The sequence below is a fragment of the Chenopodium album genome, chromosome 21 (genome assembly GCF_948465745.1).
Source record: "Chenopodium album chromosome 21, dcCheAlbu1.1, whole genome shotgun sequence".
In the NCBI taxonomy this organism is placed as follows: Eukaryota; Viridiplantae; Streptophyta; class Magnoliopsida; order Caryophyllales; family Amaranthaceae; genus Chenopodium; species Chenopodium album.
The window spans coordinates 14,975,374-15,026,749 of NC_137854.1; the positions used below are offsets into that span (position 1 = coordinate 14,975,374).

Consider the following 51,376-nt stretch of genomic DNA (forward strand, 5'->3'; position numbering starts at 1 on the left):
TTGTCAGGTCTACCCAGCAGACAATAAACAAAAGCAGTGTATTTAGATTTTTTTTTAGGGCAAAAAAGTCCAAACACGTACTGTAGATAAGCAAAGCTTTACTTGAGGCAATCCTTACTTGGGTCTTGCCGTCTTGGTGCTTTTATAGGTTAGGGTCTTAAGGATAGGAATAGGCATTTATCAATACAAAAAGGTAAGAAATGAGTTCTACTAGAAAAAAATCCAATAATAATTTAAAACTTGGTTTGTTTTTCATAATTGACATATTTGCATCAAACTTTGTATAGCATGATTAACTTTTAAATAAAACGGATGTTTAGTAAATTACTGAACATCTGTTATAAAGTGATAATAAAATGTGCCAAAGTTACACTAAAACGCACAAAAGTTACCCTGACATATAAAAGAATTATTTATGCTTCATTGATAAATTTGATGAAAGTGACACTAAATTTGACAAAAGTGACACTAAATCTGACAAAAGTGTACCCGATGTACAATAAATTACTGAAAACCGGGTGTATACAAAAGTTTTCCGCATCTTATTCAATTACTCATCTGATCTCTAGTTCCTCTACAAGGTAATCTTATTTCTGGGTATATAAGTAGTTTTATGGATATATAAGGAAGTTTACTGGTCATCACATCTTAAGTTTCATGGAATTCAAATAATATAATTCGTTAATAGTTTGATACGTGTTTCTGTCTGGATCTGATTCCCCAAGAACTCGGACTTGAGATCCTGATACTCCTATCGGCAAGCTGAGAACCTACACAATGAGAAGAAGTTAGCTAACCCCGGGGTGGTCCGGGGATAACCACTCCGATGACAAAGTCAGAAAGTGTTTAAGAGAAGAAGATAAGTATGAGAGAGAAAGTAAAGAGAGAGAAAGAGAGAGAGTAATTAATGTCCTCATAAATGAGGTCTTACCTACTATTTATAATGATCCACCTTGACTGGTGGCTCTCATCCATGCAAAGCCTCCTGCGCCAAGTGTCGAGCTTCTGTTGCCACGTGCCGAATTCCGACAAGCCGATATGTCTGCTTTCTGGTTCATATCGATGCCTTTTCACAATTACTCAGGGTTTGGTCACGTGCTTTTACAAGATATCGGTCCTACCTAGATATCATCCCATACAATTAGCCCCCCAAGTGAGGACGCATGATCACACATCATCGTTCTCAGTTAATGTAGCCGACAAACTTAACCTAAATAAACAAACTTTTGGTTCCACTTCTCATTCTTCAAATTTTACCTCATTTTGGAAGTTTCATACTTCTCATTTTGGAATTTTACCTCTGCTGTCATGTCAACAATGTCTTCCCTGCTCTCATTGTTGATACTACCTTCTTGGGTCTCGTCATCTCCTAAGATCGAATTGACGGCTGAATCATGAACGGGAGATGACGGACCTTCCTGGGGGTTTACAGGGATATCAGCTTCTTGTTCTTCTTCAGAAGAACTCATAACTTGACCTTGCCCAGGTCTTTTGCTGGACTCAGCTGCCTTAGCGGCTTCGGCTGCCTTAGCTGCTTTGGCGGCCTCAGCAGCCTCACGGGCAGCAGCTCGAGGCTGATAACTGATACTCTTTACCCTTGGCATGGTGTTTATACCTATATTGCCAACGTTAGTGCCGTATTGATTAAAATAGCGTTTCCTAGCAAAGCTGCGTAAGTGATAACGAACACTAACAGGCTCAACGTCACGAATTTCAGTATCGGCAGGGATATCAGGATTAGTGGGATAATAGGCACGTTCGCGGTGGGCAATAGTCCTATGTAGCATAAAAGCGCGTTTTTCTTCTTCAGAAGATAACGTCTCAAATGGATAATCAATATTATCAGAAAGGGAAGATGAATTACCCTGATTACTACCGGTTTCTTTGCCTAGGGATTGCCTAATTAAACGACGCCTAGCAGTACTAAGGTTAGGGAAGTTCTCTTCAACACTATCTTCAGATATTTAATTTAAAAATGAGAAAATACAACATACATGCAAAATCAGGGGTTAAGGAGCGACAATACCTTCGACGAAAGTCGCTGATACGATGTACTTAAAAAGCGAGAAGTTATGAAGAAGAAAAGCACGCCGAATATACTAAGAAGCGCAGACCGAAATCGAGAAAAGTAAGAAGAGTAAACCTTTGATTGAAGCACAATTGGCACTGAGAGAAAACTTTGGAAAAATGAGAAATAAAATGAAAAATGGCGGAATTTTGATCTAAAAGAAGGAACTGAAAGGGAAGTTGAAGTGAAAGGCGGTTCAGAGATCCAACGGCCCTGAATCGACAATCAATTTCAAAAAGCAGCGGTAGGATTTGCGACACGTGTACTAATTTTCCCGCTTAAAAAAAAAAAAACGGTTACGCTTCCATATTGTAATTAGTAGACCTTGTCTTCTATCGGCATACAAGGTCACTTGGGGGGGAAAACGGAGTTTTTCGCTCCCATATATTTTGTAATAAGTAGACCTTGTCTACTATCGGCATACAAGGTCACTTGGGGGGGAAAACGGAGTTTTTCGCTCCCATATATATTGTAATAAGTAGACCTTGTCTGCTATCGGCATACAAGGTCACTTGGGGGAAGAAACGGAGTATTTCGCTCCCATATATTTTGTAATAAGTAGACCTTGTCTGCTATCGGCATACAAGGTCACTTGGGGGGGGGGGAAACGGAGTTTTTCGCTCCCATATATTTTGTAATAAGTAGACCTTGTCTGCTATCGGCATACAAGGTCACTTGGGGGGGGGGGAATGGAGTTTTTCGCTCCCATATATTTTGTAATAAGTAGACCTTGTCTGCTATCGGCATACAAGGTCACTTGGGGGGGAAAACGGAGTTTTTCGCTCCCATATATTTTGTAATAAGGGGACCTTGTCTGCTATCGGCACACAAGGTCACTTGGGGGGAAAAAAGGAGTCAATAGAGTAATGTGTCAAGGAAGTATAAAAAAGTATAAATTTTTGAGAGATAACACCAAAGATAATGCAAATGAATACACTCTGGGATTATAACACTATACAAAAGTTGTCCTGAAAATTACAAAAAATAAAAAATAATAATAATAAATAAAAATAAATCTTCTCACCAAAAGAATATAAAGCTTAAAAGAACATAGAAGCAAATCTTCTCAGCAAAAGATGTAAGTCTCTGAGGTGTCCTCAAACTTCATTCACTGTGAGATCTGAGTGGCAGGCAAATTGACATAGTCTTTGAACTTCATCCGATGCAGTGTTTGAGTATAAGCCAAACGGGTATAACGAGCTGCAGCAACGGCAGGGATAGCAACAAAGTTTTGTTTATGCACAGTGTTTGACAGAGTACAAGAAACGTTATCACATGAAACTTCCAAAATGAGGTAAAATTCGAAGAATGAGAAGTGGAACCCAAAGTTTGTTTAGTTAGGTTAAGTTTGTCGGCTACATTAACTGAGAACGATTATGTGTGATCATGCGTCCTCACTTGGGGGGCTAATTGTATGGGATGATATTCAGGTAGGACCGATATCTTGTAAAAGCACGTGACCAAACCCTGAGTAATTGTGAAAAGGCGTCGATATGAACCAGAAAGCAGACATATCGGCTTGTCGGAATTCGGCACGTGGCAACAGAAGCTCGACACTTGGCGCAGGAGGCTTTGCATGGATGAGAGCCACCTTTCAAGGTGGATCATTATAAATAGTAGGTAAGACCTCATTTATGAGGACATTAATTACTCTCTCTCTTTCTCTCTCTTTACTTTCTCTCTCATACTTATCTTCTTCTCTTAAACACTTTCTGACTTTGTCATCAGAGTGGTTATCCCCGGACCACCCCGGGGTTAGCTAACTTCTTCTCATTGTGTAGGTTCTCAGCTTGCCGATAGGAGTATCAGGATCTCAAGACCGAGTTCTTGGGGAATCAGATCCAGACAGAAACAATTTTAATTGTATGGGATGATATCTAGGTAGGACCGATATCTTGTAAAAGCACGTGACCAAACCCTGAGTAATTGTGAAAAGGCATCGATATGAACCAGAAAGCAGACATATCGGCTTGTCGGAATTCGGCACGTGGCAACAGAAGCTCGACACTTGGCGCAGGAGGCTTTGCATGGATGAGAGCCACCTGTCAGGGTGGATCATTATAAATAGTAGGTAAGACCTCATTTATGAGGACATTAATTACTCTCTCTCTTTCTCTCTCTTTACTTTCTCTCTCATACTTATCTTCTTCTCTTAAACACTTTATGACTTTGTCATCGGAGTGGTTATCCCCGGACCACCCCGGGGTTAGCTAACTTCTTCTCATTGTGTAGGTTCTCAGCTTGCCGATAGGAGTATCAGGATCTCAAGTCCGAGTTCTTGGGGAATCAGATGATAGTGGGGATAGATTATTTCACAAAGTGGATTGAAGCAGAACCAGTTGCAAAGATAACGGCGTCAGAAGTGAAGAAGTTTATATGGAAGAGTATCTTCACAAGATTTGGGCTGCCGATGGCGATGGTTTTTTATCACGGAACCCAATTTGATTGTAAGCCAGTCAAAGATCTCTTAATGATGTACAAGGTGAAATTTGCTTATGCAGCAGTATGTCATCCACAGTCTAACGGCCAGGCAGAAGCAGCAAATAAGCAAATTATAACGACAATCAAAAAGAAGATCGAAGATGCAAAGGGGTTGTGGGCAAATTTGATACCGAAGATATTGTGGGCAAACAGGACGACAATCAGAGAAGCCACAGGTGAATCACCTTTCACTTTGGTATTTGGTACAGAAGTAGTTATACCGGCAGAGGTTGGGTTGCCGACATTTAGAGTTCAGCATTACTGTGAAGACCAAAATGATTTACTCCTACAACAACAGTTAGACTTTCTGCCAGAAATTAGAGAGAAGGCAGCAGTTAAGTCAGCAGCATATAAGGAAAGAATGTCAAGGGCCTACAACAGAAGAGTGTCTCATCGGCCGTTAAGTGTGGGGGATTTAGTACTGCGAAGAACTGCGGCAACCGGTAAGGGAAGTGAAGATGGAAAGCTGACGGCAAGTTGGGAAGGACCTTATCGGATTAGAGATGTCGTCATCCAGGGATCGTTTTATCTGGAAACTTTAGATAGGACACCCCTAAAGAATGTATGGAACTCGGCTGTGCTGAAGAAATACTATGTATAATGTACAATTTTCATGTGAAGCTGATATCGAAAAAGGGTATCAGTGATGAATGAAGAAGTATTCAGACAACGTGTATTGGAATAGGCATCCTCCATTTAACAGAACACCGTTAAATGGGACGGACAGCTCAAAACCGCTTCCGTGAAGTTGATAGATATACAACCTGATCAGTTGTATACGTTAACTCGCGAGGTTGCTGGTTCAAAATATAATACCGGCCAAATCAATTCGAGTATACGCCAATATGAGGCGTAGCTCAGAAAGTGATCGCTGAGAGGGTACCTAACTGGCTAAAACAACAAAGAAGTAGGTGATCAATGTTATAATCTGGACCAGCAACGAATGATTACTGCCTAGTGTACATAGTTCTAATACGAACTATGTACACTGGGGGAGTAAAGAATGAGATAGATATCGTGCATTGATAGTTTTTAAATGAAAGGTTGTTATGATATGATATCTTCATAATTTGATAGTTGTTGAAAGTTGCGGATATCAGATAAATCATCAGGTAAATCTTTGTTTTTGGCAATATGAGATAAATCATCAGGTAAATCTTTGTTTTTTGCAAACTGTCTTTTGCATATCTCTGTTTTTTGCAGACTGTCTTTTGCATATTGTGAATTGCAAGGCAATGTAGTTACGATAACATTGTTTAGTTTAAATAGGAAAATTAGCAAGTGATAAGCAAAGACAACTTAGTTACGATAAGAGGTGTTTAAATTTGCAAGCAGTTGATAAACAACGAAAACGAAAATGAGTCAAGTTTACATGACAATCGACAGGAATCACCACAAAAAAGGGGTATATGCCGATAAAACAGCATTGTCAAAATAAATGTTAAGACATACAAAAGGCAATAAAAAGAGAGTTACATCTGATAAGGCCCAATAATACAAGACCCACAAGAAGATGTTGGTGATGACTGGCCGCCCCTTCAAGCTTGTGCGTTCTCAGGCACTGGAGAGTTCAAAATGCTGGGATCTTTAGGGCCGTCATCAGCACTGGGCACCAAATTGTACAAGTCCTCTTCAGAGAATTGCTGTGCCTCGAAACCGGAAGGGATCTTGTAAGCTTCCTCGTTGAAAGCTTTTTCAACTTTGACCCAATCTTTCTTCTTCCAACCGGCAGCATGGGCAACACATCTCTGAGCAGCAGTCCAACCTCCATCAAAACGATCTTGGAGCTTGGAGCAGAACTCATTCGAAGCTAAATAACGGCCCACGGCTCTCTGACGAATACCAGGCTTATCAGCTTCCATTTGTCTAACCTTCTACTCAAGGTTTTTTATTTTAGCTCTGGCGTCGCCGAGATCCTTTTCAACTGAAGGAAGGGGCTCAATGGCCTTATCTTTTTCAACAATCTGAGTCTTCAGACTCTGCACTTCCAATTCTAGACCAGCAACCTTCTCAGCCTTAACCTTCAGTTCCGACATCTCCTTGTCGTCTGTTTCTTTTATTTTCTTCAAATCATCTAAGGCTCTTTCAGCGTTATTGATGATTTCCTGCATGGCACTTTGGCTGGAGGAGGCTTGATGATGCTTCTCCTAATAGTACCGGTACATCTCAACGAGCTCTGTACCAGACATGACGGCCTAAAAAAAAATAAAAATAAAAAATATATATATATATGTAAAGTTAAGAATAAGATAAACAGAATAAGTCTATAGCAAAGTTGTATACAAAACATAAAAATGTGTAAAGGAAAAGTTAGAGTACCTTCATCATGTTGTGCATGTGTGTAGCAGCAAGGGGGCCGATTGGACCAGCAGGTCTGTCCATCAGCAAAGTAAGATTGCTCAAAAGCCGATAACCGAGATTCCCACCTTGCATTGGGTCATCGGTGATCATAGATTCATTCCGGCCGACATCCATGTTGGGTTGCCAACGGTCTCCGGAATGACCAGCAGGGACAGCGAAGCCCTTGAGAACTTCGACTGGAAACCTTCCAGAGACTCGTTCAATCCATTGATTGGACCGGTAAGTCAGGGCCGGAATGCTTGAATCAGAGCCAACCGTAGTGGGGGCAATTGTGACGGTTGGCTGAAGCTGACGAGGGGACTCGGCAGTAGTGAGATCTTCGATCTCAATCCCCTGAATAACCTTCTTTACAATGGCCTCAGGGCTCTTAGTTTTGGTGGTGGGCGGAGTCTTCTCGGACTCCGACTGGTCCTTCTTCTTCCCACCACGCCCTTCAGGTTGTCTGGGGCTGGAGATCACAACGGCTCCACCTCGCCGATTGGCCAGAGATGTCGTCTTTCTCTTTTTTGCATTGTCATCAGCCATGATCTCAGCTCTTCTTTTGGCACTGATAGCTGGAGCGCGGCCGCAAACGGTAGAAAGGGTATTGTAGGGGCTTGAAGCTTTAGGGCAACGTTTAAGAACCCTTTTTTCCGTCAGAAGATAAGCCGAGTTGCCTGTTGTCCAACTTATCAATACCTGAGAGCAAAAAATGAAAATTCAATCAGCCAGGAGCAAACAATTTTGTAAAAAAAAAACAACAAAAGAAAAAGGTCGATAAAATAAACAGTACCATAATGGTCAGTCCAACAGAGACCGACACGAGATAACGGCGCGTTGCCCAGAATGTAACTCACATTCGGCACCCACACCTTAGGAATTATGCAGACCTTGCCGTCACCTTCATCAAATTCTGAGACGTCAAAATGATTGACGGCTCTCTCTTCGTGTTTACCGAGATCTCTCTCGGGAATTGAATCAAAACGAGGATGAGGCTGGAAAAAGGTTCTTCTCAAAGGAAAGTCCTCAGGAACCGACATGAAAAAGAACCTGACTTGCCAACCCTTGCAACTTGTTAGCTTAGGGTGGACGGTATATTTGTGGGGTTGGGTATACAAAGACCACCACCCATCTGACTGACCATCTCTCTTCAGAGTAATCAGTCGTCTAAAAACGTTAAGGGTTAGGGGATAGTTTCGATACAGCATAATCCAGATGGTGACAATAACGACCCGAATAGTGGGAGGAGTCACCTGAACTAAACAGACGTTCCAGGCCTTCAGGATTTTTGCAACAAAGGGATGTAAAGGAAAGCGGAGGCCGAAGTCTAAATGCTTCATATAAACGGCCACAGAACCTGCCGGGCAATCTAATACCGAGGCTCCAGAAGGGGGAATTGACAGCTCAATCCCGTCAGGTAAGTTGAAAAATTTCTTAGCACGACGATAGTAATCTTTTTCAATTGCCATTTTCCTAAAATCGTCGTTTATGTTTGCCTTAGCCACTTTTCCATCTCTGGCAAGAGTAATAGGTTGTCGGAATTCAGCTCCGTCTGTTTCAGAGTTATAGCCCTCGTCCAGGTTCTCTTCCTGGATAACCTCTGCCGTCATGTCAACAATGTCTTCCCTGCTCTCATTGTTGATACTACCTTCTTGGGTCTAGTCATCTCCTAAGACCGAATTGACGGCTGAATCATGAACGGGAGATGACGGACCTTCCTGGGGGTTTATAGGGATATCAGCTTCTTGTTCTTCTTCAAAAGAACTCACAACTTGACCTTGCCCAGGTCTTTTGCTGGACTCAGCTGCCTTAGCGGCTTCGGCTGCCTTAGATGCTTTGGCGGCCTCAGCAGCCTCACGGGCAGCAGCTCGAGGCTGATAACTGGTACTCTTTACCCTTGGCATGGTGTTTATACCTATATTGCCAACGTTAGTGCCGTATTGATTAAAATAGCGTTTCCCAGCAAAGCTGCGTAAGTGATAACGAACACTAACAGGCTCAACGTCACGAATTTCAGTATCGGCAGGGATATCAGGATTAGTGGGATAATAGGCACGTTCGCGGTGGGCAATAGTCCTATGTAGCATAAAAGCGCGTTTTTCTTCTTCAGAAGATAACGTCTCAAATGGATAATCAATATTATCAGAAAGGGAAGATGAATTACCCTGATTACTACCGGTTTCTTTGCCTAGGGATTGCCTAATTAAACGACGCCTAGCAGTACAAAGGTTAGGGAAGTTCTCTTCGACACTATCTTCAGATATTTAATTTAAAAATGAGAAAATACAACATACATGCAAAATCAGGGGTTAAGGAGCGACAATACCTTCGACGAAAGTCGCTGATACGATGTACTTAAAAAGCGAGAAGTTATGAAGAAGAAAAGCACGCCGAATATACTAAGAAGCGCAGACCGAAATCGAGAAAAGTAAGAAGAGTAAACCTTTGATTGAAGCACAATTGGCACTGAGAGAAAACTTTGGAAAAATGAGAAATAAAATGAAAAATGGCGGAATTTTGATCTAAAAGAAGGAACTGAAAGGGCAGTTGAAGTGAAAGGCGGTTCAGAGATCCAACGGCCCTGAATCGACAATCAATTTCAAAAAGCAGCGGTAGGATTTGCGACACGTGTACTAATTTTCCCGCTTAAAAAAAAAAAAAAAAAAAAAAAAAAAAAACGGTTACGCTTCCATATTGTAATTAGTAGACCTTGTCTGCTATCGGCATACAAGGTCACTTGGGGGGGAAAACGGAGTTTTTCGCTCCCATATATTTTTTAATAAGTAGACCTTGTCTACTATCGGCATACAAGGTCACTTGGGGGGGGAAACGGAGTTTTTCGCTCCCATATATATTGTAATAAGTAGACCTTGTCTACTATCGGCATACAAGGTCACTTGGGGGAAGAAACGGAGTATTTCGCTCCCATATATTTTGTAATAAGTAGACCTTGTCTGCTATCGGCATACAAGGTCACTTAGGGGGGGAAAACGGAGTTTTTCGCTCCCATATATTTTGTAATAAGTAGACCTTGTCTGCTATCGGCATACAAGGTCACTTGGGGGGGGGAATGGAGTTTTTCGCTCCCATATATTTTGTAATAAGTAGACCTTGTCTGCTATCGGCATACAAGGTCACTTGGGGGGGAAAACGGAGTTTTTCGCTCCCATATATTTTGTAATAAGGGGACCTTGTCTGCTATCGGCACACAAGGTCACTTGGGGGGAAAAAAGGAGTCAATAGAGTAATGTGTCAAGGAAGTATAAAAAAGTATGAATTTGAGAGATAACACCAAAGATAATGCAAATGAATACACTCTGGGATTATAACACTATACAAAAGTTGTCCTGAAAATTACAAAAAATAAAAAATAATAATAATAAATAAAGGGTAATTCTACACAGTGCCCCTGTGGTATTGGCTTTTCTAAGCTGTGCCCACCCAATTTTTAAATTCTACACTGTACCCTCAAGGTACAAATAGTGTCTACACTGTAGCCGTTTTTGGTGATCATTAATGACGGACGTCAGAGATAGTTAATGCCGTCACCTAACTAATGTACTTTCCCTCTCTTTTTCATTTCATTCTCTCTCCTCCCTCTGAAACACTCTGTTTCATTCATTCATGACATAATCTCTCTGTCTCCCACGATCAAAAACCCTAAACCCTTCCATTTTTTTGATCGAAGTTAATTCTGGGTGCGGAAAACTGCAAAACGGCATCAAAATTCTTCTCGAGCTGAAGGAGATCGTAGTTGAAGATTGTGTTGACGCTTGAAGTGTTCGTTTCGCGAAGGTAAGACACTGAATCCCTAATTTGCACTCTTTTGTTGTTCAATTTTCCCTAAACTTGTTAAATTTTCCTTAAAGATGCTAAATTTAGGGTTTATATGTTACAAATTGTTGAAATTTTTTGGGGATGTGATTAAATGAAAGGTATATATGCATGTAAAACTTGGTTTTTGTTGAAATTCGAAAGAGTTAATATAATGAGTATTGTATTTGTGATGTTGTTGTAGTAGTTCGTAATTGGTGTAATTGGTAGTGTCTTAAGGATGTTTGCATGTTTGTATGTTGCAGATGGATGAGAGAATTTTGAAAATTCATTACAGTGGTAATTCTGTCAGTTTAAGAATTGATGATATAGATAGATGTTTGCTAATTGATGTGATAAATGACATGTGTGAGGAGTTTAAAAAAAATCAGTATGAGTTGCCAACATACCCTGGGTTACACTATTGCTATAGTGGAAGGAGTTATAATTTGGTTGATGATGGGACTATGATGAAGATGTTTGAGAGGATTACTGGGAAAGAGATTGATGTGTGGGTGGGTTGTTTGGCTAAGCCTAGTTTCATCTGGAATCTTGCCCAAACTGTGAGGAAAACACAAAATCCAAATGATGGCCCACCTGAAAATGATACTACTGCCTCAATTGTACATGGTCCACCCAACATTGTGTCTGGCCCACAAATGACACCACCCCATGTCCAAACCATTGACATACCCACAAATGAGTGTGGCCCACAGGAACCTCCAAAAAGTGTCAAACACATTATTCATGTTGGGCCATCTAACCCACCAAGACACAAACTCCCTGTAAGAAAAAAAACACCAACAGTTCAAAGCTCATCCCCTCTCTCTGCTAATCCCAGTAGGAGACTACCAAGGCTACTTGAAGAAATATCTCCAGACTCCCCACCTCATGTCTCTCTGTCTGCACCTTCCCCACCCCATGTTTCTCTTTCTACACCTCATGACAACTTAGTGCCTAGTGACAGTCATTTATCCCCACCCCCATTGAGAAGAAGCCCTAGGATCTTACAAGGTCTTCAAAGTCCCAATCTCAGAAAAGCACCTGACAACCCATCCACACATGACAAAACAAGCCAAGTTCCTACTGAGTCACCTTCACAGTCAACCAAAAAGACTAGGGTTAGATCCAGACAAGTCATTTTTCCACATGGTAGGAAACTACCAAATTCCACAGCAAGATTGAAGGGAGTGCCTATCATTCCAACCCAAACTTCACAAAGTCGTAGCTTCGCTACTCGGTTGTGCTCCCCCCGTGCAGGACTAGGACAAGGAGTAGAGGAATTTCTAAGGTTAATGAAGGTGGGGGTAGTGATGCTGAATCTACTGAAGGGACTGCAAATTCATCAGATGGTGAATATGAACCACTTTCTGATGAAGGAGAGGGAGGGGGTAATACTGAGGATGAGGAAGAATTTGACCCTGAAAACCCTATGGAATTGTTAAATCAGAATTGTGTGGATGGCAATTGGGAGCCTTTTAGGAGAAATGAGGCTACTTATGAAGATGCTGGGGACTATATAAGTAGGTTATACAAAAATGGGGAGGTTTATGAAGATGTTGACATAGGAAAAATAACCTTAAAACCTTGGCAGCTATTTGTGGACAGGGATCATTTCAAAGACACACTTAGGGATTTCTGTATACAGGAGGGCTTTTCTTTGGTTGTGAGAAGATCAGAGGAAAGGAGATACACTGCAGAATGTGCTGACATAAGATGTAGTTGGAGAATTCATGCTAGTATGTTACTTGATGGGTGCACATGGGCTATTAAGAGCATAAAGACTGGGCATGCTTGTGATTTGAACATGATAAACAACCCTATGTGCACCTGTGAATGGGCAGCTAAAAAGTTATTGGAAGACATCAGGTGTACACCTGACATTAAAGGCAAGGCCCTTAACAGTTTGTTATGGGAGAGATATGGCATCACAATGGCAACTTCATCTTTGTACAAGATGAAAAAGCTGGCTATGGAGATGATACAAGGTAGTAATGATGAATCATATGGGCATCTAACTGGTTATTGTGAAATGGTGAAAGAGAGAAACCAAGGGTCCATAGCATTCTGTTTATGGAAAGCTGTCCAACAACCCCAGAAAGGCCTTCAATTCAGAGCCATTTTCATTTCTTTTGCTGCTCAGTTCAATGGCCTAATTAATGGGTGTAGAGGCTTGGTGGGTGTAGATGGATGCCACTTAAAGGGAGGCTATGGAGGAGTATTATTGTCTGTTGTCTCATTGGATGGGAATCAAGAAATCATCCCTGTAGCTGTTGCAGTAGTTGACTCAGAGAACAAGAGCAGTTGGAGTTGGTTCTTCACACACTTGAAGAACATACTCACTCAAACTGGCAGATCTGACTGGGCAATAATGAGTGATAGACAAAAGGTCTCCTTTCTGTTTCTATTACTTGATTTTGTTTTATTTGATGTCCTGCTTTTGGTGGTTTACTAACTTATGTGTTGCTTTGTGTTCTTTTCAAGGGCATTGATCCAGCACTTGATGTAGTTTGGCCTAGAGTTGATAGAAGATATTGTGCAAGACATCTGTGCAAGAATTTCAAAGCTGAGTACCCTGGGGTAGTTATGCATAAGCTGTTCTGGAATGTCACAAATGCATACTCAGCATTTAGCTTCAAGAAGGCACTCCAGCAGGTTCAAAAGGCTGCAGGTCTTGGTGCAGTTAAATGGTTCAGAGAAATTGGTGACTTGGATAGATGGACAAAGTGGAAGTTTGACCCTAACTTGTGTTCTGATGAGAATACCAACAACTTTGTTGAGAGCTTCAACAATACAATTGGTGTTGACAGGACTTACCCTATATTGACATTACTTGAGGGTGAGCCTAACTCATCTTACAATTTTGAATGGTTAATGTATACACAATTTTTTGTGGGCATAATTATTTGAATTGCTTTGCTGTACAGGGGTGAGAAGGATTGCAATGGTGAGACATGCCACAAGACAACAGGTTTCTGAGCAATGGCTGGAAGGTGGGGTGTGTCCCAACATTAGAGAAAGGGTGAGGGTTCTCACAAAGGATTCAAGGACATGTCATGCATATCCTGCAGGGAGGGGGGAGTATGAAATCTCTGACAAGAGAAGCATGCTTCCTGTATCTCTTAACAGTAAGAGTTGTGTGTGTGGGAGGTGGAAAATCACTGGTATTCCATGTAGACATGGAATTAGAGCTATCTTAGATGCTGGTAAAGATCCCTTAGATTTTGTTAGTGAATGGTACTCTGTATCCAGGTACAAGGCAGCTTACAAGGGCAATATTTTGCCCATTCCTGATCCTGAACAATGGCCTAGCCTAGATGTACCTACATTAATCCCTCCTACATTGAAGAGAAGTGTTGGTAGACCATCTAGGAATAGGAGAAGAGAAGAGGGAGAACAAAGGAAAGGCAAAAGGAGCTCCACAGTTCAATGTGGTAAATGTAAAGAGTTTGGGCATAACACCCTAACTTGCAAGGGTGGACTGACCAAGAAGGAAAGGCAAGAGCAGCAAGGTGTGGTCAAACCAAAGGAGCCAACACACAAGCCCAAAAAGAACACAAGACACCAAAGGTCTGCAGACACATCTAATATGAACTTGATTGAACTGATGATCAGTCAACCAAGTGTGCCTAAAGCTACTGCAACAGTCTCTGCAAGCCAACCTTTGCCCAGTACCAGATCTGCTGCAGCAGTCTCTGCCAGCCAGCCTATTCCAAGGACAAGAACCAGACAACAGTCATCACAAGGACAAGCTTCTACTCAGCCTCCCCCAACAACTGATCATGCAGCTTCCCAGCCAGAGGAGGGATACATAAGCCCTAAGAGAAGAAAAATACTAAACAGGCTGTCCATGCTCTGATTTCAGAGTACATACCATTCTATCTTCAAAATGCATGATTTAGGGTTATTTTATATAAGTCTGTGAATGGGATGTATATTTTTGGATTGAACATTAGTAGCTTATTTTGAAAGGTGGTATTTTTTTGGGATGAAAATCATGGTTAATTATGATGACAGTGTAATTTTTTGGGGTGTCAAACAGTGATGAAATTTTGCCCACCTTATCTAATCTTATGGCGAACTATGTGATCTAGATTCTCCTCTTTTTTCTCTTATGGTTTTATGAAAAAAAAAGGTAATGCGCACAGCAAACAAAACATACTCAAACTGAGATTTTCATTAACTTTCATAATTCATGATAACATCAAATCTGGAAAATACAATTTAACATCCACTAAGCAAGGGTTATCTTATCTAACAATCATAATAAATCACCCTATTTTAATCAAGATAATCATAAACAACAGAGCATACATGACAACACCTATCTTAACTACATCCTTAATGTAACTCATCAACTCAATTACTCTCTCGTGCAGATATGCTACATCGCAGGTCTGCAAACTCTCCAGCCCTTGTATATCAGCTTCGTCAAGCCATTTGAAGAATCCACAGTCATTGCATCTAAAGAAAGCTTTCCCTGGGTTGCGATTGGTTGAAGAAAGCTTAATCTTCGCAAATTTATGGGGCTTGCAACTGCATCGTGGAGGCATGAACACCAGCGCGCAATTTTATTTCGATTGAAAAGAAGATCGAGAGCTTGACATGGTGAATTAATGGACACTGACCTTGCTATGTGGAATACCCAAAAAAATAAAACCCTTAATCATAAAAACAGAGTGTAAAGGGGTTATTTAAGGAGGAATAATAGTGCTGTTCTTTTGGGGGGAAATTTTCCCACCAAAATTAACCTAACTGCAACGTCAAAAGGCTGGAAAAACAAAAGTAACGGAATTGGCAAACGGCGACTTAACGGAAGGCTACAGTGTAGACACTATTTGTACCTTGAGGGTACAGTGTAGAATTTAAAAATTGGGTGGGCACAGCTTAGAAAAGTCAATACCACAGGGGCACTATGTAGAAAAACCCATAAATAAAAATAAATCTTCTCACCAAAAGAATATAGAGCTTAAAAGAACATAGAAGCAAATCTTCTCAGCAAAAGATGTAAGTCTCTTAGGTGTCCTCAAACTTCATTCACTGTGACATCTGAGTGGCAGCCAAATTGACATAGTCTCTGAACTTCATCCGATGCAGTGTTTGAGTATTAGCCAAATGGGTATAACGAACTGCAACAACGGCAGGGATAGCAACAAAGTTTTGTTGATGCACAGTGTTTGACAGAGTACAAGAAACGTTATATCCCTATGGAACATACAATACTTCTTCACATCCCTTGGCCTTGCCTTCATGGGAATCGGCCTTGACCAATCCTCTCTATTCTGATTCACTGAGTAGATTGATGCCCTTGGTGTATTCAGGGGAGTGTAAGTGCTATATCTCATTGGCAGCCTTGTTGGTCTCGAATCTTACCGGCTTCCTCCTCCCCTTCTTGGGGCAGGAGCTCTCGGCCTACTTCCTCCAGACGATGTCCCTTCGTACTGACTTTGCCCCTTTCCGGCAACGACATGTCTGCTACTTGTCTTCATCAATTCTTCACTCTTAATGTAGTCATGAGCTTTGCTAAACGCCGCTGCTAATGTTGGCAGGTTTTTCCTTGTAAGGTACCGTTTGAAATCACAATCAACCAAGCCATTCATTAAAGCCATCACGGCTATTTCTTGTTGCAGTTTTGGGATTGTATTTGCCTCATTATTAAATCGCCTAATATAATCCCTCAAGGATTCATCCGGTTTCTACTCCACGGCCATCAATTCTCCAGAGGTTCACACTATTGTTGACATACTGACCCACAAACATCTCGGTCAATCTTTCAAAACTATCTACTGACCCAACTTCAAGGTTATTGAACCAATCGGTTGCAGCCCCAATCAGAGTAGTCGGAAAGACCTTACACCAGACTGCATCTGAGTTGGTATACAACATCATGTGCCCCTCATAGGACGTTATAAATCTTGTTGGATCCCCTCTTCTATCATACCTGCAAGTTGGCATTTTCACCTTTTCCATCGACTGTTCCAAAATATGCTGGGCAAAAGGAGATGCACTTAACTGCACCATTGTTCGCACAGCCTGCCCATCCACTTGCGAACTTCTCTGCTGTTGGGTTCTCGTACTTACGGTGTGACTTGAGGATTATTCAACCCGCCGTGACATTGTATGCGATCTTATCGGCGACTCATGCCGGGATCTCCTAGGCGAGTTCATCAACTGATTATGTTGCTCTTCCTGGTTATAGTACGGTGTTCCTCTATCGGCCTGAGCGGCCCCCCTTTCAGCATGTGCCGCCTCAGCCTCCTTTCTCTTCCTACTCATTGCACTCATCACCCTTGCTGTTGTCTCCAATTCATCTGGCGTGAATGCCGCCATAGGATCCTCTGCCTCCCCTTCACCTGCAGGGGAGGTTATCGGCATATGAAACTGGTTATCCTCCAAGGTGTGGGTTTCATCCACTATCTCCACCTGAGGCTGTTCTACTGACTGATTTACTACCTTTCTTGTCACTGGTGTTTCATTGTTTCCGGCCATGATTGTTTTTGTTATGTATATATTTTTTTTTTGTGTGAGGTTCTTAGGCGATAGAAGTGATCAAATGCCCCTCCTTCTAGCGCCAAATTGTTTCTGTCTGGATCTGATTCCCCAAGAACTCGGACTTGAGATCCTGATACTCCTATCGGCAAGCTGAGAACCTACACAATGAGAAGAAGTTAGCTAACCCCGGGGTGGTCCGGGGATAACCACTCCGATGACAAAGTCAGAAAGTGTTTAAGAGAAGAAGATAAGTATGAGAGAGAAAGTAAAGAGAGAGAAAGAGAGAGAGTAATTAATGTCCTCATAAATGAGGTCTTACCTACTATTTATAATGATCCACCTTGACTGGTGGCTCTCATTCATGCAAAGCCTCCTGCGCCAAGTGTCGAGCTTCTGTTGCCACGTGCCGAATTCCGACAAGCCGATATGTCTGCTTTCTGGTTCATATCGATGCCTTTTCACAATTACTCAGGGTTTGGTCACGTGCTTTTACAAGATATCGGTCCTACCTAGATATCATCCCATACAATACGCTTCATTATTGATCAGTCAAAATATAGTCATCTGCAAAAATCCATCAATCGTTCTACTATTGCAGTAAAAGTGACACTACTCAATCATTGTTACATGATATACACCTTTGTAGTTACTCATGCACATCCAGTTATTCATTTATATACATTGTCATGGGTGGATGGTTACATCGTACACGCAAAGACTAACACAATAGTAGAATTAAATATTAACTCAAATTTAGGTTGGCAAAAAATGATAATGATCCACTTATTAAATTGTATTTGTTGTTAAACTTAATTACGTACCTCTAAATATAAATATGGATCCGCTATTGAACCAGAACAAAAAAGAAAAGGCTAAAAAAAAAAATACAAGGTATCGTGTATATGGCTGCATTTGGGTACACACACCCTTTCCATTAACGCCTTACCAAGATCAAGTATCCTAAACTCAAGACGAAGCAAGACAATACAATTGATTTCAAAGTAGTCTGCAGAGGAATACATGCTTTGTCCTTCCTTAACAGCATGCCTTCAATCACAGGAAGACTGATGATCAACACATAAAATGAGAAGAATGCTTGAGCAAACAATGTATCCCAACTCTGACTGACTATCGCTCTTGCAACTCCAGCAACAAAGGAAGAAAGATTCAAGGTAACTGCTGTAACAATTGGAACAAGAAACATGTTGGATGTTCTGAAGTCATATTTCCCATTCAGGTACCATGTACTTGTATCATCATCTCCGGCTTTATTGGTAGGCATAAAGCTTGTCTCGCGAATACCCAACTTTCCCATAACACAGTCAAGAGTACCATAAACATAGGATGTAAGACCCTTTATCACCACAATCCTTTGCTCGTTCAACCATGCATTTACTGAGCCTCCACAAAAAAAAGCCTCACATAGATGCTTTAACTGTGATGATATAAACACAAAGGCAAATGGTATGAAGAATGGGTCTGAGACCTGCATGTATCAGTATAATAGAGCACGCACAATGTCAAACACAATAAATATGTATGTGGACTCGTAAATTGTTTCATTACTATACATTATTGAATAACTAGAGAAGTCTCACTCCATTATAATCATGTACGTACCTTAGGGTACAATGGTATGCCATAGAAGAAACAAAGTGGTTGAATGATAGCAAAACACGAAATGGGCAAGAAATCAAGAGGGAATAACGCAGCCCAAGAATAAATCAACCTCTGAAGGATTGGCATTCCGGGTGAAGTGTGAAACAAAGGGCAATACTTGGATAGACCAAGTTGAAGAAGGCCTGCACTCCATCTACAATATTGAATAAATGCTTCATTGAGATTAGTGGTGGCAGAACCTAAGAACTGTGGCCTTGGTGGATTTAAGTAAACTGACTTCCACCCTTGGCTGTGCAATATAAAACCCGTCATCACATCTTCCACCACTGTGTCATATCGAAAACCAACCTGCACATACACGTAACAACCCAGCCTCCGCTGAGATTAATTAGTTGGTAAAAATTATACAAGATCAGACGATGAAATACTTGCCTTTTTACCCCACTGCGTGTCCTCTTCGTAGACACAAGTAGCTAAGAATTCAGCCTCTTGTAGATAATCAGAGGAAAATTTACTTGGATAATTAGCCTCGTCAATTTGGCTAAGAGATTTGATGAGTAGATTTGAAGAACCAAAAGTATGTCTGAGCTCAATTATGTTGTCATTATTACCTGCATAAATTAATTAGAGCATGTTAGTTAAGAAAATAATTATTGCATGAGCTAGCGCTTAATTAATTAGGCTCCACCAAATTTTTTTAAAAAAAAAATAATGAAAAAAAAAAAAAAAAAAAAAAAAAAAAAAAAAAAAAACAGAGGAGGTTAAAAGCAGACACACCAGCTGCAGAGATGTTAAAGCCATACAAGGCCTTCCTGTTGATGTAAAAATTAGTACCAGATAGTATTGGTCCTTGAATTCCATCAGTCCCGGGATAGATTATCTGAGCCAGTGCACGCTTATTTAGCTTAATCAACTTCACAACAAAGACTCTAATGATCGATGTTAACTTAACGTGTACATAGATATATGTATACTTACAGGCCATGATGCTCTCATCTGACTATCATAAACGTCCTTTTCATTAATGTTATGAAATTTCTGAGGGTATTGAACCCAAGCTATTGAACGGTTTATCTCAGGATCAACATAAAAACACATAGCTTGACGAGCTGAATTTGAATCGTTGCAGTACATGTCACAGTCTAGGACTAGTATGTAAGGAGCATTGCTCAATATGCTGGAAACTCTTTGCTGCAACCCCGGCCCAAATAAATAAACAAACAAAAAGAAAAACTTTCCAATTAGATTGATAAAAGTCCTATACATACCCTTGTGCAATTTTATTTACTGTCTAAGATGTGTGGGTAAGTATATATTCTTCAAAGTAATGTAATTTTACCAGAACATTTAGTGCTCCGGCCTTGTAGTGATGGTGATGAGAAGGCCGTTTCTCGCGAGCTACATAAACAAGGAAGGGCATTTTGATGTTTTCTGGGTTTGTTGTAGCAGCATTATCATCATCTCCTACGAAACTCTCATTTATCACCTGCCACACCAACACACCATAGATATAAATACAATGAATTCAACATTGAAAGTTGAAAAATAATTACAATTTTCCATGTATCATATAACATGGCCTGATATCCCAACAAATACTGACATTAATATTTAATAACATATAACATATCATATGATCTTCCACATTATTGTACGGAGTAACTCTTGTAAAAGCTAAAATGGGCGAATTTAGGACATGATGAACTTTAGCCCACTGTAATTATTCCAATTTTGAAACAAATGAGAATGTATATAAGATAAATGTCAACTACAGATTAACAAAGAAAAAAAAAATAATTAACACATCAACAATGAATATGACACTAGCTGTACCGTTGCAATTTATACTCATGTAGTCATGTAATAGTATAAACAACGGTAACTGGAACAAAAAAAACTTCAAATAAGAAGATAAGACAATGAATGAAAATAACCTGAATAATTGGTGAATGATCTTGAGCACTTCTCTTATTAGCTTTGCTACCATATTTATCACCTCGTCTTCCCTTCCAGCTGCGCACTCGATCCTCGTATTCCTCATATTTCTCCTGCACGTACAGTCACACATTCAGGTTTTTAGTAAAAACTAAATAAAACAAAAATACTTGAAAAGCAGGGGAAATTAAGAAGTAACCTTAAGTCGCTTAAAATCTTGAATGAAATGAGTGTTGTGAGATTGTTGTTGTAAATGCTGTTGAAAAAAAGCTTTAGGAGAAATTGGTAGAATATTATGTCTCTTACAAAACGGTAACCACCAAGTTGCAAAGACCCAAGCATGTTTCATAGCATCCAAAGTGACAGTAGCAGCTCCATCATCAGATACATAAACACTTAATTTATGAGCAGGATAGTCTAATGACATAGCAGATATAACTGTATTCATAACATCAAGTGTAGGCTCTTTGTTAGGATCAACAGTGCATACAAAAACGTCGATTTTGGGCAGCTGCTCATCCACAGGCAGATTCTCAGGGTAGGCGGTCCGAGTCAGAGGACGACAGTAGTAGGATTGCTTGAGGATCCATGAGAAAAAGAAAAGGACCTCGCCAACAAATACCAGAAGCCATGGGAGCAAAGGCACCTCATTATATATATCACCGATATCATTTGTATGATCATAAAAATATGCAGCTCTTAAGTAGAAAATTGGTGCAGTGGCTAGGATATGTAATAAGGTATAACTTCTGTTAAGGAATGCCCTTACTTTGTGAACATGCCAACCATGAAGTTTAGAGTTTTCCATTTTTTTTTTCTTTCACTTAAGGAAATTGAATATATGAAGAGGTTGTGTGTTAAACAAAACGGTCTTAGACTCTTAGGCGGCCTGTTCACTTCAGCTCCAATTAGTTCAGTTCAGCTCCAATTAGTTCAGCTCAGTTCGGTTCAGTTCAGCTCCTAATTTCCTTCTCTCATAAAATATTTATTTCAGCTCAGTTCAGTTGTTCAGTTCAGTTCAGATCAACTCCAATCAGTTCAGTTCAGTAAATGTGAACAGGCCCTTAACTAGTAGAGCCGTCTATAACACTCAATCACTCTAATAATAATTATATTTATAAAAGGATGAATGAAAACAGTAGGGAATGAAGGTGCTTAGGATGCCATGAATTATTGCATGAAGACAAATCTTATAATCTTAATTATTGACACTCTTATGTATAATAGCATTCATAAAAAATTAAAAAGAGATAGAATAAGACAGATATATAGTAATAAAGTTGGCTAATTGAGTTTTACATCAAATAAAATATATGGAGAGGTTCTGTGTTCGGTAAAGGCGGTCTAACCAGTGTAGAGCCGTCTGAATTTACAACACACTAAAAGTAGAAGAGGTGCTGAGAATTACATGAAGACTTGTTTTATAATCTTAATTAAATTCTTAATCATTGATGTTAAAAGATATGGTCTAAAAAGGTTGACACTTTAGGTAGAATAGTAATCATAAGAAAAGCATTATAATAGAACAAAACTATTAAAGAGAAGAATAAAACAGAGTATGAGACAAAGTTGGCTAGTTGAGTTTTACCTTAAGGCCCTGCCTGGATTGACGTAAATGGGCCGGAATAATTTAAGGCTTAATAATTACTGACCATGGTACACTGCCTGGAATAGGGGGAAATAATTTGGGCTGAACATTTTACCCCCAAAATGAGGGTAATACATTACCCAGGCCCCCCTAGGGTAACAATTCAGGGGTTAAAATTTATAACCCAAACTTCATCCCTTCACATTGTACTGATTGTAGCCGCTCACTCATTTTCTCTCCACTATTATTCTCTCTCTTTGAAATTCCTTTGTATTTTTTTTTTTTTAAAAAAAAGTCATATTTCCTCTGTATTTTTTACGGGAATTTCCTCTGTATTTGGTTAATGATTGTTCTTATCATCAACTTCGAATTTTTTTTTTTTTTTATTTTTGAAGAATAATCGAATTCGAAGTTTGACACATTCGTGAATTGTTATTTGATACTTGATCTGTTTCAAATGAATAATTTAGTTTCAAATTTATAAGATTATTTGGTTTCTGCCTTTTTTACTTTATATTTGGATTATTAGATGGGCTTTTCTTGTTTTTGTTTTGTTTTTTTTTTTTTTTCCCATTTTTTTTGAAATTTGATGATAAACTTTAATATACTTCTTAACATTTTGATGTGATGTGTGAAGTTGATCCGTAAAATCCAGTGATATATGTCCTGAATTTCAATACTACTATTAATTTGATATCAAAGTGTATTTAAATTTTATTAATTTTTTTTAAAAAGCATGTTTGTTTTCAAAAAAAAAAAAAAAAAAAAAAAAAAAAAAAAAAAAAAAGCATGTTCATATGAATCTTATTTCAAGTGTCTGAAAGAATCATCCGTTTCCCATTATTTGTTTCACTTAAACCAAACCTTGTCTGATTTTACTTCCTTGAAATCTTCTCCCTTAATTAGTCCTCTAGTATCAATTTCCCCAATACAATTTACCCTTGTAATGAGTACCCCTAATACAGGCAAGGCCTAAAAAAGAAAGACTGGCTTAAGTAGAGGAGGAACTATTCATCATTGATTACGTAATAAAATTCAACTCCATTGTAGTTTTTGTCTTTGAAGATGAGATATTTAAGCAGTGACATACAAATCAATGCCTCTGAATTTTCAGTTATATGTCCAAGTTTGTATTGTAGTTGGATAACTACTGTGATTGATACTTACATACATACTCCATTCCACTCATTATTCAGCCAGCCAGGCAACCTATTTATTTGTTTATTTATTTTTTACAACTGAGCACCTGTTCTTTTCGGCTTAATTTCAATTCAGTTCAGCTCAGTTCCGTTCCTAATAACCTTCTCTCATAAATAGTTCATTGCAGCTCAAATCAGTTCAGTTCACTTCAGTAAATCAGAATAAGGCCTTAACAACCACCCAAAAGTCCAAAACTAGTCAATCATATGGGGCAGGGTGCTTGTGGTAAGCCGCCGCCTTGGTCATCAACTACCAAGTATTCTGTTTTGGCATCGCATGACTTTAAATTTCATTCTACCAAAACCAACTGCTTGTAAGATAGATATTAAATTACCATTGTCATTATGTACTCTTATATGATAAAATTGTATTCAATTTCGAATTTTAACATCAGTTTTAGTGGATGTCATAGAGTAAAACACAAAACTGTTGATGTATTCTGAAGATATATTCTGAAGATACATTATGAAATTATTCTGAAGATCGCGAATGCCAATCAGGAACAATATATTCTGAAGATATTGCATTCTTGAAAGTCTGTACAATTAGGGGAAATTGAAGATAGACTACTGTCATTTGACAGTCATATATGTAAGTCTCACTTATGTTATGGACGTTTGAGGAAATTGAACCCTGCCTGGCCTAAGGATGAAGAAAATAAGAAATCTTCATATCAAGGTAAAAATACATTGCTTACCGAGCTGAGATTGAGAGTAGACATTGCGGTACATGTCAGTTAAGGACCAGCACACAAGGAGAATTGCTTAATATGCTAGAAACTCTCAGCTGCGTCATAACAGCGCCAAAAATATCAATAAAGAAATATCATCATACTAGTGCAATTAGAGCTCCAGCTTTGAAAAAATGAGGATGAGAAGGTAGTATATATGATATGAGAAGAGGCATCTCATATATACTAGTGCTATTCAGGGTTTTAAGGTTGCACCATCTTACATAGAATTCTCGCTTATTATCATCTGGTGTGCCAATACATGACATTTTGTTGATGTAAGAATGTAGCCATTTTATACAAATATGTACACTTGAATGTATACTTGTTAGAAATCTAAACCTTCTTCGTTCTAAGCACATAGATTAAAAATTTTAATTTGTTTGAGTTATCGTTATCATCCCCTTAGCTTGTTACCCCCCTTCACTTTTCTTCCAAAGAGCACAGTCCAGATAAAAAAAAAAATTGAAGTTCAGCAATTGACATTTTTGGCCAAGTGTGAGTTGTATGTCATTCATATAAATTCCAGAAGAGAAGGATATTCAGAGACTCACAGATGGAGTGTGTGGGTGCGAGTGTGAGTAGTGTAGATAAAAACAACAAGTAACAGATAAGGAGAACCTGAAGTCCTAAACAAGCGGAGGTGGATCCATCAGAATCTGTTTGTTTGCTGCTTCTCCTACAAACATACATCAGATATCACTCATCATCGTTCGTTCCATAATTCAATGCAATAATTATAATCAATTTAATGTTGGTTATGACTACATATACATACTGTAAGATATATGTAATACGTACAATTTAATTACATGCATGTAAAGAACATATGGTTATTGGTGAACTGAATCAAGTCCTTAAAATTTAGTCTGACATCAAAATGATGAACATACATTAATCCTGAAAATAAACGTACCTGTCTTGAGATTTTATGCATCTTTTGATTAAATAAATACTACATTTTTGTTAATGATGCATCTTTTGGCAGGGCTACATTTTTATTATTTGTCAAAAAAAACTACATTTCTATTAATGATGCAGACATATTGATTAAATAAATACTTTTACATAAATTTCTATTTGATGATGTTAGCTGATTTTATTTTCATATAAAACGACAGTATCATTGAAAAAAAAAAAAAAAAAACCCTTAGATCATATGAGATCAAACTTAGTTCATTAACAATTTAACAGTAATTAATCTCTACATCACTATAATCAACCTCTTATTATTATATAGAGGGTTGTGGCAGTAAGTGTTAATGCCGCAAAAACTCACTTTTTTTTTTCCTGAGCTCCATTGGCTTCGTGAAATCTGCTTGAAGAGTAAAGAGAGTACCAAAGGCACATTGACAAGCATTGTTCACAAAGTCGAAACCATTTGCATGTATACTTGAAACAAAATTGCAGATTTTAACAATACTGTATAATCAATAATGTCATCTGATCACACAACAGTTTAAGTCTTAAGCTCATTTCTAGAGGGGAAAAACAACTGACATCATATAAAATGTAACCAAAATTTGACCTTATGATCACTAAAAGAGTACAATGTTTAACTTCCTGAATCATTGATACGTTGCTTCCATGTAATTAACAATAATTGGAATAATGCATAATATAAATCTGAAATAAGATCAGCTCAGTATTTCCCTCTACTTCTCCATAGCTGCTTGGGCAGCGATATCTTTTTCAAGATGCTCACTTGCCTTTTCAAGTGACAAGACCTCTTGGACAAGTTTGGTCAATTTTTCCATATTTTCCTCGTGGATTTGAGGCCGTACCTTCTCTTTGTATCCAGAGGCATCCATCATCTTTTCCAGAGCCTCTTTTTGCCTGTACATCATAAACAGTTTAATCATCACAAATGAAACAAAAGCATCATTCACAAACAGGAATCCTCATGATAGAGAAGAAGAAAAAAAATAAATAAAAAATAAAAAATAAATCTGATAGCCCCTAGTATAAAGAGGTGTTGCACTTTAGAAAACTCTACATGAAAAAATAGGTATAGGATAACTTGGGGAAAAAAACAACAGAAAAGATGAAATAAACTAAATTTAAAAGAATGGAAACATTCAAAATGTTATTGAGCATACACTCACCTCTTTGTTTCCTCCATCTTCTTACTGAGCTTCTCACGCTCTACTTCTGCATTAATTGTTCCTTTAAGCTCGAGATAAACACTGATGTATGCATTTACAACGTCTCGTGAACACCTGGCAAGAGCAGCTTCATTCTCATTCACAATCTGCAAAATCCAAGTTATAAGATAAATTGTTATAACCAAAAGCAGTAAGATTCAGCCATGGAAAGATAATATAGAATAGCAAAAAGGAAAGCATTCCAAGCTCTTCTAAGTCTACTATCAATAAACAAACAAGAGGGAGTCATTTTGCTTAGAAATAACAAAAAATAAAAAACTCTACTAGATATACAATGAGTTGATCATCTAACGGGTCTGGTTTTGTTAGATACACTCTAAAAGTTTCTAAGTAAAGCATAAAAGCACCAATAAGAAAGCATGATCGTTCTAGGATAGTGTGCAGTCCAATCAATTACCAAGACCAGCATTGACATGAGGCCTCTATGTAAAAGTTTTTTAAAAGAGAGAAAAAAACCAAACAATAGGGCTCAGAGTGGAACTAGTTCAGTTTTCTAAGAAGAAAAACACAGCAGATCCAAAACTAGCCAAGAATTTCATTGCCACAGGAATCAGGAATGCCTACAGACCTACACTGTTAAGGGGGCTATGGTAAATTATAGAAAGAAAAAAAATTATCTTTTTTTATCCTGGAAATTAGCTGGGCATAATCCCTGATAGGTGACAGGAGACAAGGGAATCTCAACCTGTAAGGAAACTGGGACTTTTTTCACCAGATAATTTATGAAAATATATGAAAATCGAAAAGAGTAACAAACCCCTGAGCCTTACAAGGTAGTACTTGAACAACATGAGGCGTAAGGTAAGAGACCAGTATTTGCATCTCTTATGATTTCATTGTCCTATGTTGTGTTTCTAAGGAGTACATTAAATTTATCATGAAATATAAATTTCGATCTGCTAGTCCACATCTACCAAAATATGAATGCTTGTAGACACCTATAAAGGCCCCGTCCCTAGCTCCCGATAAAGGTATTTAAAAAGCCTATACCAAAGGGCTGAATCATACAATCAAATCCATCAAGTGGGTACAGGGTCCAATAATAATTAATATTTCTTGAATATTAAAATGCATATCAATAACATTAAAAATGTATATCTAATACAAGAGATTGCAACTTTACAAGTGTGCAATTCATGTAAGATACTTTCCCCTTGGCTACAACTTGAGGAATGATGGGGAGGATTCCTGTAAAGTTACAATATAAATGATTAAACCTATATGATAATTGAATTTAATAACACTATTTCTATCAAGCATAATGTATACACCACTATTACACCTCAATGGACATGTTTTATGCTTTTTTTTCTGAAGGGATGGACATGTTTTATGCTTAAGGCTAGATCTCCAAGAGCCCTAAACTTAGAAGTTTCATTTAAAAATCTTAAACCATCTTAGCCAATGAGTGTTGAGCCTTAGGATTGTCTCCCATAACTGCATTTTTATTTTTTCGTAATTAACCTGATCCTAGATATCTAAGAGCCCAAGCCTTACCTCTCATGTAGCCTGTCTCCTACAATGCTATTTGGATCAAAATTTTGGAAGTCGTAGTCAGAGTTCTAGAAGGAACTACAAGGCGCGTAACCCATGGAACAATAGCCCCAACATTTATCTAACTAGTTTTGTCCTAAAATAGTTTGCAAGCCAAAAGTTATGGCAGCACAGCATATTTAATCTAAACTTCCGTTGGGCATCTTTTTGGTTAAATGTTTTGGGTCATGATCAATTTTCTGCCTCATATAGAATTCTAATCGATCCCAAACTTGTATAAGATAGGGTCTTAATATATCTATGATACAAAAATCACCTAATCGTAGAAATCCCAGTCTATCCCATCTTTCTTTCAATCTTTATTCTCTTAGTTATCTTAGTTATGTTACTCAATCCTTATCATTTCGTTTCTTTGTCAAATTCTTATCATTTCATTTCTTGACTGTAAGGTTTGTAAGTCTGTAACCCATTCTTGAAAAACCCTTGATATACTCTCCTACTTTGTTAAAAGGTTCAACAGTGACCCTAAGACTCCTCAAAACAATTCATTTCTTTTTGTTTTTCAAGCATCCAACTTGAGCATTCCATATGTTGGAGGCTTGCTACATACGAATAATATCTACGAGTTCACTAAGACCCTCAATCAACCTCAATACAGGTCACAAATCCAAGTTGGCGCTTTAGACTCTTCTAGCAGACCCCCCCCCCCCCCCAAATGGCTTTCCAAGTTAAATTTAAAATCTTTCTTGGAGTCTCACTAATCACGATGCTTATATTCCATTTTCTAGATATTATTATGCTGACTGTTAGAATTATTTAGAATACATAGGTCGCCATGCTGCAATTGAGTTGTATTGGCGAGGGTAATTTGTGCAGCAGAGATTACAATTCAGTACAAAAGTTCAAAGACAATATCAGTACAAAACCTCAAAGACAGATGAAAATGATGGAGGGCTAGATAGACTGGAACCATTAATCAGGAACTTTGCAGGTGACAAACTATAATTGAATCTCAAGGAGGGGAGAGGAAGAAATAAAGATGAGGGTGATTTGTGCAGCAAAACCTCAAAGACAGATGAAAATAATGGATACAGATTGTTATCATTAATCAGGAAGGCAATCTGAAGGTGAAATTTACAATTGAATCTCAAAGAGGGGAGAAGAAGAAATAGCAGGATTCGTCCTGTTTGAAAATATCACTAACAAAAGAAAAGAGGTGGAAAGATAAAAAAGAATGTTGAGCAGAAAAGGTACTTGGGCTTGTAAAATTTAAGCGAGTGGTTGAAGCCTTGCAAGAAGAGTTCCCAAGACTTTGATCCAGAGTTGCTTCACATTCAAGGATCTAAAAAAACTACTACATTCTCCAACAGTAACCCTGCTTTCTAGAAAGACAATCCTTGTGAGCAGTAGCATGTGTGAAGGCTCCATGTGTATAATTTTAAATTTTAATGGTGTCACAAAAAGTTGCATTTCTATACTGCTAAAAGAATTTGAAAAAAAAAAAAGAGATGGAATCCTTAACAACACACACCAATCCTCACCAAAATAGAATAAATGCAATCGATTGATCAAGATACAGAACAAACCACATGCAGAAAACTTGAACCAACATCTGATTAGGAAAATCATAAAAGTATCTAATCACAAATTTACAATAGATTGCACACCTTTAAAGATGACAGGCCAGCAAGTGTTAAAATTTCCAACTCATGACTCCGAACATTGTCTGCAACTTCTTCATTCAGGCAAATTGCAAAAGCTTGTCTCCTGAAGAACACATAAATGAACGCTTGCATTAACAAATAATGAAGATGATGAAAATTATAAAAATAACTGAGGAATTGCAATTTAAGTACACCCCCTCAAGTCCCTCAATCCCAAAATGTTGCTAAATATGCTTTATACAAAGTTTGAAAAAAAGAAAAATAATAAGGTAGAGAGAAGAAAGTGGTGGGTAGATATGGGACCAACTTTAGAGGGGATGAAAACATATATCACTATATCTATGTAGCAACTTAATTGGAACATCTCAAAAAGGAATACATAGACAGTGATTTGCAGTGGAAAGAGTGTATGCCACGACATTGCAACTGTGCTAGCACTGGTATACAAAAATCATGGTGTTATTGAACAAACCTTTGATCAACAAAGATGCTACAGCTTTTAAAGAAACATAATGATGGAACAGTGCTACTGCTAGTGCTAGTGCTAGTGCTACTGCTGGTGCTGGGATATGGAATCAGAATTTGGGTAGAAAGACAGGTTTTGTTCATGCAGTGGTGGCAGCAACCATTCCAGATAACAACTTTGGGGAACAAAGGACCCATCAATGAGCACATGATGTTACAGAACAATAGAGCAAGAGAGCATGATCAAGCAAGGAAAAAAAAAAGAAGGGACTAATAAGGATGTCATATTGTACTAACTAGCCCAAAAAGGTGTAGAATAGAAAAACCTCTCTCAAATAAGTTTAAAGTTGTTATAAAAGAATTAGAAAAACGATTGAACTAGTGGACATTCAAAGTAAAATATATAGTATTTGGGAATTATACACATAAGATGATAAGACCCATAATAGGGGAGAGAAAAAAAAAAAAAAAAAAAAAAAAAAAAAAAAAAAAAAACTTGTGAATGGCTTGAACAATGCTCCGAGCAATGTGTATCAATGTGCTACATTTGCCAAATTTTGAACAATTATTGTGATCAGACGTGTGATATAAATTTGGTGGGGGAAATGTTATAACAGATGAGGGAATAAGTAATTCTATTCTTATCAAAGTTATTATACACAGAAATATTTCCATCTTAACACACATATTTTTCAACACATACTAATCATATATCCAACACATACTAATCATATATCCTTATAATTGGAAAAAGAACCCACAAGAGTAAGATGGATTAGAGGACATCAAAGCTTGAGGTTATCATGTTCAAGTCTGTCAATGTAAGTAATATTTCATTTTATGGAAGATACTGAAATGAGATTATTATTTCATCCAATGCTTATTTTATTATGATACAGATTACACATAAATAATTGCATAAACAATTTTAAAGCTGCTTAGAAAGGAAGATTGTGGTCTAGATTTGCCCACCTAAAAGAGCATTATATGATTTTCAAAATAAATGGTCAATGTATAAGACAGCCTTAAGCACATTGTTCCACAGAATTTCCTTACATTTGTATGACTCATCACAATATATTTATATATATATATATGAAAATGAAGTAGATAATTTGCTTAAACCACTTACTTTTCATGTCTTTCTTTAGCAGGTAATAATGACTTAAGACTCCTCAGAGATTTTACAACAGACTCAGTCAGCTCCATCTCCTGCTCAACACTCTCATTGGTCCAGGACTGCAATATTGTAGTGCATACGAAAGCAGCTCATCATTAAACCAGCCACAGGATTTCAATGAAAATAATAGTACATACTTGCAGGAAAGAAAGAATGCAACTGCTTAGGAGTAAGGACCAAACTAGGAAGCCAGAAATACATCAGAATTTACCTGTATGACAGAAGGATACTCGCTAATCACAATAGATTCTTTCCTTATAGCATCTCTTGGTTGAGGAAGCCTCTGCCATAATTCTTCTGTCACAAATGGCATAAATGGATGTAACAGTCGAAGCCCACTATCAAGGCAAACCCATAATGCATCACGAGCAAAACCTCTTGCAGCTGCAAATGACTCCTCATTGCCGGCAAAATAGGGTTTGATTACTTCTATAAAAACATCACAGAGCTGGAATTGCCACCATGAATACACAGTAGTAGCAGCATCAGAGAACTCATATGCCTCAAGAGATGATACAGTTTTAGCAACAGCCTTGTTCAGGACAGAGAGTATCCACTGGCAACTGAATGGCATGACGTTGGGATCTATACTGGTTGGAGGAGAGTAATCATCTCCAAGTTTGCTCATAGCAAACCTGATAGCGTTCCACAGTTTATTGCACCATTGACGGTACCCAACAACCCGTTGAATATCTAGATTTATTTTATCAGACTGAAGTAGGAAATATCATCAGTAATAATATAAAAAATAAATCCCTTTCAAACAAAAATTTCAATCTTTTGGATAGATTATGGCATTTTGCACAGACCTGAGCAGTGTATGAAACAAGAGCAAAGCGAAGAGCATCAGCACCACATTCTGGAATGCCATTTGGGAAGTCTCTCTTCTGTACATCTTTGGCTCTGGAAAGCTCACTGGGATCCAAGTTTCCTTCCTCTAGTCTCTTCTGAAGATCTTCTAGAGAGATCCCATTTATAACCTCAAGAGGATCCACAACATTTCCTAATGATTTTGACATCTTACGCCCATGTGCATCACGGATCATGGGATGAAGATAAACCTACAAAGTTCAAATCATTATCTTTACAAGGCAAAACTATATATAAACACATGAATCAAGTTAACAATAGGTGAATTAGCAATAGGTCAATACAAAACATGTCAAGCATGTGTCAAAAGCAAATGTCAATATCCCCTATCATGACAAACTAGCACAGTACTGACATTTGAGCTCTTCTATTAGTAACAAAAAAGGATAACATCCTATAATCAATACATCAAAGAAAAAACTGTTCTTCCCATGCAGGATGAAAATGCAAAGCAACGAATACATATACTAACTTCATAAAATCTAAAACATAAAACGAAGAGAAACTTCACGTCAACATGCAGCCATATTAATATATAGCATTATTGCCCAATAGACCAAGAAACCAGGTTTACCTTTCTAAAAGGTACATCCCCTCCAAGTTTCATCCCCAACATTACCATCCGGGCGACCCAGAAAAAAAGAATGTCATGTCCAGTTTCAAGAACTGAAGTTGGATAAAAATTCTTCAAATCATCGGTCTCATCTGGCCAGCCCAAAACAGACAACGGGAAGAGACCAGAGGAGAACCAAGTATCCAGGACATCAGGATCTTGAGTAATCTGAAACTTCTGCCCAGCAAATTTTCTGGTAGCCGCAGCTTGTGCCTCTTCCTCACTTCGACAGACTACCCAATGGTCATTATAAGCACCCAGTTCCTTCAGTTCATCTTTCTCCAATGTAACATACCAAGCAGGTATGCGGTGGCCCCACCAAAGTTGCCTAGAGATGCACCAGTCTCGAATATTTTCAAGCCATCTGCAAAAATATGACTCCATCAATAATGAAATAAAAACACAAAAACAACACAAAAATAAAAGCAAGTAAAAGGATTTGGAAAGGTAGCTACATAGCCAATAACAATTATTATGGTAATAATGACACAAAAACGATACAGTTATCATAAACAAGCTTCACCTTCACCATGATACGAAACCAATATATAAAAAAAAAAAAGAGTGCATTTATTTTCCCTTCAATTGTTGATTTTGCAAAAGATACAAAGGAGAGCATTTAGAGCAATGCTTCCCTTCTCTATCACTTGAAAAGTGAATTCGGAAATTTAAACTCCCAGTTAAGTATATAATCCCTCTTTATTATTTTCCTGCTTTAACTTTTTCCCAATTTTTGTTAACACTACATCCACCTACCACTTTCTCTCTTCTACTCTATCAGCCTTTAATTTATTACCCATGAACCAGCCACCTTATCTTAAATATTTTAATTGGTCTGCGTACCTCAAGCAAGTGGGAAGAACAAAAATAAATGGAGTACATATTTATGGGTATACATAAAGCTATGTACTTCCTCCGTTCTCTATTACTCAGTTGCAACTTTTGTAAATTTGCACAATTCATGTTTGTCCATTTGACCACCTTTATTGACTTATATGTTGGGAAGTATATTCATGTTAATCTAGTTAGATTTGCTTGAAATCATATTTTCATTATATAAAATTTTCTATAAATTTACTCAAGTATAATTAGAGACAAATAGGGTTGAATTTATGCATTGACAAGCATGAAAGTCAAAACTTTGAAACTAAAAGAGAATGGAGGAAGTAGAAGTCTTGCAGAACAGATAGATTAGAAATTAATGTATTGTCTAACTCTGCAATTGGAAAAACAACTGATTACTACTTCAATCGTCAAATAATTAGAATGTTGCACCAAGAAGTCACTAGAAATATATCATAGTACTACTGCCAACTTCCAGGGAAACAACAACAGCAACAATAACAACAACAACACTGCACTCACTAGAATGCAATCATTATACTACTTTCACCTTCCAAGAGGAAAAACTCTATCAGTATCAATAATCTTAATACAAACAACATTTCAGAGAGGATAGAGATTTGACATACCTTTTCCAATCAGCTTCATAGGTTTTTGGGATGATCTCAATCTTTCTGTTATCACTATCAATAACAGCATCAAGGGCATCCTTAGCCATAGAGCTGCAGTTGACATACCACTGAGGCTTTATCAATGGTTCCACAACATCATTACTTCTTGAACAAATTCCAAGACGCATCTCATTGTCCTTAGCACCTCTATATAAACCCTGATATACATAAAAATAAAAAATAAAAAAAATAAAAAAATAAAACCTAAGATAAGAAAATTTGAATATGTATCAAAAAAATAGTATAGCACAATACGTGCCAGAACAATCGACACTGGACAGGAGAGTAACGGAAAATGAACGTGCTGAGCACACTACAAGGAACGAATAAGGATAAGATTTTGTAAAATGACAAATGAACAACGAAAACAAGTACACATATTTTCAAAACATGTTGAACTGACTAGCCATGGGGCCTAGCTCCTCCAAAACAGGCTTCCTGACTATGCTAAATTGCTAACTAGGCATCAAGATACGACAAACTTCCCCTATATCTATCACAGACATTACACTTCAACAGAAGCAGCCACAATAAGCAGGGAGGAGATCAGAACAGCCATACCTTCTCTTCCAATGCTTTAGTTATTGCTACACGAGCTTTAAATCGTGGCAACCCTGCAAATTCTGGGCCCCCATTGCTGTTTATGTTCCCATCATCAGTGAAGATGTTAATGAACTCGAGTTGGTGACGTTTCCCAACCTCAAAATCATTAGGATCATGGGCAGGCGTGATCTACAAAAGCATGAAATAAAGCATTTAAAATTCACAGAAATCAGAGGGGAGGGGGCAGAGAAGATCAAGGTAGAAAACATAAGATGCAAAGGGAATTCATACCTTGACAGCACCAGTCCCAAATGCTGGATCAACAAGTATTGCATCACAAACAATTGGGATTCTTCTTCCATTAAAAGGATGTATGGCCACTTTGCCATGCAAGTGCTTGTACCTGCTATCATCAGGATGTACAGCAATTGCTGTATCACCCAACATTGTTTCCACTCTAGTAGTGGCAACAACAATCTCACCAAGATTGTCTTCTAATGGATACGCAAATGATGTCAAGACACCAAATTCTACAGGATCTTCGTATCCAGGAACTTTTCTCACTTCCCTTCCTTTCAGATCAACGTAGTCCACCTAAAAATACCACATGTCTTTCAGAAAATGGCAGAGCATGTCCAATAAGCACATCATGGAAAGAATGAACAAACCTCAATATCAGATATTGCAGTTCTCAACACACAATCCCAGTTTACCAATCGTAGATCCCTAAAGCCAACAAGAACAAGAAACAATAAATTAAAAATAAATAAAATTTCACATCAAGATTCAATCTGGTACATTTCCAACTAAATGAAATATCCCTAAAGTACATTTGAAGCTGAGCTTGTAGGAGGCTGGAGCTTAGTTTCATTTGAAGTTAAGCCATTCAGATATCATCAACATTTAGCAGAAGAAAGAATAATTTGGTCAAAACACTGAATTCCATATATATTATATGTTAGGACATCTTCAAAAGTCAAGCAACCGAGTTGTTTTCATTTAAATTGACTGCAAGATGCAGGATCTTCAGGATATAAAAATAAGTTGAACTTTAAGCATATTGCTATATAAGAAAATATGCTAAATGTCATGACAAAATGTCAAATGATACTGTCAACCAATATTTTATTAATCAGTTTTCATGAGGTACGGACTTTTTTTGGCAACTTTATTTAACTAACTCAGGAGAATCAAATTTCGCAAAAAAAACAAATTCAATTTACTGTTTTCGTTGCAACAATACAAAAAGGGATAAGAGAATAAGGAAATGTATGTAGTTCAAAACACTGAAATCTTCTCTGAATAGTCAAATGCACCAAGAATGGGATACCAATATATCAGAAGAATTGCAAGAAGCTATAAAGGGAAATATATAATAAACTATGAGGATGAAGCCATTAGTGTCCAATATTAACAGACACATGATTAAAATAAGGACTGCACTTACTGAACCACAGATAAGATAGCATGGGCCATTAAGATCTTTCATTACATCAGTATCTAATACTACCTCCGTTTTTTTAGTTGACATGTATTTTTTAGGAAGTTTATTTTTAGTTGACATGTTTCCTTTTTGGATAAATTTTATACTTTGCATTTACTAGTCTATCCCATTTGCTTTATCATTAATTCTTTTCTCCTTAATATGTGTGCCTAAATTGAAAGTGTCAACTAAACAGAAACGGAGGAAGTAATATGTAAACACAACCTATTTCCACATAACCTGTGTCCAGGAGATGAAAATTTAGGATCTGTACAATCATAAATTATACTCTCAATCTCCACTCTCCAAGGATTTAGATCTATTCTAAAAATGATATAAGTATCACATATGCCATGAACAATAAACAATTCAGATTTTGGTAGTTAGTTGTTCAGAGGATGAGGTGTTATTGCTTACAGTAACTTTGTTACTATTCTTGGTTATAAATGAAATTTATTTATTGCCAAAAAAATAATTAAATACTCAGGTAGATTTAATGTCCAGTAATTAGCCTGAGATGTCCTTTAAAAATTCAAAATTCAAATGTACAGTTGTATACTCAGTAGACAAGAATTGCTTCAAACTCCAAATTGATTTAATTTCCCTACTTTCAGCTCATTTAGAGGAAAAAGAAACACATTGCTTCCCACATCAAGGCTAGTGTTCCAGCTAGAAACAGCCTCCGCTTATCAGTTAAAAAAGGAGCCAGAAGTGCACCACAGATGCCAAGCAAATCATGTAGTCAAACATACCTATAGATAAGACCCTCATTGTACAGCCTCACAAATGCTTCTGTCACTGCCTTTGATCGTTTCTCATCCATTGTGAAACACTGCAGACAGCAGAAAGGAAGAAAAGAAAACAAAGATGAACAGCCAATATACATATACATCAATTGCTCTAAACAATTAAATCAGAAAAAGAAAAACAAAAACGAAAAAACAGAGATAAAAAATAAATAAATAAATAAAACCTCTCTGGACCAATCCATTGATGCGCCAAGGCGACGCTGCTGCTTCAAGATTTTGCCACCATACTCATTTTTCCAATTCCAAACCTTGTGTTACAAAAGAATAACGAAAGAACAAGAATTTCATCTTAGCTCATACTTGACAAAAATATTATTAAAATGGAAAGAAAGGACAAGAAACTCACTTCTGAAACAAACTTTTCTCTGCCAAGATCATGCCTGGTAAGCTTTCTTTCACGCATTATCTTTTTTTCGACAACCACCTGCAAAATTTAACAAATCAATATAGTCAAGCTTTATTGAAAACATGAGGATCATGCGGGCGCAGATTGGCAGATATTTAAACTATAATAAAGCTGTGAGCCAATCATGAAAAGTGCTCTTCATAAATGTTGTGATGTAAAATTGAAATAAAAAGGAATTAAGAAAACCAGCAGAAGAACTGAGCTTGTGAAACAGCAGAACAGAAGGTGCCAGATAAAATAAAGACAGGTTTAGAGCCAAGAGATCAATCAATCAAAGCCTTAATCCCATAAGTGGGGTCGGCTACATGAACCAAAATTGATTATAAGTGGAGAAAAAATCAAGGAAGTGCGGGGCATAAAGGCTTTGATCCACTTCAACCCCTTTCGAGCTTCAAGTTTATAATTTAAGGAGCTGATTTCAGGCAATGTTTTCAGCGTCTTTAAATAAATAAATAAATAAATTGTACAAAAAGAATATCAACAGCAAGGAGATACAATTAGAATTTACACGATCTTCAAAATAATCAGAGACTAGCTTATACAGTCAATTTGGGAAGCTGAAGTTAACAAGGAAAACTAAATATAAGTGTAGAAATAACTGAATTTTCCAATAGTGAAATTTTGTTGATTCAGGGAGTAAATAATGAAGAAGTAAATCCAAAAACATTATGAAAATCTTGTTGTTGTAATTGGTTCATTAGTCAATAACTACATTTAATATACCAAGTTGATCAAATAAGTTCTTTAATATTAAAAAATTGGTTTTAGAGAAAACTCACACATGTGGGTGCTAAACATTAAGACCTGAGGACTTTACCCTTTACATTACCAACTACTTTGTGCAAAACGATACACCAGTGACCGAAGTTGGAATATAAGGGTATATACTAACCCTAGCAACTATTTTTTTTTTTTTAATAGTTTAAATAGTACAGAGTAGCTATGGCTAGAATATACCCTAGATAATCTCTAAACTTTGCAAAAATAAGAAATCAAAGGTCCTATTTAAAGTGAGAGCTTTTGTGCAAGCTTGATCTTTAAGAAAGCATTGTGCAGACAATATGCTCCAAAAGTGGTCGTTGGAAATGGCTATATCACTTGACATTTGCATGCCTTACCGGGTTAATACAACAGGTCTTGCTCACATGCCTTCCTTGGTTTGAGAAAGACTTTGCAGTCTACTGAATTGCAGTTGGAGATTATATTTTGCAGAATTAGTGCAGGGAATGAAAAGTTACTTTTGAAGCCTGCAATAACGTGACAGTGTTGAAGGAAATGGCTGCATATTTTATGGTGCTGCCACGTGATGTATTGCTGGATTAAGTAAATTTCTTAGCTTCTTTATCGGCCATAGCAGCCAGCACTTTCCTAAATTACTGTATTGGAGACATAAGGAGGACATGGGCTAGCTTGTAGTTTTGACTTTCAGTCTCATTACAAGGACACCTAGTCCACCTGATTTTGTTTTTACTATTGTTTGTGCAAATATTAACAACCTTCAATATTTTATCTTCTAAATAAATATCAATAAGGAAAGGAGGAACCAAAGGTAGTAATTATTTACTGGTGAGAACATTATTTTCTGAACATAATAAGAATTAGTTTTTTTTTTTTTTAAGGGATGGGGTAGCATAGTTTTTATGAATTTTAAAATAAAATACTCTTGAGGATTGCATCTAGGTTGCACGGAAACGGATACGGGGACAAAAACAGGTACAGATACGGGGACGGGATACGGCAAAATCAAATTTTTAAAAAATGGGTACGGCATGGATACGGCAAAAAATAATTTAGCAAAATATAAATACATGAAAAGTTTCCAAAAAAAATTTAGAAAAAAAATTCGTACAAAACAATTTAAACAAAAATCACTCTTATCTAATGTAATGTTTCAATCACATGATAGTTTGATAATTTTAACCCTTTTTTTTTACACATAACTATTACCATTTAAAACAAAAAAAGAAAAGAAAAAAAATAATAAAACTAAGCACAAATTAAACGACAAACCCACTGACTTGTTGGGAGCCCTGACTAAGGCTCAAGTAAATTGAAAGTAAAAAAATATATTCAAATAATAAGATAACCATTGAAACGAAAAAACATAACATTAAAAAAAATGAGAAGTAAAACTGAAGTCCGTAGAAATAAAAGTAGTAGGAATCGCAGGTGTCGGGGTGGATCGCAGGTGGTCGCCGGCGAGGAATCGTGGCCTCGTGGGTCACAGCAGGTGGTCGTCGGCAAGGAATTTTGGCTTATCAATTTCTGGGTTTTTGAAAAATCAACCGGATCGTAAGAAAAATTGGGGTTTTTTTTAAAAAAAAATGGGTTGGGGACGTCAAAATGGAAGAGGATCCGTCCCCGAAACGTTTCCGAGCTCCTCCGAGCCGTCCCCAAAATAGCTTCCCGTACCACCTTTCGAGGGTACGCCATGGGGACGTATCTGGGCTGTACCCGTACCGTACCCGTCCCCGGTACGGGAAACGGCTACCCTTCGGCGTACCCGTGCATCAGAGGATTGCATTAATATTCAAATTTTGAATAAGATACAAAAACAGACCTAAGGGAACCACGGATAAATTAGGATAGCTTTCTTATCACAGCACTCAACAAACTCGCAGGGCAACCTTTTCCGTGGCTCAGCAATAAAAAAATCAAACAAAAAGACAGTATCTTAAATTTAACCTGTGTTGCTATCCCGGCATGATCCATTCCAGGAACCCACAATGTATTGTAGCCAGACATTCTCCGCCAGCGAATAATTGTGTCCTGCATAAGATTAGGTTAGTATCTCATCTAACAAAATACTATCATAAGAAGCTTCACATACAAAACACAAAACTACAGAGAGGTATGAAGGTATTAAAGCCAAACCTCAATAGCACCAGTAAGAGCATGACCAATATGAAGCGCCCCCGTCACATTTGGTGGTGGAAGAACCTGCAAGACTCAAAAACAAATCGATGTTGAAATAAGATAAAATCTCAAATAATTTCAAGGTAGGCTAGCCACCTAAAGGGCGATAATAAAACACTAACAAAGCGAGTTCGATGTTTCAGTTGCACACATACATTAACAGGTACACAAGCACAGAATTGCCAAAGGCCACTAATAATTACTTTATATCTAGCAAAACCAATGACAACATGATTAAAGAAAATTGAACAAGCCGTAGAAAAAATCACACAAATGACTGAAACAGCCAATACTGTTAAGGCAAGGCCCCTGACTCCATCACCTTGCTAGAGCTCCTCTATAAACATCAACGTAAAGTTGAATTATTTGTTATGTTTGTATGCTTAAATTTCATTTTAAATTCTTCTTCAGGGGGGAGATCTATACTAGATACACATACAAACACACACAAAAGATTGGCCCCAAAATGACAATTTAACACTTTAATTTAACACTTTACAATTTTTTTTGTACAGCTCAATCAAGCAATGGCAAATGAGGAACTGTTTCCCCGAAAACCATTTACACCCAACCAAAGAGTCAAATTTTATAAAATAAAGTAAAAATATATAAACAGCTGCTTCATACCAGAAATTTCCCTTTGACTTCAATTAGGACTAAGGATAAACAAGTATATAGTTCACAGCATGGAATTCCCTAAGTATATAGTTATAGCACTCCAAATCTACAAGACTAGCAAACAGTTCAATAAGCCAAATAATGAGGACTCACAATCACAAAAGGTGGTTTTGAGCTATTAGACTCTGCCACAAAGAAGCCAGAGTTTTCCCACCAATCATACCATCTGCACCAACAATTTGCAAAAGAGATCAGCACACAACAAAAATTATTCAACTAGAGGCTTCAAATAACATTACTCACGATTTCTCCACTACAGCAGGAGAATACTGCTTTGCCATTAAACTCGAAAGCTGCTTCTTCTCACCAAGTGACGTCTCTGGATCTAAAAAACTCACAGGATCCTCTTCCTTTGCATCCTTCTTTAAGTTCTTCTTTTCGGTCTTCTTAGAGGTGTTACTTGCTTGTTGTGTCTAACACAATTGTATCACATGATTAGGCTGAACCAGATTTATTTACCAGCCACATCTAAAACTTATACATAGTCCCTTAGGAATTATCAATGATTTATTTAACTTTCTCCGTTCTCTTTAGTTGCAAAGTTTTGACTTTCACATAAGCCAATGCAATTTCAGCTCTTTTTATCTCTGATTATAGATAAGTAAGAAAAAAATACTCGTGCTTCTTTTATTCTATTTTAATTGCAACATTTGGAATTTTACACAATTCAGAGTATTCACACACTCTCTTTCGATTGTATGTTCTGATTTATACATTGGAGAATTATATTCATGAGTGATTTTTTTAGATTTATCTCGAAATGTACTTTCAAAATATCAACTTTTATTAATTTCTATTAAAGTGCAACTTAAGATATTAAAGTTATAAAATGAGTATTGGCAAACGTAAAATCCCCAATGTTGGATTAAAAAAGAATGGAGGAAGTATAACGCTTTGGTTTTGTGAAAATATAAATTGAGATTAATCTAATTAGATCCCACATGACTATATTAAATGCCCCGCATATAGATCAACATATGTGGTTAATTGAGATAATATGAATAGTGCAAATTTCCAAATGTTGCAACTAAAAGAGAACGGGGAAAGTATGTCGAATTGTACAGCAATTTGGCTTCTTTCATAAATACATGCAAATTAAAAATAGAGTGTATACCTGCAGTTTGGCAGCTTGTGCTTTAAGCGCTGCCTTCTGCTTTTTTAATTCTTTTTCTTTTGCCTGTGACAAGAAAAAATATCATTGCAATTTAGTGTCATGCCACAATGAAGGATCACAGCTATAACTAATTGTTTATCAGAGGAAGAACAGAAAAGCAGAGAGATTCAAACAAATCAACACTCAGCAGCAGATATACAAACCAGTGATACGAGGAACGTGGGACGTTAGGGCGAATCCCGTCCTGAGTCGTTCGTTCCGAATCGCGGAACGATCGCGTCCCAAATCGCAGCGGTTCGCGTCTCAGATCGGTGGTCATGGCGTTTCCTTTTTCTTCTTCAAGTGTTGCAAAATTAAGGCACTTGTCACAGGTTTTTCATCAAAATAAGTTAGGGCTTTTATTTGAATGATGAAATCGAGTGTTCTGCTGTGCTTGATTTTGATTTTTGTTATATTTTTCAAATTTTCAGATTCAAGGAAGGTATGAAAAGGAATTGGTCGGGGAGTTCAAAGGTTGAAGACGGTTTACAGTACAAAACGCACAACTGTTGCAGTACTCTTTATTGGAGTGGGGGCCATCATCTATTTTTTATTAATTTATTTTTCATTTATATATATTTTTTTAAAAGGTGTGTGGTGTGGTTGGCTGGTTGCACATGGGAAACTAGCAAAGATTGAAATTTTCAACCAATATTGAATTTTTTTTAGTATCAGTGCACTGGTTTTACAAGTTACTAGAATAAAGTACTTCGTATTAAAGTATTACTTGTATTTTGATTACAAGAAATTAAATTTTAAATGTGTTGGTGCAGCCCTCCTAAGTGTATTACTTGCATAATTTATACGAGGGTCTATAACAAAGGATGATTCTCGTCAAAAATAATAATAACAAAGGATGATTAAAATACTTCTCATCAAAATAAAAATTTTAAAAAATAACTAAAATTTTAAAATACTAACCTATAACTAAATAATAATTATACTATGAATGATCGATAAAAAGGATATATATGATCGTACTATGCGTGATTAAAATGAACTAATTAATCATACTATGAATGATCGATCGAAAAAGGATATGATCATATATACTATCAACATTTGATCAAAAAGATAAATGACTACACATGGAATGACACCTATATAATAGTATCAAACTATGAATGATCGATAAAAAAGAATTGATTGTACTATGACTAATCGATAAAAAGGATATGATCGTACTATGCGTGGTTGATAAAAATGAACTAATTATACTATGATTGATCGATCGAAAAAGGATATGATCATATATAATATCGACATTTGATCAAAAAGATATATGACTATACATAGAATGACACCTACATAATAGTATCATATACTATGAATGATCGTTAAAAATAAAAGAATTGATCGTAGTTCGTACTATGACTAATCGATAAAAAGTATATGATCGTAGAAAGTATAGTGTTATACAATGAATGATCGATAAAAAGGAATTCATCGTATTACGAAACATCGATAAAAGGTATATTATCGTATATAGTATGAGTGGTCGATCAAAAAGGATATATGAACATGCATAGTATGTCACATACATATTAGGGTTATATTGATATATATACTATGAGTGTTTGGTAAAAAGAAATTGATCATACTACGACAGATCGATAAAAGGTATATAATCGTATATACTATGAGTGGTCGATCAAAAAGGATATATGAACATACATTTTAGGGTTATATTGATATATATACTATGAATGATCGGTAAAAACAAATTGATCATACTACGACAGATCGATAAAAGGTATATGATCGTATATACTATGAGTGGTCGATCAAAAAGGATATATGAACATACATTTTAGGGTTATATTGATATATATACTATGAATGATCGGTAAAAACAAATTGATCATACTACGACAGATCGATAAAAGGTATATGATCGTATATACTATGAGTGGTCGATCAAAAAGGATATATGAACATACATAGTATGTCACATACATTTTAGGGTTATATTGATATATATACTATGAATGATCGGTAAAAACAAATTGATCATACTACGACAAATCGATAAAAGGTATATGATCGTATATACTATGAGTGGTCGATCAAAAAGTATATATGAACATACATATTAGGGTTATATTGATATATATACTATGAATGATCGGTAAAAAGAATTGATCATTACTACGACAGATCGATAAAAGGCATATGATCGTATATACTATGAGTGGTCGATCAAAAAAGATATATGAACATACATATTAGGGTTATATTGATATATATACTATGAATGATCGGTAAAAAGGAATTGATCATACTACGACAGATCGATAAAAGGCATATGATCGTATATACTATGAGTGGTCGATCAAAAAGGATATATGAACATACATAGTATGTCACATACATTTTAGGGTTATATTGTTATATATACTATGAATGATCGGTAAAATGGAATTGATCATACTACGATTGATCGATAAAAAGTATGTAATCGTATAAAAAGGAATTGATCGATAAAAAGGAATTGATCGATATGGAGTACTATGAATGATCGATAAAAAGGAATTGATCATACTACGATTGATCGATAAAAAGTATGTATAATCGTATAAAAAGGAATTGATCGTCTAAAAAGGAATTGATCGATAAAAAGGAATTGATCGATACGGAGTACTATAAATGATCGATAAAAAGGAATTGATCATACTACGATTGATCTATAAAAAGTATACGTGGTTATATATACGGAGTATTGTATTATACGGAGTATTATTTTATAATATCAGTTTATAATATTAGTGGGAAAAAGGATCAAAAGGAAATAAAGGAGGTAATGAAGAGACGTATTCATTATTTCAATTTTCAATTTTCAATTTACAGAAAGCTTGAAGCTCAAACGACATGCCCATTCAACTACTCTACAAGTCTATCATCTATATATTCAATGTCTATTACTCTGTTTCAGTATACAAAAATACAAAACACATCTCCATTAATCAAAACAAATTCAAGCACCCAAAAATGCCTTTTGGCAAAAACAAATCCAAGCAAAGAAAGCCCACTGAAACTTCACAAAGAAACCAAACACAAAATCAACCTTCAACAGAAGAGTTCGATGATTTGGAAAATGAAAATCAACCTACAGAAGCTGAACCAAATCATGGAGTGCCCACTACTGACAATAAGCAAAAACCTCTATTAGATGAAATTATTCCAATAGTGGGAGGAGAGAAAGGGAAAAATGCAGGAGGAACGAAGAAATGGTCTTGCAAGCATTGCAAAAAATCATACAGCAGCTCATACACAAGAATACATCAACATTTTTTTGGTAGTGTTGGGAAAAAAGCAGAGATTGCTCGATGTACTGTGGTGATGGCGAATAGAGAATTGCTTCAAAGCATACGAAAGAAAGTTGAGGAGGCTGAGCAAGCAGGTATTTCCCCATCAGTATCCAAATCGAGTATAAAAAATAAACTTCCAGGAACTAGTAACACTCCTATAGCAGATGCATTTGGTATTGTTGAGCGTAATGATGTCGACAAATCGATTGTTCGTTTTCTTTGTGCTAATGGGATTCCATTCAATGTATTAAGAAGTCCAGAATTTTCTACTATGGTAAAGGCCTTGATCCATGCTCCAAAGGACTACAAGCCTCCATCGGCTGACAGAGCAAGGACATCCTTACTAGACGAAGTTAAGCGAGATGTCGAGAAAGAATTGGCCCCAATTAAAGACACTTGGACCACACAAGGAACTTCAATCGTTTCCGATGGATGGACGAATGTGAAGCGTGAACCACTAATCAACGTGGTTGCATCCAATAGCCGCGGTTCTATGTTTCTATATGCGGATGACTTCACAGGGGTGGAGAAAACGGGGAAGGCTATAGCAGATTACTTACTTGATGCAATAGAAGAAGTCGGGCCGTCAAATGTTCTGCAAGTAGTAACTGACAATGCTGCAAACTGCAAGGCTGCTGGAAGAGAAATAGAAAAGGTACACAAGCACATTTTTTGGTCCCCTTGTGTCGTGCATACACTTAATCTAATCTGTAAGGATATTGCTACTGCTTTTCCATGGGTTAGTAACACGTACATTAAAGGGAAAAACATTGTGAAGTATTTTTTGAATCATACTCATGCTCATGCTATCTTTAAATCACAATCTGGACTTGGGTTATTGAAAGTAGCAAAAACAAGGTTCGCATCTCATTATTTGTTGTTGAAAAGAATATCCCAATGTAGGGAATCATTAGCTGCTACAGTAGCTATGAGGGCTTGGAAAGATTGGGTCAATTCAGGGGATGAGAAAACAAGAGAAATGGGAAAAGAAATTGCTGCCACTGTAGGGGACGAAGACTTTTGGGATGAGGTTGAAAATATTCTGGCTATCACTAAGCCAATTTACTTGATGATTAAATTTGCTGATGGTGAAGGACAAAAAATGGGAGAGGTGTATGAAAAAATGGATTGTATGATTGGAGATGTTGGAGACGTAATGAAAGATAATAAACATAGAGATGATATGAACAAAATGAATGAAATCTTGGTATCACGTTGGGAAAAAATGAACATTCCCATGCATTGTTTAGGATTTGCATTAAACCCTTTTTTTTATGACTCAAACTATTTGCAAACTCCGGCTCCGGGAGGGGAGGCTAGGCGAGCACCGAATTTTGATAAGGAAGTTGTTGATGGAGTTTTAACAGCATTTGATAAAATAGGGGAAACTGAAGAAGAAAAAAGAATGTTACGCCAACAACTAGCTAAGTTCCAAGCCAAAGAAGGTATATTTGGGTCACTTGCTGCAAAAATAGATGCGGTAACAATGTCTCCTGTTTCTTGGTGGTCCACTTATGGAGCGGAGACTCCTGAATTAGCTGAGATTGCAATCAAAGTTCTGTCACAGCCCATTAGTAGCTCGTCTGCGGAGAGGGTGTGGAGCACTTATGCGTTCATTCACAATACAAAGAGAAATCGGTTGAATTCCGTTCGAGCTGACAAGTTGGTTTTTATTCATTGTAATGTTAGATTAATTTCCCGTTTCACAAGCAGCTATAAAGAAGGCCCTTATAGAAAATGGGATATTAATCCAGAGGATTCATTCATAGAGAGTTCACCACTTGCACTTGAGGATATGAGATGGAGAGATGATTTACAGGAAGCTAATGCCACACCTATGACATTTGCATGTAAGAGGCAAAGATATGGAGATTGAAACCTAAAAATATTTTGATGATGTAAGTTAGAGTTGAGACTTGAGAGTTAAGCATGTGTTAAGCATTTTTAGCTTTGTTTTTTCAGTTTTTATGTAATCAGATTTTGAGATCGAAATGCATTAATGGTTATTAATATTTTAATTTTATTTAAATACAATTTATCTTTGTTTTTTCATTTTTTTATTTTAAAAATATATATTAAACTAAACACCAAACGTTCCCGATTCACTCAAGGTAGCGTTTCCCGTTTCCGTTTCCGTCCCACGTTTCGTATCGAATTTCGTTCCTTGTATCCTTGATACAAACTCAAATGCCAGAGAAATGAGTACGAAAAAAAATGACAAGTAGAAGAAAAAACAATGACAGGATTTGTTGAATCTCAACCTGAAATGCCACTCTAAAACATTGAACGGCATACACTCAATGATGCATACCCAAATCACTTTACACATCCAATTGACCAATTGCGATTGTGGCAATATAAGGGTCTATGCCTAACAGAAGCAAACTTTTAAAGTTTAGTCTAAACTACAATAGAATTGTTTTAACAACTCCACTCTTTCGTTCTGAATCAAATTCCCTCCCTCCCAACTCACCAACAAACCAAAATATTAGGGCTTGTTTGTCATTGTTTTTGGTTTTTAGTTTTCTGTATCTTAAAAAAACCAAAAACAGAAATCAAAAACAGGTGTTTCGACTTTTTAGTTTTTAGTTTTCAAGTTTATCATGATTTTAATAAGTTTGACTAATTTTTGATTCATTAAATGATATATATTATATGATTTTGTAAAACGAAAAACCAAAAAATAGAAAACCACAGTGACGCAAAACGAACCCTTAACAATACTTTGCTTTAGCATTAACCATTTTCAATACCACAGTTTTAATCATGCAAAATAATGATGTAGCAAATTAATTATCTTATTTCACTACTCTTAAAACACCTAAACCTTAATTCCTCATTACCGAACTCATCAAACAAGGCAATAAATATTCACACACACTACTGACCTTCTCTTCCTTTTTCTTTTTCCTCTCGAGCTCTTCGGCCGAAAGGACTGGACCCGTCCCTGAGCCAGGGCAAGAACTTTCATTTTCAAAGTTCCGTCCCGACATTAGGAGATCGTATAAACAAAAACCTGCAACACATTGGCAACCAAATGTAGTTTAATTATCAAAGTAAACCAATATCAATTGTCCAATGACTTCAACCCTAACATTAAAACTAAAGGATTCTGCAACACTTTAGCAACCAAATTTGATAGCTATTAATCCACAAATTTAAGGGAGAAAAGATACATTTGATTCAATTATCAATTAGGTCGTGATTATTTTCTGTCGTTAGTAATCAGAAACAATAAGTTCAAGTATTCGAACTTTGAATTTACCAACTGACAATTAAATTAAATTACATGAACAATAAACACTAGATTGTGAAATTGATATGATGATTACAAAAGGAAACAAGTTACCTGAGAAGCTGCTTCAGCGGAGGATTCAATATCAGAAGGCGCCTCAATGAGTCAATGGAGTGGAAGAAACTGAGAGAGAAGGAAGTAGGGCTTCAAAGAGATAATTTCTACCGAGTATTTTTTTTTTTTTTAACCGTTTGAGATTAGTTAACTAAAAATCCCTATTCACTCCAAATAATCTCACTTTAAGTAAAAACTAGATATATAACCGTGCGATGCACGGCTCTAGAATACTCCTTTGTTTTTAAATACTTGCTTCATTTCTCTATGCGCGGAGTTTTAGGAGAAATTGAAGAAAAGTAATAAAATATGGAGGTATTGGGGTAGTTAAAAGAATAAAAAAATTGTAAAAAGTAAAGGTAGTGGAAGAATAGGAGGAGAGAGAGTATTTTGTTGGGTTCACTAAGTATATCAAATGAATTATACGAAGTATATTGTAAAAGTTTTCCAAATAAGGAAATGAAGCAAGTATTTAAAAACGGCCGGAAAAGGAAAGTGGAGCAATGATATAGGACAATAGGAGAGCCACCCCAAAAGCTAGCTCAATGGGAGGAGAGCCCATTGTCCTATATAAATCCCACATCAATCCCCCATATGACCGATGTGGGACTCAAGTCCCATACCTTGCAATGGATAGTCCTATAACATTCGCCCCTCCTTAAAGGACCAACGTCCTCGTTGGTCACGGCCACGTGTGGTCACGGCTGGCTTCATCCAGGCCACCAACTCCGTGGGCCACCACTCCGAGTTTGGCTCTTTAAAGGACCGATGTCCTCGTTGGTCACGGCTGGTTTCTTCCAGGCCACCAACTCCATGGGCCACCAGCTCCGTGGGCCACCACTCCAAGGTCGGCTCTGATACCATTGATATAGGATAATAGGAGAGTCACCCCAAAAGCTAGCTCAAGGGGAGGAGAGCCCATTGTCTTATATAAATCCCACATCAATCCCCCATGTGACCGATGTGGGACTCAAGTCCCATACCTTGCAATGGATAATTCTATAACAAGCAAGTATTTAAAAACGGAGGCAGTATCATTTTATTTAGACGCCTTTTTGGTGCAATAGGCCATATGGCGTGGCCTACTGCCATGTCAGCGAAAATAACGGAGTAGACTCGCGCAAAACGGGATTGAACACATGCGTTGAACTAAATGAAACTATAAAAACACGCGCACATCCCTAAACCCTAAAACCTAGAAAAAACGATTTATTGCGGCGAAACCCAAACAATTATTCTTCCAGAAGGGCGATAAAAACGAGGAAAAATCGAGCTGAAAACTCAAACCATTATTATTCCAAAAATTCAAGAATAACAATGACAGAAGAATTCGAACAATTACCTGATTCACAGCAATCAATAGAGATGGAGCAAATTGAATATTCTTTGATGAATCTCGAAATCCAAACCAGTAATCAGGTATTGGATCTGGAAGATGAACGCAAATACGAACAAATTGAAGTAATTGATGTCAACAACGACATACAAGGTAAAATCTACATTGTTTTTATCATTTAATAAGTAAAAAATATGAATGAACAAGTAACTCTTCTACATTATGTAAAATTTAAAGTAACCACTAAATATAGCGTAACAAGTAATCCCTTGTATGCATTAAATAATTTATAATATAGTAAGGTTACAAGTAACCCCTAAATAAAGTAGGGTCACATGTAACTCTAGTTTAACCAGTACCCCCTAGAATATAGTAGGGTTACAATTAACAGCTATAATAATGTATAATAACTAACAACAAGTAACCTCGAAATAAAATAGGGTTTACAAGTAATTCTACTTTAACAAGTAACCACTACAATATAGTAGGGTTACAAGTAACACCGATAACAATTGTATAATAACTAACAAAAAGTAACCCCCATAAGGCCTAGCACCTAATACTCAATTCCTTTCGATAAGATTCTTTAAATAAAAACAGTTTCCTTAAAAATAAAATAATAATAATATACAATACTACCTCAGTAAGTCAGTATCACTACCTTGGGTTAAAATTATATAATGATGTTTATATACTAGTATTTTGTACGTGCTAGGATTTTGTACAGATGTTAAGGCCAAATTCGATCACTTTATTTTTGCTAAATTAAAATAATTTTTATTAAATAAAAAATTTTGTTGGAGATAAATTATTTTTACTAAATGAACTTATTTCTATTAATAAAATAGTTTTACTTTTACTCATTCTATATTAATTACTACGTATATTTTTTTCTTTGAATTGAAACTATATTTACTGATTTTGTATTTAAACTTTAAGGTTTGTTATTGGTGTTTACTGAACCGAAATTATTTTTAAGACTTATTTTTACTAATTATTTATATAGATCAAAAATCTGTTTTTCTTAAGAATATTTCATGTGTATAATTTTTTTCTATGTTTATTTTAATCCGAAATTCAAAATTATATGTGTATCATATTGTAGGCTTAATTAACTCCATTTAATGGGTTTTTTTTCTTTCTTTTACATTCAACAATGTTTA

The 51,376-nt window shown here is 36.9% G+C and overlaps 3 protein-coding genes and 1 long non-coding RNA gene across 4 annotated transcripts; 2 read left to right on the top strand and 2 right to left on the bottom strand.

Moving 5' to 3' along the window:
* The first annotated feature begins 4,358 nt into the window (after nt 1-4,358).
* On the top strand, nt 4,359-5,150 carry LOC145600485 (uncharacterized). The gene is made up of 2 exons (XM_081656374.1): nt 4,359-4,487; nt 4,599-5,150. The coding sequence occupies exons 1-2, from the start codon at nt 4,359-4,361 to the stop codon at nt 5,148-5,150; spliced, it is 681 nt and encodes a 226-aa protein (XP_081512500.1).
* Nucleotides 5,151-17,879: 12,729 nt separating this feature from the next.
* On the bottom strand, nt 17,880-21,557 carry LOC145602055 (quillaic acid 3-O-glycosyltransferase CSL1-like). The gene is made up of 8 exons (XM_081658187.1): nt 20,949-21,557; nt 20,749-20,862; nt 20,154-20,300; nt 19,793-20,005; nt 19,592-19,694; nt 19,247-19,425; nt 18,815-19,162; nt 17,880-18,680 (listed from the first exon to the last, which is right to left on the bottom strand). Exons 1-8 carry the CDS (start codon nt 21,555-21,557, stop codon nt 18,129-18,131), a joined length of 2,265 nt encoding a protein of 754 aa, XP_081514313.1. The 3' UTR covers nt 17,880-18,128.
* A 4,098-nt stretch (nt 21,558-25,655) lies between these two features.
* Nucleotides 25,656-49,000, bottom strand: LOC145601007 (valine--tRNA ligase, mitochondrial 1-like). The gene is made up of 21 exons (XM_081656907.1): nt 48,878-49,000; nt 48,417-48,544; nt 42,182-42,244; nt 41,311-41,480; nt 41,161-41,233; nt 40,348-40,413; nt 40,159-40,242; nt 37,414-37,491; nt 37,232-37,315; nt 37,011-37,090; nt 35,444-35,501; nt 35,067-35,369; nt 34,794-34,964; nt 34,191-34,390; nt 32,680-33,082; nt 32,045-32,296; nt 31,447-31,947; nt 31,188-31,294; nt 29,594-29,693; nt 26,373-26,518; nt 25,656-26,103 (listed from the first exon to the last, which is right to left on the bottom strand). Exons 2-21 carry the CDS (start codon nt 48,519-48,521, stop codon nt 25,923-25,925), a joined length of 3,225 nt encoding a protein of 1,074 aa, XP_081513033.1. The 5' UTR covers nt 48,522-48,544; nt 48,878-49,000; the 3' UTR covers nt 25,656-25,922.
* On the top strand, nt 42,388-42,995 carry LOC145602857 (uncharacterized). Its single transcript, XR_014104631.1, has 2 exons — nt 42,388-42,552; nt 42,652-42,995. It is a non-coding gene; the product is annotated as an uncharacterized LOC145602857 (long non-coding RNA).
* Nucleotides 49,001-51,376: the final 2,376 nt, after the last annotated feature.

Bases quoted from the DNA above. Each gene is read 5' to 3' on its own strand.
- LOC145600485 (XM_081656374.1), top strand. From the start codon at position 4,359: ATGATAGTGGGGATAGATTATTTCACAAAGTGGATTGAAGCAGAACCA. The intron at 4,488-4,598 runs GTTTTTTATCAC...TCTAACGGCCAG, and splicing joins TTGGGCTGCCGATGGCGATG to GCAGAAGCAGCAAATAAGCA.
- LOC145602055 (XM_081658187.1), bottom strand. From the start codon at position 21,557: ATGGAAAACTCTAAACTTCATGGTTGGCATGTTCACAAAGTAAGGGCA. The intron at 20,863-20,948 runs GTTACTTCTTAA...CTGTACGTGCAG, and splicing joins AAGATTTTAAGCGACTTAAG to GAGAAATATGAGGAATACGA. The intron at 20,301-20,748 runs GTTATTTTCATT...TTGGTGTGGCAG, and splicing joins ATCATTCACCAATTATTCAG to GTGATAAATGAGAGTTTCGT.
- LOC145601007 (XM_081656907.1), bottom strand. From the start codon at position 48,521: ATGTCGGGACGGAACTTTGAAAATGAAAGTTCTTGCCCTGGCTCAGGG. The intron at 34,391-34,793 runs GTATGGCTGTTC...TATGTATATCAG, and splicing joins CTAAAGCATTGGAAGAGAAG to GGTTTATATAGAGGTGCTAA. The intron at 31,948-32,044 runs GTCTGTGCAAAA...TTCCTACTTCAG, and splicing joins TTGTTTCATACACTGCTCAG to TCTGATAAAATAAATCTAGA.